This window comes from Pyrus communis, chromosome 7 (genome assembly GCF_963583255.1).
Source record: "Pyrus communis chromosome 7, drPyrComm1.1, whole genome shotgun sequence".
NCBI lineage: Eukaryota > Viridiplantae > Streptophyta > Magnoliopsida > Rosales > Rosaceae > Pyrus > Pyrus communis.
In genome coordinates this window covers 3,592,477-3,650,829 of record NC_084809.1, presented here as the reverse complement: position 1 = coordinate 3,650,829, position 58,353 = coordinate 3,592,477, and the positions used below count along the sequence as shown (strand labels likewise).

General features: G+C 38.8%; 4 protein-coding genes, 1 long non-coding RNA gene and 1 pseudogene across 5 annotated transcripts; 5 read left to right on the top strand and 1 right to left on the bottom strand.

The window, feature by feature from the left end:
• Positions 1 to 442: 442 nt before the first annotated feature.
• Positions 443 to 1,336, bottom strand: LOC137739383 (metalloendoproteinase 1-like). Its single transcript, XM_068478951.1, has one exon. It carries the CDS (start codon positions 1,334 to 1,336, stop codon positions 443 to 445), a length of 894 nt encoding a protein of 297 aa, XP_068335052.1.
• Positions 1,337 to 6,298: 4,962 nt separating this feature from the next.
• On the top strand, positions 6,299 to 10,355 carry LOC137740117 (probable linoleate 9S-lipoxygenase 5). The gene is made up of 9 exons (XM_068479925.1): positions 6,299 to 6,511; positions 6,942 to 7,231; positions 7,332 to 7,572; positions 7,713 to 8,051; positions 8,153 to 8,238; positions 8,398 to 8,505; positions 8,630 to 8,934; positions 9,039 to 9,302; positions 9,408 to 10,355. The coding sequence occupies exons 1-9, from the start codon at positions 6,307 to 6,309 to the stop codon at positions 10,159 to 10,161; spliced, it is 2,592 nt and encodes an 863-aa protein (XP_068336026.1). The 5' UTR covers positions 6,299 to 6,306; the 3' UTR covers positions 10,162 to 10,355.
• A 525-nt stretch (positions 10,356 to 10,880) lies between these two features.
• On the top strand, positions 10,881 to 22,666 carry LOC137738807 (uncharacterized). Its single transcript, XR_011069059.1, has 3 exons — positions 10,881 to 11,198; positions 12,073 to 12,142; positions 22,024 to 22,666. It is a non-coding gene; the product is annotated as an uncharacterized lncRNA (long non-coding RNA).
• Positions 22,667 to 22,772: 106 nt separating this feature from the next.
• Positions 22,773 to 25,483, top strand: LOC137740169 (receptor-like protein kinase FERONIA). The gene has a single exon (XM_068479986.1). It carries the CDS (start codon positions 22,773 to 22,775, stop codon positions 25,374 to 25,376), a length of 2,604 nt encoding a protein of 867 aa, XP_068336087.1. The 3' UTR covers positions 25,377 to 25,483.
• A 9,052-nt stretch (positions 25,484 to 34,535) lies between these two features.
• Positions 34,536 to 37,785, top strand: LOC137740168 (receptor-like protein kinase FERONIA; annotated as a pseudogene).
• Positions 37,786 to 48,003: 10,218 nt separating this feature from the next.
• LOC137740166 (receptor-like protein kinase FERONIA) lies at positions 48,004 to 51,005 on the top strand. Its single transcript, XM_068479983.1, has one exon. The coding sequence runs from the start codon at positions 48,228 to 48,230 to the stop codon at positions 50,910 to 50,912; it is 2,685 nt and encodes an 894-aa protein (XP_068336084.1). The 5' UTR covers positions 48,004 to 48,227; the 3' UTR covers positions 50,913 to 51,005.
• The last annotated feature ends 7,348 nt before the right edge of the window (positions 51,006 to 58,353 follow it).

Sequence of the window (58,353 nt, the reverse complement as noted above, 5' to 3'; positions counted from 1 at the left end):
TACTAACTCAATACCAAAATATGTGGGTGATAAGTTTACAAACTCTATCACACCTCTTTCTCTTTGCACTCTCAAATAAAATTGGACAAAGAAAGAAATAGAGAAAGGAGGGAAGCAACAAGCTTTGGCAAAACACTTGAACTTTGATATATGAAAAAGGTTTACAAACTATTGGAATAAGAAAGCTTACAAGCTTCTTCACAATTGGAAGTGGGATGGGATGATTTACAATGCTTGAGAACTTGGGTATTTATAGGAAACCAAATGATTAAACTAAGATTATTTATTACAACACAAAACACATTAATTGCACCTAATAATTTTTATTCAACCATACCTAACATTGCCTAACTTTCAATGCCTAACTTTGACATTGATTTTCAACAATGGCTAGCACCAACTTGTTTTGAGTTGAATTTCCAACAATTTAAGCATGTTTCCTCTATGGTCGCAGGTGGTACAAAGCTTTTATCCCTGCAATATCATCACTGTGCAACGCCCTTCTAGTCCTCCCAGCAGCAACATAGGCATACATAATGGCATCAGAAAATGTACTATGCATAAGTCCAAGAACATGCCCTAATTCGTGCGTAGCCACCCACACCAGGTCAAACTGGTTCTTACTTGGAGGCCTGAAGCTCCAATTCTCATCTGCATCCAAGTGCAGCCTTCCATCCGTGGGAGCAAAAGCATGCGCCAAAACCTTACCGGGACCGTCAAATGGGCTCCCATCTCCATGGTCCCGGCGTTGAAAGCTAATCAAAATGTCAGCTGGTGAACTTGGCCCTACCTCATGAAATGCAAATTTGGTAACTTTCGCCCATAGATCAAATGCTTGTCGACATGCCATCGATAATGCATATGGCCCAACAGGATTATTTGCTCCAGCGTTGAATTTATAGGTAAGATGGCGCTTTGTGGGTGGCCATCTCAAGTTTCCATTGAAGAAAGTATAATAAGAACCCATACGAACACCATGTGTACGTTGTTCCGTTGCATTTAGGTTGACAAAATTATCAGGCATACCACACCTTGGAGTGCTTATTAGGTCAACCGTACTGGAATCAAGCTTTCCTGTGACATTCAAATGATATATTTTTTGGAAACTTTTCAGTGCAGTTTCCAAAACGTCATCAAATTCCAAACTGCTGTTAAAATTGCTGGAGTTTTTCGAACTGCTGTCATTTAGGTATCCGAAGGACCACAGGTAGCTTCTAAGCTCATCAAGCCCCATTGTCTTCCCCTCTTCATTTTGAACTGACTGAACTATGAAGACATGAATTGCTAGAAGGAAAAGTAAAGCTCCCAACCGATTGCAAAGAATATTTGTGGCCATTTGTCTCTCAGAAAACGCTACTCAAAATGTATATGGAAAATATAATTTTTCCACTTCTTTCGTTTATTTATTTATACTTATTTGTTTTGAGAGTAGATTCATGGATTAAAATGTTTCAATTTGTCCGTACCATACTTGACAAATCCTGAAACTACTGAGCACCGGTCTACAGTATACCGTCAAGGATCCACAAGACTTTCCCTCCAACTAGGAGGCCAATCATAGCGCAACACGTGTCGATATCATAGGCCAATCACAGCACAACACGTGTCAATGTCAGAACTAAGCTAGAAACTCTCTTCTATAAAAGGGGATCATTCTCCCACAATAATCCCTAATGTCATTTGTACTAAACTATTCACTAGAAGTCACTAAATGAGAGCTTGAACCTATGTATTTGTGCAAACCCTTCACAATTAATGAGAACTCCTCTACTCCATAGACGTAACCAATCTGGGTGAACCACGTACATCTTGTGTTTACTTACCTGTCTCTATATCTTTACATACTTATCCACATTAGTGACCGGAGCAATCTGGCGAAGGTCACAAACTTGACACTTTCTGTTGTACCAATGTCCTTGCTGATTTTGTGCATCAACACAATTAATAAAAAATAGCCCATATTAATTGTATAATATATATTGTGCATCCCCTTGATCAAAGAAAGAAACTATACTATTGTGCATGAATAAGAGGAAAACTTGGTCTTGTGCATGAATATGTTGGATTTTTGGATCGATGGGCTCGTGGGGCTCCACTAACGACATCGATATTGTCATCAACTTTACTACATGTCTAATCCGTCAGGTGTAGGGTTTTACCATAAAAGACCTCGGTATTAGTTAGAGTAGGGCTATCATATTTAAACACATTATTTTTTATTTTTCACCCACCGATCTGGGATTCCAACACTTCCCCTCACGTGTAACCCCATTTAGTGGTTAACACATAGATATCCACACATCGACTATTAAAACTCAAGGGTCGACTCTATGTTAAGAGTCGTGGCTTGTTTACTTATTGGTGACAAGCTCGTTAGCTTGCACAAGCTCGAACCTTGGCTCTGATACCATGTTGAAAATTTTTTAGATCAACGGGCCCGGGGAAAACAAGTATGGATTCTTAACATAGAGTCAACCTTTGAAATTCAATTGCCCATGTGTTGATCTCCACGTGTGAATCACTAAATGGGGTTACACATGAAGGGGCGTGTTGGCAGTCCCGCATCGGTGGGGGAAGTCAACAAGGGTGGCTTTAAATATGATTTCCTTAATCTAACTAATACTGAGGCCTTTTGTGGTAATCCCCAACACCTAACGAATTGGGCAGGTGATAAAGTTGGGAACATTATTGGTGTCGTTAAAGTGGGGCCTTTCGAGCCCGTCGATCTAAAAAAATTTTAACATGGTATCAGAGCCCATGGTTACGGGCTTGTGCAAGCCAAAGGCTTGTCACTAGGAAGTGTGGGCTTGGAAACAAGCTTGGACTCTTAACATAGAATCGGCCTCTGAGTTCTTAAGATGCATTTCGTAAAAAAGATTGAAAACAAGTCTGGACTCCATTAGAGCCAACCTCTGAGTTCCAATTGCCGATGTGTGGATCTCCACGTAGGAACCACTAAATGGGGTTACACGTGAGGGAGGGTGTTGGCAGTCCCACATTGGTGGGGAAAGTCAACAAGAGTGGCTTTAAATATGATTACCCTAGTCTAACTAATATCGAGACCTTTTGTGGTAAAACCTCACACCTGAAAAATTGGGCAGATGGTAAATTTGGGGACAGTATCGGAATCGTTAGACTGGGGCTCCCCAGGCTCGTCAATCTACAAAAATTCAACAGACTAATCAACGGTACATATTTCTAAACAATGTCACTATGTCACTATGTCATTCATGAATCACATAATTATTACTAATTTTTATAAGGGTAATAGGAAGCCCAAAATTTTTAAACCAAATGATGTGGTTGTAGGTGATTGGATTATTAGTTAAATGTCAATTAACGTGTTTGTTACACATCATTTGGTTTAAAAATTTGGTCTCCTAACATTTTCTTTTTTATAAACCTTAACTATTAAAAGTTTAACCGTAGATTTTATTAAAACGTCAGTCTTTTGTAACTTGTTGGTTTTGCCTTACTTTCCATTTCAAAATAGATGAGCATAAATTCTATGAAAACAATGTACTAGCTTTCTGGTTTTTTGAGTACATTGATATTTTTACACTAAGGGAAATGGGAGTTTAGCTAAGCCACACAATGAGCAGCCTAATTTGGTATCGAATTCGCCATGTAAGAGATTCGAACCTAAGACCTCTCGGTTCTGAGTGAAGAGGAATACCACCAGACCGTAGTATTGAGTGGCTCTAGCATTTTGGTTTTAAACACCATAAACAAGAGCTATAAATTTGAGTTGCATGCATGACAATGGAATCGAACGACCATCGATGAATGATATTGTAGATAGAATTTGTATATTTTGTTAAATTGTATTATTTATCTCTCCAATATGGAGGTAATATATATACATCCACACCCTGTAGCACAAGGAATAATAAAAGAGAATTCCACCTAAACTAGGAAGGAATCTCTCTAACATCAGAAACCAAATTACATTCCAAGACTAACTAATTTATGACTCACGTCAACATCGTGTGGGGGCTTGAGTTTGCTCTGTAAAGTTCAGCAGAGTGCGGGAGAAGATTCAAATTTGGATGATGGAATGGACGGTGGAGATGAGGTTGAGAGTGTGAATGGGAGTGATGTAGGGTTAATTAGTTGTAGTTGGGAGGACTCGTCGGAGTTGAAGAACACCAGGGTGAACAAGACTAGTAGCGAGCATAATTCTACTACTAATGAATCGATTAAAGGAATGCATGGGACAGTCTTCTCTGAGATCAACGGCCTAATGAATTTGTTGTTTCTTAAATTATGGGACATTAAAATTTAAAGTAGTCTTGAATGTTGGGGAAAAAATTAGAGTACACAATGATAACACAAATGTTCGAGAGACAACACAAGTAAACAAATTACTTGTATTACACACATAAAATATTACAACACGTAAACTCTTAAGGACACTCTTTAGAAGCTATGACACTCACTCTTTCTAGAGACACACTCTAAAACACTCACACTCCTACAAGATTACTCTTGCTTCTCACTCTCTTACTTAGCTATCTTCTTAGCTACTTGGTTGGTTGCTTGTTGATACAAATGGTGTGGATGCCTTCTCCTTTTATAGGCATGGATGGAACCTTGGAGAAGCATGGACACATCATGCTAGAGATATCTAGATAATTTCACTAGCTTCCTAAGCTAGAATTATCTACACTAATCTTGCATGTTGGTGGAAATCTCACCATTCTTCTAGACTCTTCCACCAACTTGAACTTTGCTAGAATTCTCTAGCATGTGTATGGATCTTTCTTTGTCCATGGGCTGGATCCTGGATCCATCTTGAGCCAATGCAAGATTACACTTCAACACAAATACCAATTGGCCTGGTGTTGATCTTCAACATCGAACAATTAAGTATTCATCTTATGTTATTTCTCTTTCTAATTTTGATAGAGAGGTTAGCTAGGTTGTACATAGAATATCACCAAGATTCCGTGATCCGTTGCTGAACGTCAAAAACAGAAGGACGACCAAAACTAGTACCAATGAATGGATCAACACGAGGATCAATGTTTGCGACGGTGTTTATTAAACTAATAGTGCAAGAGTTGAACGAGTCGAAGAAGCACTGGAAATAAAAAACGAGCTGGAGGATATAATTGTCAGTCGTGGCGCGATAAGCGTAAATTGTTTAATGGCACTTGGTGCGAGTTACAAATATATCTTATCTATCAAGCAACCTACCATTCTTATTGACCCTTTAATTTCCTCTCTTACCACTTGATTTCTTAAATATCAAGCTACCATAAATCTTTTTTTTCTTCTTTTTTTTTTTCTTCGTTGTAGCAAGTAGCAAATGGAATTAAAGAATGCGTGCATAACTGCATATGGTATGTCGAAGTTCCATGTACTTGTCCATCTATATATCCAATTCAAAGTTTGCTTATGCAGATCAATCTCAATTTCCGTTTAAAGTCTACGCCAACGACTCAGCAACCTCTATTAATTCCAATCGAAATCGTCCTTGTACAAATTAGGAAAGAAAAAGAGACTATAGAGTTGGATAATTTGATAAACTTCGGTTGGTCAACCCTAATCTAAATTATTTGTCGGTAATATGGTATAAAATATGCCTCATTTGATGTAAAAGCTCATGCCTAAAGTGTACCGTTAATTTTTACTTCGTGTAGTAAAGAAGTATTGTTAGGCATGTATAACACAAACTATGGGCTTGTTTTGGAATCAATCATTAGTGAGAAATACACAATTAACTTGTAGGAAGCACTTCAGGTGTTTTTAAAACTAAAATTTTTTCTTTAAAAACTTTTTTCAATCATTTTAAAAGCTCTTCTAAATCATCAAGCTCTAATACAATAATAGATTAGTACCTAGTTTCATGTACACACGCATTACTGTCTCATTTATTTTGACTTTGCGCACATTCAGCCGTACATGCATGTGTTTCTTTTTATTGTGAATAAACTAATCCCATAAACCCTAAAACAAATATTTTGGAATGTTTGACCAAAAACAATCTTCTAGAGGATGATGTTGATTGTCTACCAAGAAAAAAAGAGCATTCATTATTCCCAAATATAAAAAAGCTTGTTACAGGTGAGGAAATTGGCACTTTTCACATTATAAAACATAAATTAATTACGCAGGGATTACATCTATGTCATCTTAAAGCCAGCTAGCTTTCGGGATAAACGATTTTGTACGACTTTTTCACGTTTTCCCCTTTAAATACGACCACCCTTCATTGAACTCGTCCATGAAAAGTTTCGACTTTCAATTTATTTCACAATTGTTCACAACATTCTTTGCTTAGTTCTTGGAAACTAGAACACAATGTTGCACAACCTGCTTGGCAAAATCACGGGCCAGCAGCAAGATGGGGAGAGTAATATTGGAAAAATCAATGGGACTGTGGTGTTGATGAAGAAGAATGTGTTGGACTTCAATGACTTTAATGCTTCGGTTCTTGATCGTGTGCATGAGTTGGTCGGCCAAAGGGTTTCTCTGCAGCTCATCAGTGCTGTTCATGGTGATCCTGGTGAGCTACAAATCCTCTTTGCACTGTTATTTTTGTTTTTAGAGTAGTTGATAGGTCTGTAAAATCGGATGAGGTTCGATGAAATTGCTCAGGGTCGAGGGTCTAGGTCCAGGGTCGAGGGTCTGGGTCCAGGGTCTAGGGTCTAGGGTCGTTTAACCGTATTTTGGATAGTGACCTAGCCCGTCCTAAGATTGACAAGTTTTTAAATGGATAGCATCTCGAAAACTTTTTTTTTTCCTTTACGAAAATTGTCTTGAGAACTAAATTATGGCAACTTGCACAAAATGGCCCTTACTTGAGCTTAGTTATTTGGATGATCATGATAATATAATGCATCTTATTAATTGCTTAATCATTGGTTTACTAGATAATGAATTATAGAAGATCTGAGAATATGATTTAACTTGGATATGTGTATTTGTTTTTGTAGACAATGGATTGAAGGGGAGGCTTGGAAAACAAGCATATTTGGAAGACTGGATTACCACAATTGCACCGTTAACAGCAGGAGAGTCTGCATTCAAGGTTACCTTTGACTGGGAAGAGGAAGTAGGAGTTCCAGGAGCATTCATAATACAAAACAATCATCATAGTGAGTTCTTCCTCAAGACTGTCACACTCGATAATGTCCCCGATGAGGGCCGTGTCCACTTTGTTTGCAATTCATGGGTTTACCCTGTCGAAAAATACACCAAAGACCGTGTTTTCTTCGCTAACAAGGTAACCGATGATTTGCGCCGACTCGTTGCAATCTGCCGCGATTTGTGCAAGCATAGTTTACTATATGACTAACGTTCGTGACTGCAATATGTTTGTGCAGACTTATCTTCCAAGCGAAGTACCATTGCCGTTGCGCAAATACATAGAAGAAGAACTAGTAGAATTAAGAGGAGATGGAAAACGAAAGCTCGAAGAGTGGGATAGAGTCTATGACTATGCTTACTACAATGATCTGGGAGATCCTGACAAGGGTTCGGAATATGTCCGCCCAATTATGGGAGGGTCTACTGAGTACCCTTACCCTCGCAGGGGCAGAACTGGCCGACCACCAAAAGAGACGGGTAAACGATTAACATATGATGCTTTTCTTTTTACTTTTGGTGTAATCTCTCTGACAACTGTACAAGTTGATATGCTAATTTGGATATTAACTAACTGATGTTATGATCGCTGAAATTTTTCTGATCCTATAATCTAACAGATCCTAACACCGAGAGTAGGTTACCGATTGTTTCAAGCTTAAGCATATATGTGCCAAGGGATGAACGGTTTGGACACTTGAAGATGTCAGACTTCCTTGCATATGCACTGAAATCTATAGCTGAGTTTATTAGACCAGAGATAGAAGCCTTGTTTGATAAAACTCCTAACGAGTTTGACAGCTTCGAAGATGTGCTTCAACTCTACGAAGGGGGAATTCCTTTGCCTGAAGGTTTATTCAAGGAAATCGGAGACAACATACCTCTGGAGATGCTTAAGGAAATTTTCCGAACTGATGGTGCACAGTTCCTCCGATTCCCAGTGCCTGAAGTGATCAAAGGTAACGAGAACATACTGAGTTTTGACGCTTACAATTGCCTATGAATTATGATTTCTATTTTCTTTCATGTAACGTGATAATGGTTTAATGATCTGGAGCAGAGGACAAGACTGCTTGGAGGACTGATGAAGAATTTGCCAGAGAAATGCTGGCTGGAGTGAATCCTGTCAACATTCGCCTTCTTCAAGTAATCTTCATATAAATTTATGTGTGTGTTTTGTTTTTTTTTTTTTTTTTTCTTTTTTTTGCAATGTTAATGGACAAAAAAGCAAAGAAAACTTTCGATTGTCATTTTTCTTTTCGTTTTTCTCCATCTTTAATCATATTTGCTTCAAATGAATTGGAGGAATTCCCGCCGGCAAGCAAGCTAGACCCAAAAGTTTACGGTGATCAAACCAGTACAATAACCGAACAACATATAAGGAATAACTTGGATGGACTAACAGTGGACGAGGTAATATCTTACATTCGTTTCCTTTGATAGAAAAACTGATAGTATGCTGGTACATTGCAATTAGCTGATGTTGAATTATAGTATGCATCATTTCGTAATAATGAAAATGAATTTGGTTCGATAGGCACTCAAGAACAAAAAGCTATTCATATTAGATCATCATGATGCATTGATGCCGTACCTGAGGCGGATAAACTCAACTTCCAACAAGATCTATGGTAGCAGAACTCTCCTGTTCTTGAAAAGTGATGGAACTTTGAAGATATTAGTGATTGAATTGAGCTTGCCTCATCCCGACGGAGATCAATATGGTTGCATTAGTAATGTTTACACACCAGCTGAACAAGGTGTAGAAAGCTCCATATGGCAACTGGCTAAAGCTTATGTGGCCGTAAACGACTCTGGAAATCATCAACTTATCAGTCACTGGTATAACTCTTTTGAAGAAAATGGTCTTGGTAAAAAGTTTATCATACATGTTGAAATGTGGTTTTCTGAATTTGATTTTTTTTTTCCCTATATTTTGGTGACAGGTTAAACACCCATGCGGTGATTGAGCCAGTTATAATAGCTGCGAATAGGCAGCTAAGCGTGGTTCATCCAATTTACAAACTTCTGCAGCCTCATTTCCGCGATACCATGTACATCAATGCAATTGGCAGGGGAATCCTCCTTAATGCTCGCGGAGTTATAGAGTCGACAGTTTTTCCAGCTAGGTATGCCTTGGGGTTGTCATCAGCTGTTTATAAAGATTGGGTTTTTCCTGAGCAAGCTCTCCCTGCAGATCTCATCAAGAGGTAACACAAATCAACAATTTCGACTTATTAGCAACTAAAAGTTACTCAAACGAGCAATATTCATTTCTTATTTTAACCACATTGTGTTGCCTTCTATCAATACAGAGGAGTGGCAGTCAAGGATGAAAATTCTCCGCACGGTCTTCGCCTACTGATAGAGGATTATCCATATGCTGTTGATGGGATTGAAATCTGGTTTGCAATAAAAACTTGGGTCGAAGACTATTGCGCTTTCTACTACAAGACCAATGACACAATTCAGACAGACGTCGAGCTCCAATCCTGGTGGAAGGAGCTCGTAGAGGAGGGTCATGGGGACATAAAAGATGAGCCATGGTGGCCTAAAATGCAGACTTTTGAAGAGCTAGTTGAAACTTGCACTATCCTCATATGGACTGCTTCTGCCCTTCATGCAGCCCTCAACTTTGGACAGTTCTCTTATGCAGGATACCTTCCCAACCGCCCAACCATAAGCCGAAAATTCATGCCTGAGAAGGGAACTCCCGAATACGAAGAGCTCGAGGCCAGCCCCGATACCGTTTTCTTGAAAACAATTACCGCTCAGCTGCAGACTGTACTTGGTATTGCCACCATTGAGATTTTGTCAAGGCATTCCACTGATGAAGTGTATTTAGGGCAGAGAGACACTCCTGACTGGACATCGGACACAGCTGCATTGGAAGCTTTCGAGAAATTCGGAAAGAAACTGGCTGAAATCGAGGATCAAATTACAAGTATGAACAATGATGATAAACTGAAGAACCGAGTTGGATCAGTCAAGATTCCATACACTTTGCTCTTTCCTACAAGTGAAGGTGGAATTACCGGCAAGGGAATTCCCAACAGTGTCTCTATCTAAACGGGATGTCTTTCAAGCTCCTATAAATACAGAGTGAAACCACTCACTATGTATTGTACTTCATTTTTTCCACCCATTGTATGTTGTATTTGATTATGCGAGTTTCAGACGTGAGATTTTACATTCTTTAAACATGCCTTATTGTATGAGAACACCACTACTTATGAACGGGTTTTAGCTATTCATGGGATAAAACGAGCGTGCATTTGACACAATTCGGAATTTAAGAAAATAAACACATCTAATTTCCTACTAAACGTCTAAGAATGAGAACTCAAATGCTCGAAACATGTGTCAAAAATACACAATTTTTCCTTTTTAGAGTGTAATTGAATTGTTTTCGACATTTATGAGATCAACCGAGTGTGTATTTGACACACTTGGAATATTAGGAAATAAACACATCTAATTACTTTAGTCTAAAGTAAGAGGGAAAAGGGCACTGTAGATGCCATCAATTTTTTGCCACTCGATTTCATCTTATTTATTAGAACTTAGAAGGGTAATTTTGTGCGTAGGGTTTTCTATTTGCCCCTTGATTTCATCTTATTTACAAGAAACCCATGAGATTTTGGCGGGTTGGGAGGGTAATTAATAAAATTTAGGAGGGTAATTTTGTCTCTGAACATATCTCTATATATTTACGGTATTACTCATCTGTTCTAAAATGGACCTTCGATTTTGCATTATTTACATTTCTGCCACCTCAGAGAGAGAGAGAGAGACAGAAACACACCCATTTGGCTTCGTTTTCCCTTTTCTCAAACCCTAGCAGCCACAACACCATCTCTGGAATAGCATCGGCTCCTGCTTCCTAAAACCAAAACCACACAAACTGGCCTTCATTTCTGTATCCTCGACAAAACACACTTCCCCTACGCAGGTTGGGGAGGAGGACGAACGACGAATCCGCTCTGAGTCAGCTCGGCCTCCGCCGCAACCCACTCATCGTCGTCGTTTCGCTTCAAAGATCCGAGCTTTTCTACATGTCGGTGAAGTTCCATAACTCTCGATTCAACCTCATCTCTTCTCATTCGGTAAGATTATCACACCACTTTTAAGAGAATTGAAACTTGAAAGATTCAGACTTTTGGATGGTTGAGAATCTGGATTTTGTGCAGAAAAGAAAAACAGGGTTGTTCAGTGTTTATCTGTACTGGTAAGTCTTACTGAATTATTATTTCAAATGAAGCTGTCGGCCAGCTTCTGTTTTTCCTCCAGTCTGCTGCTTCAATCAGAAAAGCAGCTTTTGCTGCCAATTAACAATGCCAAAAGAAAAGGAAGGCCACTTCTTATCCTTATTTTCTTCCCCAAAACAAGGAACAAACACAATGATGTCCTCCTCCCTTTTTTTTTTTTTTTTTGGGTACTATTAGCCGAAAGTGAATTTGGCCACATATTCAACAGTTTTTGCAGAAAAATGATGAATGTGCAGTAAACAAGCAGCGGTATGGGCTGCACTGAGAGAAGGAAGGGGGACAGAAGGGTTGACAGGTTGGAGGAAGAGGTTCGCCGGGATTTAGGGGAGAGGATTTTCGGCAGGGAGGTGCGGGTGGCTGTGGCTGTGGCTGATGCATCGGTCAGAGGGTTGTTGGGGGGACGTGAGGAGGGGGACAAAGGGACTGACAGATTGGAGGAGGGTATGGGTTTTAAATTCATTGTTTATTGTTTAGTTTGCCATTTGCTTTGTTAAAACTGTCATTGAAATTTTGTTGTTTCACTGTGCTCATTTCTGTGCTTCTTCCTGCTGTTTGCTTCTCGTTCCTCTGTTGGTAGATTGTTTTTCCATTTCTTGGTTCCTTAATTTTGTTAGCTGGTAGACAAAATAATTTCTGATACAAATCTTTTTACTGTGTTCGAATACAAACTCTTATTCTCTCAAATTTTTGGCTATGTGATGTATCCTGGCAGGTGAACCATATGGACGTTTTTGAGAAACAGAGAGCTTCATCCACCTGGAATGTGGAATTGATAGCAGCAGGTCAGTTCCCCTTCTTTTTCTTATCTTGATATGTTACAAACAACATGATCAATGGTTGTGATCGTATGGTGGTTTTATCGTCGTTGTCATATGTTTCTCCGAAATCATTTTTCTGTCTTTTGATTGATTCCTGATCGGTAGATGTATTGTGCTACATGACAGTGCGTGAGCATTTCAAGATTCTCTGACAACATATCATCGTTGGAGATGTTGATTGAGTGAATTGATTACAACGTATATGTGGACATCGAAATTTCGGTGAAATGAATGTTGACCAATAATTAAAATTTCAACGCTCACGTCACATAAATTTTACATGTAGCGTGTGACTCAACGAAAAATCGAAATAAATTGGAAAAGTCATCAAATAGGACACGTGTCATTACCTGGCAGAAATGATTTATTTTATCTGATTATTTAAATCCAAAAATCAAGTTTTGGAATTCTATAAATAGGAAGCCAAGTCATTCATTTTGAGAAGAAGAAGAGAAAGAAAGAAGGGAATTTACATCACACCAAAACCTTGAAGCCTTGAAACTCTAAAGCTCTCAAGCAAAATCCCGAAGGATCAAGAAAACACTCTACGTTCTTCGTCAAACCCTCCTTCAAGGTCAAGCCCCAACGGCCCTTGAAGAACTTCCGCCGACTCAAGATCAAGCCCCGACGGCCCCTTGAAGAAAGTGTTCATCATCCGTTCGTCCTAAGATCAAGCCCCAACGGCCCTTTGGATCAACAGCCTCAACAAATCCACACATCCAATCAGTCTTCAAGATTAGGCCCAAAAGCCCTTGAAGATCCGCTCATGCATCAACCCTCAAGATCAAGCCCCGACGGCCTCTTGAAGAAATCCATACACTCAGTCTTCAAGATTAGGCCCAAAAGCCCTTGAAGATCCGCTCATCCATCAACCCTCAAGATCAAGCCCCGACGGCCCCCTTGAAGAAATCCATACACCCAGTCTTCAAGATCAAGCTCAAAAGCCCTCGAAGATCCGTTCATCAACTGTTCATCCCTAGATCAAGCCCCGACGACCCTTTGGATCAACAACTCATCCACAAACCTACACCCTACGAAGATAGAATCAGAGGATCAAATTACAAAGAGATTGTAACCCCAAAATCATTAAACATAAAATATATTTTGTACACGTATTCTTGTTTCTTGTTTCAGGAACTTTTCGTATCAACAGTTGGGACCAGTTAGAAAAGGAATTCCTCAACCGTTTCTACAGCACTCGTCGTACTGTAAGCATGCTAGAGCTGACCAGTACGAAACAGTGGAGAGATGAACCTGTCATCAACTACATAAATAGATGGCGCTCCTTAAGTCTGGATTGCAAAGATCGGCTTTCTGAAACCTCCGCCATTGAGATGTGCGTTCAAGGCATGCAGTGGGGACTACACTACATCCTTCAAGGCATCAAACCACGAACATTTGAGGAGTTAGCCACCCGCGCCCATGATATGGAGTTAAGCATCACCCGTCATGGGAAGAAAGAACAGATCGCCGACTACAAGAATGACAAAGTTTTGGGGCCCAAGGTGGATAAGGCTGCGTGGAAACCCACCAAGGAAGCAATGACGGTCAACACAACTCCAGCCAAAATCCATACACGAGGCAAGGCGATTCAAACCGAAGCTTTTCGTGATCAAGAGATACGTAGACGCACTTTGAAGGAGCTTGAGGAGAAGACTTATCCATTCCCCGACTCTGACGTGGTTGCCATGTTAGATGACTTGCTGGAAAAAAAGGTGATCGACCTACCTGAGTGTAAACGGCCGGAAGAGATAAACCGTACTGACAGTCCAAGGTACTGTAAATTCCACCGCTTCATTGGTCATCCGACGGAAAAATGCTTTGTGCTAAAAGATCTCATCATGAAGTTGGCTCAGAAAGGGATCATCGAGCTAGATCTTAATGATGTGGTGAAGTCAAACTATATCACCGCCACTTCTGGCTCTTTAAACTCAAAATCTTCACCTCAACCGCTGGGGGCATGCTCCAAAACCATGTCAGTCAAGTCAAGTGAAGTTGAAGGATGGACTTATGTCACTCCAAAGAAAATGCACAAGAAACATAAGTCTCCTCCACAAGTTCACCAATCGGAAAGGGGGCAAAGCAGCTACCGTCAACCTTCAAAGCTACATGAAAATGTTGAGGATGATGAAATTATGACACAAAGATCGTCCGTTGCCATTACGATGCGCGATTTCTTCCCAGAAGACTTCTTCAATCACTCAGTCAAGACTCCTTGCTATAAAGATTGCAAGGAATGCCTCTCTAAGATTGTTTGACAAACAACCAAAGCTCCTTGTCCGCACGAGCATAAAAGGCGACAACAAAAGCTCCTTGTCTGCATGAGCTGAAACTGCAAACGGCATCAAACGCTCCTGGTCTGCACGAGCATAAAAGGCGACATCAAAAGCTCCTTGTCTGCATGAGCTGAAACTGCAAACGGCACCAAAAGCTCCTCGTTCGCACGAGCCTAAAAGGTGACAACAAATGCTCCTGGCCCGCAAGAGCATAAACTGTGTACGGCAAAATCATCACCAAAATCATCACCAAAATCATCACTCATTTGAACTACGTTATGACTTGATCTCTTCTTTGGAAGAGTACGTAGGCAACTTGAAATTTCAAAACTTCAAGTACAGTCACATCAAAATAAATAAATAAATGTTTCATTAAAGAAAGTCAATTTTATTACAAAAGAAAAGAAAAAAAAAATACATATGTTACTATGTATTAGAAAAATATATATATATATTCTCTATCAAAAAAAAAAAAAAAAAAAAAAAAAAAAAAAAAAAGGTACATATGTTGTTATGTGTTAATAAAAAATAAAAAAAATAAAAAAATAATAATAATAATAATAAAAAATTAAATTATACATGTTAAAGTAGGTTTGCCTACACTTAAGACCCATGCCAACTCAAAGAAACAGAAGTTGAAGTCCACAAAAAGGAGCAGCCCAAGCCAGCGAGCCTAGCAACAAATTCGGGCCCAGCTCTCAAAGCCCATCCTCACTCGGCTCCAAGCCTTCGTCTCCGTCTGTCTTCCTCAAATCTTCCCGATCCAAGATCGAGACCAAGCTCTCCAACATCTGCGCCGGCGACTCCAAGGTCTTTTATCTCAAGATGAAGGGCGATTACCACCGTTATCTTGCCGAGTTCAAGACCGGCGCTGAGCGCAAGGAGGCCGCAGAAAGCACCCTCTCCGCCTACAAAGCTGCTCAGAACTGCTCTGCCACCACAAAGGGCAACCACAAGCTCACTGATGCCGTTCTTCCTGAATCGAAAAACTGGAAAGAAGAAGGCATAGTGACTCCAGTTAAAGATCAAGGTCACTGTGGATCTTGCTGGACATTCAGCACCACTGGAGCTCTCGAGGCTGCGTATGTGCAGGCATTCGGAAAGCAAATCTCCCTCCAGGTTCTCAATCCTCAAGTCCACCCTACGCCTCTCCAAAAGTAGATGCGGAATCTGCTTACAAACTGTGAAAAGTGGTCAGGGCACCGCCATTTTCACGGCGGAGTGCTCCCATCCCCACCACAACACTCTGCACCCGTATCCTCATCTTCATCAGCACCACCATGAATTTTCCAAGCCCAGAAGCAATGTCACCACCAACGTCACCATCAACGGGCCCACCGCCATTGCTCCCGCCACCAGCGTCCACGAGCTGCTCGAATGCCCCGTCTGCACCAATTCCAGAACTCACCAACCCTCTCTGCCCATCAAGTCCGTCTGGCCAATCGTCGCCGTCCACGCCGCCGAGCCAGCCAAGAACCCAGTTGTCTCCGATAAGCCGCCGAAGCAGCAGGCTGCTCAGACGGCGTCTTCTTCTTCTTTGGCGACGAAGCACAATGCAGTTCCGGCAAAATGGAGCTTGGAGACATGGAAATCTAAGAAGGCGCTGCAATTGCCGGAGTACCCGAATCAGGAAGATCTCCAGTCGGTGCTTCGGACCCTCGATTCGTTCCCGCCTATTGTGTTCGCTGGTGAGGCGAGGAACCTGGAGGAGCTTATCGGAGAGGCCGCCATGGGAAATGTGTTTCTTCTTCAAGGTGGAGACGTGCTTGATGCATTATGCTAAGAAGTACATTCCTGGAATTTCGAGAACGAACCGAAAGCCTTCGTCTTCTTCCTCAGGCGTCGCCATCACCACTACCGCCGCCGCATCGTCGGGTTTAGCTTCGGAGAGTCAGCAGAGAGAACTTTTGGAGACCATCATCTCCAATCTTCCATTGGAGAAGAGCTCCAGACCTTTGACCGCGACCCGATTCCTCTTCAAGCTTTTGCGAACCGCCCGCATACTCCCGTGAACTCCTCCGCCACGCCTATCAGCTGTTTGATTTTGCGGACAAGTACAGGGGTAAATATGACAGCAGCGCTCAATCTTCTTTTGGGGATTTGAAGAAAATGTTGGTTGGACCGATTGGTTTGCACCATCAAGATCAGAAATTGATATTCAAAGACAAGGAAAGGGCTTCGAAGTCCATGTCCGAAATCAGCATGGAAGTAGACAGGTTTGTTGGCCAGGTGTCGGCTCTTGAATCAATTATCAGTAAAGGTAAAAATGTTGCAGAGCAAGATGTGCTTGTTCTGATTGAGCAATTGATGAACCAGTTGCTTAAATTAGACGGGATCATGGGAGACGGAGAAGGCGATGTGCAATGGTTGTTGTTAGTGGCTGTGCTCAGTGATGGTAATGATGGAGCTTTGGATTCCAGAGGTTCATCTTCCATGGTAGAACAAGAAGAATAGCTTCTTCCTCTGTCTCCTAGCCGCTACCAATAACCTCAAGCTCGTCACTCTAGCCGTCTTGATCAAAATCAACCAAAGAAAACAGTCCCCACAAACAGGTCCCCTCCATCAGATGCTTCTTTGGTGACCACAGCTAAAAAGGGAAATCCTTTAAGTAGAAGTGATAGAAACCCAGACACGGCTGTGCTCCATCTTCAAGCTCTGGCTGCTTCTGCACCTCCGCCATGGCTGCTGCCTTTGAATGTGATCAACAAAACCAAAGTTTGTCAACTCACACCCAAAGACCTCATCCATCTTCTTGCCTCTGCTGCTGCATTTGAATCGGAGAAGAACTTCAACGACCGCTGTCAAACGACTAGCCGATCGCGAAGCTCGACGCTTTGCACTACTTCAAGCTCTGGCTGCTTCAGCACTTCCGCCATGGTCGCTACCTGTGAATGTGATTAACAAAACCAAAGTTTGTCAACTCACATCTGCCTGCCTATGCTGCTGCCTTTGAATGTGATTGACAAAATCAAAGTTTGTCAACTCACACCTGCCTGCCTATGCTGCTGCCTTTGAATGTGATTGACAAAATCAAAGTTTGTCAACTCACACCCAAAGACTTTCTCTGTCTTCGTCCTCCTCTGCGAGCCCTCTACTTCTACAGATCAGCTTCAGCAGCACGGACACCCCTTCCTCCTCCGTCTTCTCTCGAACTCGGCCTGGGTTTTCACCCACAAACTCAGCCTTGCAGATCACCATATAAAGAAAAAAAAAATGATGGAATCTGGATGGACAGCACCATCCCAAAAAAAAAAAAAATATATATATATATATATATATATATATATATATAATAAAAACAATGATGGTGCTTCTGGAACCATGTGCAAAAAGAAAAAAATATATATATATAATAAAAAGAAAGAAAAAAACAATGATGGTGCTTCTGGCACCATCTGAAATATATATATATATATATATATATATATATATATAAATGAATGGTGGATCAGTGCCACCGAAAGCAAAGAAAAGTAAAAAAAAAAAAAAAAAAATAATAATAATAATAATAATAAATAATAAAATAAAATAAAAAAGAATGATGAATATGTTTTATCTGTATTTAGCACAATACACTGAATAAAATAAAGCATGTCCATTAATCTTCAAGAAATTACAAGCATGAAAAAAAAAAAATAAATAAAAATACAAGATTGGAGCTTTCACAAAGGATGTTCACGTGAAGCCCCATTATTCGGCAAAACTCTCGGAGCGGAAGGCATCAGAGCGGGAGGCATCGAAGATAGAGCATTTGAGGCCTCAATACTTGGCCAAACGCTGGAAGACCCAGGAAAAATGTGCCTCTGGAGGAAAGACGAAAACCTTTGACGGTCACTTTGAATCCGACCTTCAGACTCTTGCAGCTCATCAAGCTTCCTCTTCATGCCCGTCGAATAGTTGTTTGCAAGCACGTGCAAACTTCTATTCTCATACTTCAGCTGCTTGATCTCTTGCTTGAGACTTTCCACCTCTGCCATCAACGATTCAACCTGACGGGAGCGAGCAAGTAGGCGTTGGCCCATGTTGGACACAGAGCCTGCACACTGAACGCTGAGAGCGAGGGACTCTTGAACGGCCAACTCATCGGACCGTCCTGAAAGCAGCCTACTATCCTTAGGAGTGAGGAGGTTTCTAGCTACTATCGTAGCTGTTGTTGCATCCGTCATCATGGAGTCTTCACCTGAAAGAGGACCGTTAGAAGATAAAAAAGAAGGGCGCCATACATTACCTTGAAGGGGTGCAACCGGATCGCTGCTAAGACTCAAATCTAAGCAAAGGTTCGATGAGTTAGTCATTTTTCAAAAGATGTTCAGAGAGAAGGGGTGGATGGAGTTAATTCTCAAAAGGCCGGAAACGATTTTCAAGAATGGGCAATTTTCAGAGTGTGTATGTTGGAGTGATCGATACCTCTGTAAAAAGCCAAGCGACACGACCACCGATTCAAAAATCCGGATTTTCCTGCGTGAAGTTCGGCGACGCGTTCGCGGCTTTTCAGAAAACGCGTTCAACTTTGTCAAAAGATATCTGACAAAGTCGAAAACACGTGGAGGCCATCATCGCAACTACACGTCTTTAGCCGACAAGCGCAAAGTTCGGCGACGCTTTCTCTGCTTTTCAGAAAACGCGTGCAACTTTGTCAAAAGTGGCACTCGTTCAAAAATCGAAGAGGCGTCGTTCAGAAATCGAAGAGGCGTCGTTCAGAAATCAAAGAGGCGTCGATCAGATATCGAAGAGACGTTTGTCGACAAGGGTAAAAGAACAGTACCACCACTTGCTATTAAGAAATCCCTATATACGTCGACCTTCATCTCTTATGGCAAGGCAGACCTGAAGAAAATGCCCAACTCTTCCTCACCTCTGAGGGCGCACTCCCAGCAAAGCCTCTCGAAATACTCAATTTTTTCTTCTTCCCCAAAGAAGATACCAGATACATGGAGTACAGATGAGCCAGGAGGAAACGGTAGATCGAAGCATGTGGAGACAAGCACAACAAATACATGTGCTGATTCATTCGCCGCTTCTTCCAAAGCAAAGGTATCTCATATCATCAAGGGCGAAAGCAAAGGTATCTTATATCATGCTTTTTCCCTGTCTTTTCCTTTGCCCTTGTTCTCACCTGCCAGGATAAGGACAAAGAAAGCAATATGTCGGAACTTCCACTCAAACTTGCGCTGCCACCAAGAAGTGATGGTCCATTCAAATGCAAGGTTTGCATTCAACTCCTGCATCAGAGGACAAATACTACAAGAGAAGATGCCAAACCTGCATAAGGAAATACCACTTCTGCAAAGGGAGCAAGTAAGGCAAGTGAAAATGATACATCGAAGCATGTGGAGACAAGCACAACAAATATATGTGCTGATTCATTCGCTGCTTCTTTGAAAGCAAAGGTATCTCATATCATGTTTTTTCCCTGTCTTTTCCTTTGTCCTTGTTCTTACTCGCATGGCAAAGTGAAAGAAGTAATCAGCCGGCACTTGGAGTCAGTCTTCCGATCTGGAACCGACTGCCTGGAATCTATTCCCTGGTTGCTTACCTAGCGTTGCTCTCGAGTAGTCATCTTCAACGGTTGATACACTTCCAGAGAAGGGACCACTTCTGCAAAGGGGAGCAAGTAAGGCAAGTGAAAATGATACATTGAGGCATGTGGAGACAAGCAACAACTGCATATGCTGAGCTATCCTCTAACCCTCTTCAATACGAATTGAAGAGATTGAACAAAGAAACAGATAAAAGGAGTAAGCTCAGACCTTCGGGGGAGACCAAAAGAATCCTGCTGCCCAGTTCAAGAGTAGCACAAAGGAAAATCAATGATTGGAGGAAACCAGAAAATCTTCCAGTCGAACTCAAGATCAAGCCTCGATGGCCCTTGAAGAAATCTCCAGCCCAGTTCAAGGTTAAGCCTGTGGAAAATCAACGATTGGGGGAAACCAGGAAATCTTCCAGTCGAACTCAAGATCAAGCCCCGACGGCCCTTGGGTTGACATCTACATTAAGGGACTTCAAAACGCATCTTCTACACGTGACAAGCACATGTCTACGATGCGCCTTGAAGAAATCTCCAACCCAGTTCAAGGTTAAGCCTGTGGAAAATCAACGATTGGGGGAAACCAGGAAATCTTCCAGTCGAACTCAAGATCAAGCCCCGACGGCCCTTGGGTTGACATCTATATTAAGGGACTTCAAAACGCATCTTCTACACGTGACAAGCACATGTCTACGATGCGCCTTGAAGTGGGGGCATTTGTGGACATCGAAATTTCGGTGAAATGAATGTTGACCAATAATTAAAATTTCAACGCTCACGTGTCACATAAATTTTACATGTAGCGTGTGACTCAACGAAAAATCGAAATAAATTGGAAAAGTCATCCAATAGGACACGTGTCATTACCTGGCAGAAATGATTTATTTCATCTGATTATTTAAATCCAAAAATCAAGTTTTGGAATTCTATAAATAGGAAGCCAAGGCATTCATTTTGAGAAGAAGAAGAGAAAGAAAGAAGGGAATTTACATCACACCAAAACCTTGAAGCCTTGAAACTCTAAAGCTCTCAAGCAAAATCCCGAAGGATCAAGAAAACACTCTACGTTCTTCGTCAAACCCTCCTTCAAGGTCAAGCCCCAACGGCCCTTGAAGAACTTCCGCCGACTCAAGATCAAGCCCCGACGGCCCCTTGAAGAAAGTGTTCATCATCCGTTCGTCCTAAGATCAAGCCCCAACGGCCCTTTGGATCAACAGCCTCAACAAATCCACACATCCAATCAGTCTTCAAGATTAGGCCCAAAAGCCCTTGAAGATCCGCTCATGCATCAACCCTCAAGATCAAGCCCCGACGGCCTCTTGAAGAAATCCATACACTCAGTCTTCAAGATTAGGCCCAAAAGCCCTTGAAGATCCGCTCATCCATCAACCCTCAAGATCAAGCCCCGACGGCCCCCTTGAAGAAATCCATACACCCAGTCTTCAAGATCAAGCTCAAAAGCCCTCGAAGATCCGTTCATCAACTGTTCATCCCTAGATCAAGCCCCGACGACCCTTTGGATCAACAACTCATCCACAAACCTACACCCTACGAAGATAGAATCAGAGGATCAAATTACAAAGAGATTGTAACCCCAAAATCATTAAACATAAAATATATTTTGTACACGTATTCTTGTTTCTTGTTTCAGGAACTTTTCGTGTTTACAGTATATAACTATGACAGTTCCATACAACAACAACAAAAATTTTTCTCACTACGTTGAGTCGGCTATGACAGTTCCATAAACAAGATTAATTAATAAATATGGTTTCAGGTCTTTAGGTATTGAGATTCAAAGTTTCAGGCCATGTCGAATTTAGCCCAAGTGGGTTGGAATCTCCTTAGAGATTTGATCAAATCAATAATTTTTCCAGTAAGGCTGAGAAAATTATTATGTGTCAGCTGCTGACAGCATTATAAATTGTAAAATACTGCTTAATTATTCATTGCGTACGCTTTCATGGTTATTCGAGAATATCATATTTAGATCACTAGAATTCTTTATATAGGACTGACTGGGCTCCTATTTTAAATGACAGGTCAAATCCTCAATTTTTATGACAGCCTTCGCACTTGGGGTACACTTCCAAGTGATCTGAGGGTCCTCAGGTAGTATTATATCCTTTTGCAATGAATTATGAGAGCGATTGATTACATTGTTATGTGTAGTACATGGTATATTTTTTTTTTAAGTTCAATGTGGTTAAGGCTGATGCATTCAAGTCTCGCAGCAACGTTCGGGCATTTTTACTAGTATACTACTAAACCTCTAAAAATAAATACCCAAAAAGATTAAAAACTCGTTGGGTGAACTCTCCCAATTTGTTCTCTTATATTAAAGGACAATGCAAAAAGACTTGGGGAAATGACTTTTACAGACTTTTTCTCTCTTGCGTACGCTTTTGTTTTAGTCGTTCCGATTAAACAAATTAAAAGAATTAATGACAATAAGTAAGAGAAAGCGTTAAAAAAAAAAACATTAAAAAGAACATGCAGAAATCATTTTCCGTCTTCCATGACATGCATGCCAAAGACTTCAGTGATAATTGGTCAGGCTATCTGCCTACGTATACGCAAGAGAGAGGATATAACTTGACTAATAGATGTTGATCGAGAATCTTTATTCCAAAACTTGACTTGAAAAGTCTTTGATGATCATATGTTCCACTTAAATCTCAGCAATTTCCAACCACACATTTGACATATCTATAAACAAGTGCTGATCACTCTATTCATGCATACAACCCAAGCATTTGGTATAAAGGCGAGAATCTTTATACCATTTACCATGACCATATCAAATTTCATCTCTCATCTGTACCTTTCCTTGTTTCTACCCATGATCATTGCCACCACAATCTTCGTCACCGATCCCCCACCCATCTATACTCCGGTGGAAGATATCACTGTCAATTGTGGCTATTCCGGCCAGTTATTTAACCAATACGATCAACGAAATTGGAGTGGAGATATCAACTCAAAGTTTACCCCCATAGATGTACACCAAGCAGCTGGTGGTAACACATCCGTGTTCAAAGAAGCACCGCACAGGTCCTCCGTCTCCCAAATTCCTTACACCACAGTTCGGCTTTCTCGCTCTGAATTTACTTACAGATTTAACCTCACCGCCGGCCAAAAGTTCATCCGCTTGTACTTTTACCCTGTTTCGTACCCTGACTTTGACCGCTCCGAAGCGCTCTTTTCTGTCAAAGCAGGTGGATTTACCTTTCTCAACGACTTCAATGCTTCTGTCAATGCCGATGCCGATGCTTATGAGGAGGAGACATTATACAGAGAATTCTGCATCAACATTGAGGAAGAAGAACAAATTCTAAACATCACATTCACTCCCAGTCGAAGCAAAGCAAGCCCGGATGCGTATGCGTTTATCAACGGAATTGAAATTGTGTCCATGCCCCCAAATCTTTACTACACTGCACCAGAAGACCCCCTCGATATTGAAATCATAGGCACCAAAAATCCGATTCGCGTTGAAAACTACACTGCTATGGAGACAGTTTACAGAATCAACATAGGCGGAGGCCCGTTGTTTTTCAATAAAGACACCGGCTTGTACCGCAACTGGGACAGTTATTCATTTGAGAAAGACTACTTGGATGATGCAAGTTCAAGGTGGAGCGTTATACCAGTGAACCCAAGCGTTCAACTCGAGTTTCATCTCAACTTGGCAAGAACACCCAACTACACCGCTCCGGAACAAGTTTACAAAACCGGGAGGTCTATGGGCCTGGACGCCACCATCAACCAGCGGTACAACCTCACCTGGGGATTTCCTGTCCCTCCCAAGTTTTATTACCTGGTTAGGCTTCATTTTTGTGAGTTTGAGCCTGCAATTAGAGAGATTGGTGACCGAGTGTTTCTGATCTACATAGCCAATCAAACGGCTGAAACACGAGCCGACATAATCCAGTGGAGTGGCGGGAATGGGATTCCAACGTACAGAGACTATGTTGTGTTCATGCCTTCCGGCACAGGAAACGAGGAGAAAGTATTTCTCTACGTCACACTGCAAGCAAACCCTCAACATTGGAAGACTAAGTACTTGGATGCAATTTTGAACGGGCTGGAGATCTTCAAACTGAATGAAACAAATGGAAGTCTCGCCAGACCAGACCCCGATCCCCCACATCCTCATCCGCAAGAAGTGATCCCATCAAGCAAAGATCTTTCCAAGTCAAGGACTCATTTTATTGCCGTTGTTGCTGGTGCAGTTTCCGCCGCACTCGTAGTGTTTTCCGTACTAGGGTTACTCTTGGTTTTTAGACACCGACGGAAATATGCCAAGGGCTACGTACACTCTAGCCGCAGAGCGGCAAACTCAACCAAGTCACGGGGCGGCTCAACTCTGCCGTCCGATTTGTGTCACTACTTTTCGCTAAAGGAGATCAAAGCCGCCACCGAAAACTTCAATGATACTTTCATTATTGGTGTTGGTGGATTTGGCAATGTGTACAAAGGGTATATCGATGGTGGGGCTACCCCGGTTGCGATCAAACGACTGAAACCCGAGTCTTCACAGGGGGCCAACGAGTTCAAGACAGAAATTGAGATGCTCTCCCAACTCCGCCACCGCCATTTGGTGTCTCTCATCGGATATTGCACGGATGAAAATGAGATGGTCTTGGTGTACGATTACATGTCACGTGGGACCCTGGCCGACAATCTCTACCACTCTAACAACCCGCCTCTGGCCTGGGGACAACGCCTCCAAATTTGCATTGGCGCCGCGCGAGGGTTGCACTACCTTCACAGCGGTGCCAAGGGCACTATCATCCACCGTGACGTGAAAAGCACCAATATATTGTTAGATGAGAAATGGGTGGCCAAGGTTTCGGATTTCGGGTTGTCAAAAATGGGAATGACCACCGCTTCCAAGACTCACATCAGTACAATGGTCAAAGGAAGTTTTGGGTATCTGGATCCAGAATACTACAGACGCCAGCAGCTTACTGAAAAGTCTGACGTGTACTCATTTGGGGTGGTTTTGTGGGTAGTATTGTGTGCAAGGCCAGCGCTGATGCATAAAGTGGAGCCGAGGGAAATGAACCTCGCGGAGTGGGCCAAATTTTGCCATGGAGAGGGAACACTTGATCAAATCATTGATTGTAACTTGAAGGGTAAAATTGACGCCGAGTGCCTGGATAGATTCATTGAGATTGCTATTAGTTGCATTCATGATAAAGGAGTGGAACGACCTTCGATGAATGAGGTTGTGAGGGGGCTTGAATTTGCATTGCAGCTTCATCAAAAAAGCATTGCAAGTAATGGTGACGGTGGCGTTAGTACTGAACAAGGTTGTGCTAGCAATGAATCCATTCAATGTATATCCGCGACAATCTTCTCTGAAGTTGATGATCCGAAAGGAAGATGACGCGTGCAACGTTTGGCCAAAAAGCAATTGTATTTGAATACAAAACTAATTCAAAAGAATTATGTTTCAACTGCATTCTTAATCACTGTACTCAGTACTAAACTGTCCGAATCCGATGTGATTAGTTTCGACTTTGTACACTCTTGTTTTTTTTAGTTTTTCCAATTAAACAAATCAAAAGAAAATGAACGAAAATAGTAAAATGTAGTGTACAAAAAATGAAAAATTATGTAAAAAATCACTTCACGACTCCCAATTGGATGACAAGCATGCCAAAGATTTGATTGATATTTCGTCAAGCCCACTGCCTACGCAAGAAGGAAGCCAGAAGATGATGTTGCGTTCATGAACAATATCAATGCATATATTAGGGTGTAGTGGCTGGGGAGAGTCATCGAATTGGATGACCAAAACAAATTGATTTATCCTCGTTGTGGATTTAACAAAAATAAATAAAAAATTAACGACCATACCTTTTGTGCTTGATATCATTAGGCTATCTCCAATTGAAGAGGCTAAAATCTTAAAATTTAGCTCCGTATTTTTAACTATTTATCTATATATAAGAGATTAGTTAGCTTTTTCTCCAATGGTAAGAGACCTAAAATTCTCCACCACCCCCCCCCCCCCCCCCCCCCCGGCGCCCCCCCAAACACACACAAAAAAAAAAAAAACAAAAAAACTTTATAATTTTGTTAAAACTTTTTAATTCGTTCTTTTTTTTTTTTGGCTAATAATTTTGGAATAATGTATAATCATCTTGTTTTATTTTTAAGAACATTTTAATGGAAAAAATTTCAAAAAAAAAAAAAAGTAGTGATATATGAGAAAATTGATTTATTTTATTTTATAGATAAGTGAACAATATGGATGGGTATTATATAATTTTGGTGTTGGATCTAGTTTGGATTAATTAATAATATTATTTTTACTGTTGGATTTAAATTTGAGCCATTAGATATCGTTTATTACCGCAAAAACTGATTAAATTGAATTTGAGCCTTTGGATTTTAAATGGATGTAGTTGGGCGCCACACCGTATCCGAACCCAGGAGGCGGTTCAGCCACTGGATCACAATGGCGAGCCAATCTGCGCCGTAAACCTGTTGCTCTCCATGCGCTTGCCTGCAGAGAATTCCTCCACCTTATGTTGCTGACTTACTCTGGGCCTGCATGGGCCTTGTTTCACGTGATGGAATAGAAAAGGCTAGGGCCTTCGGGCCACTTAAAACCTTATCCACGGCCCCCCCGGGGGGGGTTTGTGGTGGGGAGCAATCAAAATTTGAGTATTTTTTTGTTTCCCATCACCCTTGGAGACAACCTTAAGATTTTCCTAATATGATAGGCATAAGGCTAACCGAAACTTGTAGCCAAACACTAGTTTTATGTCGTAAGGTTTTTTGGAATTTTCGGCACTTCTTTCACTTCTGGTAGTATATTTTTTCTTCGAGGGAGTTTGTGGAATGATTTTAAAACATCAACGGCTGTTTGTGTTACTTTCAAAACCCAAGGGGGTTTTGGGAAGAATCGATAAACCTCAAGAATGTATGCGTAATTAACCTCTGTCAAAAGTTGTATAACGATTAAGGGTGCTTTTGACGTTTTCAACTCAATGATTGACAAGTAAGGTTTTCAAACCAATAGTAAGTATAAATGCTGCCAATGGCAAACTTTCATGCAACAAATTAATATTGTCATAATAGCATTTCAAACTAATAATAAAAGTCTTGTGAAGGATTCCCTTCAAATGATCTTGTATACTTCGTCTTTTTTATTAGAATCCTAATCAAGTTGTGATGTGGATGGAGCAACCAAATAAAGAACAATAGTTGGTTGGTCACAAGAAGAGTAGGAGTTCCTAATCAAAATTGTTCGTTGCCGAATCATAAAACTTCGTCTCTATGATTAGAATCCTTCCTATTATAAAGTACTCTATAAAGATCACATTTACATAAAACAAATTAAAACTAAGGTCGTTTAGTCATCGAATTGTATAAAAACAGACGAACGGAATTGGTAAAGCCATTAGGAACCGTCTATGTATTGGCTACAATAGATTGACTAAAGACCCTAGGTTTAATTAGTTTTTGCAAATAATATCTTTACAGAGTGATTCATAATATGAACAGTTCTAATCACAAGCACAAAACTCAATGATTCGAACACAAAGAGTTTGAGTAGAAGTTCCTAATCATCCTTAAGTTGTCAAACATTGTTTCCAAATAAATGAGCAACTTAATTTGATAGGAAAGTATGATCTTTTAGTTCACTGATAATTTTTTTTTTTCCAGCAACTAGTGTAATGATTGTTTGTGACTTGTGAAGCTAGTATGACGCTATATAGCAGATAAGATTACTGCAAGCAACAATTCTATCATAGTCCGAAGAAGACTAGTATGCATTATAAAGAGCCAAAGGGACCAAGGCGGACAATACTTTGCTCAAATTCTTCTCTTTAGACATGACATAATTTTATCAAACAAAATTATAAAAGTTACTCAAACGAGCAATATTCATTTCTTATTTTAACCACATTGCTTTGCCTCGGATCAATGCAGAGGGGCAGCAATCAAGGATAGAAAATTATTCGCACGGTCTTCGCCTACTACCAATAGAGGATTATCCATTCGCCTGCTAATGAAAATTACTTGAGAACGCCTCCATTCATGAAAGGGTTTTCGGCATTCACGGCATCAAACGAGTGTGCATTTGACACATTTTGAAATTTAAGAAAATAATCGTATCTAATTTTTTATTAGACCTCTTGGACCGAGTACTCAAATTTTCAAATGCTTGGATTAGGTGTCAAAAGTACTCAATTTTCCTTTTGGAGTGTATTTGAACTATTTTCGCCATTCATGGAATCAAGCGAGCGTGCATTTGACACACTTTGCAACTTAGGGAAATAAACACATCTAATATCTTAGTAGACCCCTAAGAATGAGTGTTTAGAAGGTCAAAAGCTTACTGGGTGTCAAAAGTACACCGTTTTTTCTTTCAGAATGTATTTAGACTGTTTTCGGCATTCATGAAATCAAACAAGCGTGTATTTGACACACTTTGAAACCTCAGAAAATAAACTCTACAAGACCCCTAAATTGGATGACATGCATGTCAAAGACTTCATTGATAATTCGTCAAGCCCATTGCCTACGCAAGAAAAAAGATATAACTTGACTGATAGATGTTGATAAAGATTCTCAATTCCAAAACTTGACTTGAAAAGTCTTTGATGGTCATATGTCCCTCTTAAATCTCAGCAATTTCCAGTGAGAGAGAAACACATACAACCACACATATAACATATTTATAAACAGAAAGAGATTCTCTCCTAATCTCTTTCACTAAGGTCACCGGATCGGCATTCATGAAATCAAACAAGCGTGTATTTGACACACTTTGAAACTTCAGAAAATAAACTCTACAAGACCCCTAAATTGGATGACATGCATGCCGAAGACTTCATTGATAATTCGTCAAGCCCATTGCCTACACAAGAAAAAAGATATAACTTGACTGATAGATGTTGATAAAGATTCTCAATTCCAAAACTTGACTTGAAAAGTCTTTGATGGTCATATGTCCCTCTTAAATCTCAGCAATTTCCAATGAGAGAGAAACACACACAACCACACATATAACATATTTATAAACGGAAAGAGATTCTCTCCTGATCTCTTTCACTAAGGTCACCGGATCAGCATTCATGAAATCAAACAAGCGTGTATTTGACACACTTTGAAACTTCAGAAAATAAACTCTACAAGACCCCTAAATTGGATGACATGCATGCCGAATACTTCATTGATAATTCGTCAAGCCCATTGCCTACGCAAGAAAAAAGATATAACTTGACTAATAGATGTTGATAAAGATTCTCAATTCCAAAACTTGACTTGAAAAGTCTTTGATGGTCATATGTCCCTCTCAAAACTCAGCAATTTCCAATAAGAGAGAAACACACACAACCACACATATAACATATTTATAAACGAAAAGAGATTCTCTCCTGATCTCTTTCACTAAGGTCACCGGATCAAGTGATCCGAGCCTTTGAATTTTCATCCAGCAGCAAAAAATTATTATAGCTTTTAAATGATCAAAATAGGTGGGTTGTTTGCCTCCTATCAATACAGAGGGGCAGCAATCAAGGATAGAAAATTATTCGCACGGTCTTCGCCTACTACTAATAGAGAGGATTATCCATCCACCTACTAATGAAATTTCCATGAGAACGTCATCACTTATGAAAGAGTTTTGGCATTCACGGGATTAAACGAGTGTGCATTTGACACACTTCGAAATTTAAGAAAATAAACACATCTAATTTCCTATTAGACCTCTAAGAATGAGTATTCAAAATATCAAATGCTTGGATTAGGTGTCAAAAGTACACAGTTTTCCTTTTAGATGTATTTAGACTGTTTTCGGCATTCATGGAATCAAATGAGCGTGCATTTGACACACTTTGCAACTTAAGAAAATAAACACATCTAATATCTTACTAGACCCCTAAGAATGAGTGCTCAAAAGGTCAAAAGCTTATTGGGTGTCAAAAGTACACATTTTTTTCATTTTGAAATGTATTTAGACTGTTTTCGACGTTCATAAAATCAAACGAGCGCACATTTGACACACTTTGAAACTTAAGGAAATAAACTCATCTAAGACGCGAGAAGTCCCCTAAATTGGATGACATCCATGCCAAAGACTTCATTGATAATTCGTCAAGCCCATTGCCTACGTATACGCAAAAAAGAAGATATAACTTGACTGATAGATGTTGATTGAGAATCTTTATTCCAAAACTTGACTACAAAAGTCTTTGATGATCATATGTCCTATTTAAATCTCAGCAATTTCCATTGGATTTAAATTTGATAATTAATATGATCATATGATAGATATAACTTGACTAATATTAATAATTAATATTATTTTTACCATTAGATTTAAATTTGAGTCATTATATATCTTTTATTATCGCAAAAACTGAATAAATTGATTCGAGCCATTGGATTTTATTTGGATGTAGTTGGGCGCCACACTGGTTCAGAACCCAGGAGGCGCTTCAGCCACTGGATCACATCGACGAGCCAATCTGCGCCGTAAACCTGTTGCTCTCCATGCGCTCGCACGCAGAGAATTCCTCCACCTTATGTTGCTGACTTGGGCGGGGCCTGCGTGAGCTTGTTTCACGTGATGGAGTAGAAAAAGCCGGGGCCTTGGGGCCACTTAAAACCTTATCCACCCGAGGGGAGAGTGGGGAAGCAATGAAAATTCCCACGCCCAAACCAAAAGTACATCCCTTTGAGATGTTTCAATCCCAAAATTTGAGTATTTTTTTGTTTCCCATGGCTACCGAAACTTGTAGCCAAACACTGGTTTTATGTCATAAGGGTTTTTTGAAAATTTCGGCACTTCTTTCACCTCTGGTAGTTTTTTTTTTTTTTTTTCTTTGAGGGGTTTGTGGAATGATTTTAAAACATCAACAGATGTTTGTGTTACTTTCAAAACCTCTGGGGGTTTTGGGAAGAATCGAGAAACCTCAAGAATGTATACGTAATTAACCTCTGTCAAAAGTTGTACAATGATTAAGGATGATTTTGACGTTTTCAACTCAATGATTGACAAGTAGGGTTTTCTAACCAATAGTAAGTATAAATGCTGCAAATGGCAAACTTTCATGCAACAAATTAAATTACTGTCATAATAACGTTTCGAACTAATAATAAAAGTCTTGTGAAGGATTCTCTTCAAATGACCTTGTATACTAAGCTTTTCATAAATTCAAGTTGTGACGTGGATGAAGCAACCAAATAAAGAACAATAGTTGGCTAGTCACAAGAAGAGTAGGAGTTCCTAATCAAAATTGTTCGTTGCCGATTCATAAAACTTCGTCTTTATGATTAGAATCCTTCCTATTATAAAGTACTCTATAAAGATCGCATATGTAAAAAAATCAATTAAAACTAAAATCGTTTAGTCATCAAACTATATAAAAACAGACGAGCGGAATTGGTAAAGCTATTAGGAACCATCTATGTATTGGCTACAATAGATTGACGAAAGACCCTAGGTTTAATTAGTTTTTGCAAAGATGATCTTTACAGAGTGATTCATAATATGAACAGTTCTAATCATAAGTACAAAACTCAATGATTCAAACATGAAGAGTTTGAGTACAAATTCTTATTCATCCTTAAGTAGTCAAACATTGTTTCCAAATAAATAAGCAGCTTGATAGGAAAGTATGATCTTTCACTGATATTTTATTTTCTTTCCTAGTAACTAGTGCATTGATTGTTTGTGACCTGTGAAGCTAGTATGACGCACTATATAGCATATAAGATTACTGCAAGCAACAATTCTCTCGTAGTGCATAGAAGACTAGTATGCTTTATGCATGCGTAAATCCATAGAGCCAAAGGGACCAAGGCGGGTGGGGATGGGGCAAGGGGTTTGCATTGCCAAAGAACAATACTATATGCACATTGCTTTAGACGTGACATAATTTTATCAAACAAAATTATAGAAGTTACTCAAACGAGCAATAATCATTTCTTATTTTAACCACATTGCTTTGCCTCCGATCAATACAGAGGGGCAGCTCGCTCATTCTCCGTCTCTCAAATTCCTTACACCACAGTTCGGCTTTCTCGCTCTGAATATACTTACAGATTTAACCTCACCGCCGGTCAAAAGCTCATCCGCTTGTAGTTTTACCCTGTTTCGTACCCTGACTTTGACCGCTCCGAAGCGCTCTTTTCTGTCAAAGCAGGTGGATTTACCTTTCTCAACGACTTCAATGCTTCTGTCAATGCCGATGCCGATGCTTATGAGGAGGAGACATTAATATACAGAGAATTATGCATCAACATTGAGGAAGAAGAACAAAGTCTAAACATCACATTCACTCCCAGTCGAAGCAAAGCAAGCCCGGATGCGTATGCGTTTATCAACGGAATTGAAATTGTGTCCATGCCCCCAAATCTTTACTACACTGCACCAGAACACCCCTATGGGATTGAAATCATAGGCACCAAAAATACGATTCCCGTTGAAAACAACACTGCTATGGAGACAGTTTACAGAACCAACATAGGCGGAGGCCCGTTGTTTTTCAATAAAGACACCGGCTTGTGCCGCAACTGGGAGAATGTTTCATTTGAGCACTCGTAGTGGCTGGGGAGAGTCATCGGATTTGATGACCAAAACAAGCTTTGGCGATTATGTGATTTATCCTCGCTGTGGATTTAACAAAAAAAAAATTAATACCTTATATGCTTCATATCATTAGGCTATCTCCAATCTAAGAGGCTAAAATCTCATAATTTAGTTCCGTATTTTCAACTATTTATCTACACATACAAGATTAGTTAGTTTTTTCTCCAACGGTAAGAGACCTATAATTCGTTTAACTTTTTCCTCCAGCTTTATAATTCGTTAAACTTTTTTCTCCATCTTTATAATTTGTTAAACTTTTTAATTTGTTATTTTTTTTTTTTTTTTGCTAATAATTTTGGAATTAGTTTTTGTATAATCATCTTGTTTTATTTTTATGAACATTTTGATGTAAACAAATTCAAATTCCAAAAAATGTTAGTGAAATATGATAAAATTGATTTTTTTTTTAATTTTATTTTATAGATAAGTGAACAAATGGATGGATATTTATATAGTTTTGGAGTTGGATCTAATAATAATATTGTTTTTACCATTGAATTTAAATTTGAACCGTTAGATATTTTTTATTACTGCTAAAACTGATTAAATTGAATTTGAGCTTTTGGATTTTAAATGGATGTAGTTGGGCGCCACACTAAATTAAAACCCAGGAGGCGCTTCAGCCACTGGATCTCAACAATGAGCAAATATGCGTCGTAAACCTACTGCTTTCCGTGAGCTCGCTCGCAGAAAATTCCTCCAACCTATGTTGCTGACTCCCGCGGGGCCTGCGTGGGCTTGTTTCACGTGATGGAGTAGAAAAAGCTGGGGCCTTTGGGCCTTTTGAGATTTATCAGGCCTAAATTTTGAGTATTTTTTTTGTTTCCCATCACCCTTGGAGACAACCTTAAGATTTTCCTAATATGATAGGCACTAAGGCTGACCGAAACTTGTAGCCAAACACTAGTTTTATGTCATAAGGGTTTTTTGGAATTTTCGGCACTTCTTTCACTTCTGGTAGTTTTTTTTTTTTTTTTTTTTTTCCTTCTAGAGGGTTTGTGGAATGATTTTAAAACATTAACGGGTGTTCGTGTTACTTTCAAAACTCAAGGGGGTTTTGGGAAGAATTGAGAAACCTCAAGAGTGTATGCGTAATTAACCTATGTCAAAAGTTGTACAATGATTAAGGGTGCTTTTGACGTTTTCAACTCAATGATTGACTAGTACGATGCAAATGGCAAACTTTCATGCAACAAATTAATTTATTGTCATAATAGCATTTCGATCTAATAATAAAAGTCTTGTGAAGGATTCCCTTCAAATGACCTTGTATACTAAGCTCTTCATAAATTCAAATTGTGATGTGATGCATGATGTATAATAAACAGATAAAATTAGAAGATTCCTAGGATCCTCATTCTTTTTTTTTTCCCAGTAACTAGTGCAGTGATTGATTGTGACCTGTGAAGCTAGTATGAAGCACTATATAGGAGATAAGATTACTGCAAGCAACAATTGTATCATAGGGCGTAAAAGACTAGTATGCATTACGCATGTGTATATCCAAAGAGCCAAAAGGGACCGAGGCGTGGGGTGAGGCAAGGGGTTTGCATTGCCAATGAACAATACTTTGCTCAAATTCTTTTCTTTAGACGTGACATAATTTTATAAAACAAAATTATAAAAGTTACTCAAACGGGCAATATTCATTTCTTATTTTAACCGCATTGCTTTGCCTCCGATCAATACAGAGGGGCAGCAATCGTGGATGAAAATTATTCGCACGGTCTTCTCCTACTACTAATGAGGATTATCCATTCGCCTACTAATGAAAATTACATGAGAACGCCACCACTTATAAAAGGGTTTTGGCATTCACGGATTAAACGAGTGTGCATTTGACACACTTCGAAATATAAGAAAATAAACACATTTAATTTCCTATTAGGCCCCTAAGAATGAGTACTCAAAATATCGAATGCTCGGATTAGGTGTCAAAAGTACACAGTTTTTCTTTTGGAATATATTTGGACTATTTTCGACATTCATAGAATTAAACGAGCATGCATTTGATACACTTTGGAACTTAAGGAAATAAACTCATCTAATACGCAACAAGACCCCTAAATTAGATGACATCCATGCCGAAGACTTCATTGATACTTCGTCAAGCCCACTGCCTACGTATACGCAAGAAGGAAGATATAACTTGACTGATAGATGTTGATAGAGAATCTTTATTCCAAAACTTGACTTGAAAAGTCTTTGATGATCATATGTCCCACTTAAATCTCAGCAATTTCCAATGAGAGAGAAACACACACAACCACACATATGACATATCTATAAAAAAGAGCTGATCAGTGTATTCATTCGTACAACCCAAGCAACAAATTAACACCTTTATACCATTTACAATGACGATATCAAATTTCATCTCTCATCTGTACCTTTCCTTGTTTCTACAAATGATCATTGCCGCCACACTCGCCGCCACCGATCCCCCACCTATCTACACTCCAGTGGAAGATATCACTGTCAATTGTGGCGATTCCGGCCAGTTATTTAATGAATATGATCAACGAAATTGGAGTGGAGATATCAACTCAAAGTTTACCCCCATAGATGTACACCAAGCAGCTGGTAGTAACACATCTGTGTTCAAAGCACCTCGCTCGTTCTCTGTCCCTCAAATTCCTTACACCACAGTTCGGCTTTCTCGCTCTGAATTTACTTACAGATTTAACCTCACCGCCGGCCAAAAGTTCATCCGCTTGTACTTTTACCCTGTTTCGTACCCTGACTTTGACCGCTCCAAAGCGCTGTTTTCTGTCAAGGCCGGTGGATTTACCCTTCTCAACGACTTCAATGCTTCTGTCAATGCCGATGCTTATGGGATGGAGAAATTATCCCTAGAATTCTGCATCAACATTGAGGAAGAAGAACAAAGTCTAAACATCACATTCACTCCAAGTCCAAGCAAAGCAAGCCCGGATGCGTATGCGTTTATCAACGGAATTGAAATTGTGTCCATGCCCCCCAAACCTTTACTACACTGCACCAGAAGAACCCCAGGGGATCAAATACATAGGCAACGAAAATGTTTTTTTTCGTGTTGAAAACGTCACTGCTATGGAGGCAGTTTACAGAATCAACATAGGGGGAGCCGCGGTGGATGTCGATGAAGACACCGGCTTGTACCGCAGCTGGGGGGATGCTTCATATGAGCAACGGTTCTTGGATGATGCAAGTTCAAGGTGGAGCGTTCTACCACAAAACACTAGTCTTCATATCAACTTTGCAAAAACACCGAGCTGCTCCGCTCCGGAACAAGTTTACAAAACCGGGAGGTCTATGGGCCCAAACGCCTCCATCAACCAGCGGTACAACCTCACTTGGGGATTTCCTGTCCCTCCCAAGTTCTATTACCTGGTTAGGCTTCATTTTTGTGAGTTTGAGCCTCAAATTAGACAGATTAGTGACCGAGTGTTTCTGATCTACATAGCCAATCAAACGGCTGAAACACGAGCCGACATAATCCAGTGGAGTGGTGGGAATGGGATTCCGACTTACAGAGACTATGTTGTGAACATGCCTGCCGGAATCGGAAACGAGAAGCAAGTAATTCTCTACGTCACACTGCAAGCACACCCTCAACATTGGAAGTCTAAGTATTGGGATGCAATTTTGAACGGGCTGGAGATCTTCAAACTGAGTGACACAAATGGTAATCTCGCCGGACCAGACCCCGATCCGCCTCTTCCACCTCCACCAAAAATGACACCATCAAGCAAAAAAGTTTCCAAGTCAAGGACTCATTTTATTGCCGTTGCTGCTGGTGCAGTCTCCGCCTCACTCGTAGTGCTTTCCGTACTAGGGTTACTCTTGGTTTTTAGACACCGACGAAAATATGTCAAGGGCTACGGACACTCTAGTCGCAAAGCGGCAAACTCTACCAATTCACGGGGCGGCTCATCTCTGCCGTCCGATTTGTGTCACTACTTTTCGCTGACGGAGATCAAAGCCGCTACCGAAAACTTCAACGAAATTTTGATTATTGGGGTTGGCGGGTTCGGCCACGTGTACAAAGGGAGCATCAACACCGGCGGCGGTGATAGTGGAACCATCCCCGTCGCGATCAAACGGCTTAAGTCCGAGTCGTCGCAGGGGGCCCAGGAGTTCAAGACGGAGATCGAGATGCTATCGCAACTTCGCCACCAGCACTTGGTGTCACTCGTCGGGTATTGTACGGACGAGGGTGAGATGATCTTGGTGTACGATTACATGGTGCGTGGCACCCTCCGCGACCATCTTTACAACACCTATAATCCTCCTCTTTCGTGGGATCAACGACTTCAAATTTGCATTGGAGCCGCTCGTGGGTTGCATTATCTACACACAGGTGGGAAGTACACGATTATTCACCGAGACGTGAAGAGCACAAACATCCTATTGGATGAGAAATGGGTGGCTAAAGTGTCCGATTTCGGGTTGTCAAAAATGGGCCCCACCACCATGTCCAAGACCCATATTAGTACAGTAGCAAAGGGTAGTTTCGGGTATTTGGATCCGGAATATTACCGTCTTAACCAACTGACAGAAAAGTCTGATGTGTACTCGTTTGGGGTGGTGTTGTGTGAGGTTTTATGTGCCAGACCAGCTTTGGTGCGGGGACCAGACAAGAAGCAAATGAGCCTAGCTCACTGGGCAAAGAGTTGCTATCTCAAGGGGGAACTTGATCAAATTATGGACCCTAACTTGCAGGGTAAGATCGGAACTGCGTGTATGAATAAATTTGCTGACATCGCGATGAGTTGCATGCATGATAATGGGATCGATCGGCCGTCGATGAATGACGTTGTGTGGGGGCTTGAGTTTGCATTGCAGCTCCATCAAAAAGAGGAACAAGGAGATTTAGGTTTCGACATTGAAAAGAAGGGAGAAGATGAGGTTGCTGTAATGAACGATATTGATGCATTAGGGTTTAGTAGTAGCTTGGGAGAGTCATCGGATTGGATGACCAAAACAAACAGTAGTGAGCAAAATTCTACTACAAACGATCCGATCAAAGGGATGTCGAGGACAATCTTTTCTGGGATCGACAATCAAGATGGGAGATGATGATCAGTTGTCACGTATTTATTTATTGATGTGTATGTACTACAATTTCAACTCAACTTGTAATTTATGTATTTTTTTTTTTTAAATTGAGTAAACTGCTGATTTTCTCTTTGAACTTTCATTTAGCTTTCGGTTTTTCTCCTGAATCATTTTCGTTTTCCACATTCACTGAACCAATTAAACGTAAAACTTGTATTGACAAAAGAAAAATAAAAGTAAAACATGTACTGTGACACATTCTTTTCTTTTTCAACACATTCAAGTTTATTTCTAATTTTTAAAGTTAAAAAAAATTAAAAGATATAAATAAATAGAAGCGTGAAGAATGAGGAAATGAATGCAGATAATCATTTCCTTAACGCATAAACTTGATTTTATTAGTGTAAGTAATAATAATCATCATGCAACATAAATTTATTTTATTGGTAATTTGTGAGTGTGAAACTAACAAATAAATCTTTCTAAAAAATTGTTTTGTATTTTTTATCTTTTTTTCTTCTGGTCAAGTACCTTATAGTCAACTATCAAAACCTGTACAATGATTAAGGTGTTTTCGACATTTTAAACTCAATGGTTCACAAGTAGGATTTTCTCGGCAGTCATCAATAGTAAGCATAAATGCTGCAAAACCAAACCCTCGTACAATTTAATTAGGAATTATGATTCTCTCCACTCTAAGGGCCTGTTTACGTATCCGTAATGGGCATGTTTACATATCTGTAATCAGAATTAAATTCCGATTACGAAGTATTCTAGTGTTTACTAAATATGAAGGAATCAAAAAAGCAGTGGGGCCCACACACATTTTGGAATTCAATTCCTTGAATCGGTGGAATTTGATTCCCAAGATATAGGTGGTAATCCAATTCCTGATTGCTTGGGCAATCAGAATGATACTTTTGTTCCCTTTACGCCCTCACTTGCATTTTTTATTTCCAAGACTATCCTTTATAAACTCATTAACCATAATTTAATTATGCACAAGTCCATTATGCACAACTCCTTACTTTTTTTTTATTTTCATACTCATTCACATTGTGCACAACTCCATGCTCATTCACATTATGCACAACTCCATGCATATGCCGAAAAGAAGAAACTACAACTTGAGCGAGAAAATTTAAATATTAAAGTAAATACTTAAATTTATAAAAATAAAAAAAAATTAAACAAAAGCATTTTAGTGTGTCTATGAAATAAAAAAGCAATTTAAGTTTTTTTTTCTTACTATTATATTTTATATCAAATTTTACTAAAAAAAGTATATAAAATATTTGATTTGGGACAAGGGCATTTTAGTAATCATACTGGTTTATATTCCGATTCTACTGAATTAGTAAACAACTTTATGAAATTCTATTCTGATTCCATAACATTTAAGTAAACAGACTCAACAGGAATTTAAAACTGACTTCTCCTCATTCCAACTCCTCCTCAATTCAATTCCTCCTACTTTCATTACGGTTATGTAAACTCGCAATAAGTAAATCTCATTCCTTCCCCTTCAATCGTCTCTCACTTTTTTTCTTTTTCTTTCTTTCTGTATAAAAAAAGTCAACATAAAATATTGGCGTAGTTTAATCATACTATTCAAATAGAAGAGTAAGAGAATTTGGAGAGAAAAAAATATACTCCATAATCTAAAGAGACATTTATGGAACAAAATAATATAAGCAATACTAAAGAGAGTCATTCAAAAGTGAGACTATTTATAGACTTTTTGTCCTCATATTTTTAGCACAATATTTTATAATATTAGCACTGAAATTAACGTTAAACTGTAAGATGACAGAGAGTCATGGAGAATCCCACTTTAAGAATGTCTCTTTAACATTTTTCTAAGATACTATCATAATAGTTTCGGAATAGTAATATAAGTCTTTTGGAAGATGAGAAATGTCAAAGAAACTCTTTTAAAAGTGAAACTTTTTATGAAATTTCTATTATTTCTTATTTTAGACATAATGTTTAATAATATTGACATAAAAATTAATATTAAATTATAAAATGACAAAATGTATAAAAAATTGTATTTTAAGATAATCTCTTTAACATTTTTCTTGAATATCTTCGAATAATTTTTTATTATTGCTAAGTTCTTTGTACATTCACGTTCTAACGTGGATAGTGGCTTAAATTGATCCGACCACACGTGTTTTCGGTTCGCTCATACTTTCCCTTCCCAAAGACTAGTGTAGTGATTGATTGTGACATGTGGAGCCAGTGTCACGCACTATATAGGAATCCATTTATGCATGCGTAAAACAAAGTGCCAAAGGGATCAAGGTTGGGGTGGGCCAAGGGTTTCTGCATAATTGCATTGCCAATGAACAATAATTGGCTCAAATTCTTCTCTTTAGATGTGACATAATTTTATCAAGAGAACATTTAATTAAAGATACTTGAAATTCTTGATGTACTTTTTGTTATTTTACAATTTAATATCAATTTTTATGTTAATATTATAAAAGTAAAAAAACATGAGGTGACAGAGAGTACATGAATAATTCTATTTTTAAGAATCTTTTTAGAGCATCTCCAAATGAAGTGTTAAATTTTAAACATCAAAACGATATTTAATGGCTTATGTGGCAATAAAACATTTTGTACAATTTTTGCCTCCACCATATGTTAAATAATAATGTCATTTTATAATTTTTTTTAATCTCTTTGTGAGCTCCAACTATTGAGATAATTAATCAAATACGTGAGAAACACAAAAACATTTATTATATATTATATTATATCTATTAAAAATTTACTTAATAAATTTGTCAGCAAAAGACACTTTCTTCGATTGATTCAGTAACCAGTGCAAAGGACACTTTCTTCAATTGATTCAGTAACTCAATGACTCGAACACAAAGAGTTTGAGTAGAAGTTCCTAATCATCCTTAAGTTGTCAAACATTGTTTCCAAATAAATGAGCAACTTAATTTGATAGGAAAATATGATCTTTTAGTTCAGTGATAATTTTTTTTTTCTTCCAATAACTAGTGTAATGATTGTTTGTGACCTGTAAAGCTAGTATGACGCTATATATATAGCGGATAAGATTATTGCAAGCAACAATTCTATCATAGTCCGTAGAAGACTAGTATGCATTATGCATGCGTAAATCCAAAGAGCCAAAGGGACAAGGGCGAACAATACTTTGCTCAAATTCTTCTCTTTAGGCGTGACATAATTTTATCAAACAAAATTTTAAAAGTTACTCAAACTAGCAATATTTATTTCTTATTTTAACCACATTGCTTTGCCTCGGATCAATACAGAGGGGCAACCATCAAGGATAGAAAATTATTCGCACGGTCTTCGCCTACTACTAATAGAGGATTATCCATTCGCCTGCTAATGAAAATTACTTGAGAACGCCTCTATTTATGAAAGGGTTTTCGGCATTCACGGCATCAAATGAGTGTGCATTTGACACACTTTGAAATTTAAGAAAATAATCGCCTCTAATTTTTTATTAGACCTCTAAGACCGAGTATTCAAATTTTCAAATGCTCGGATTAGGTATCAAAAGTACTCAATTTTCCTTTTGGACTGTATTTGAACTATTTTCGCCATTCATGGAATCAAGCGAGTGTGCATTTGACACACTTTGCAACTTAAGGAAATAAACACATTTGATATCTTAGTAGACCCCTAAGAATGAGTGTTTAGAAGGTCAAAAGCTTATTGGGTGTCAAAAGTACACAGTTTTTTCTTTTATAATGTATTTAGGCTGTTTTTGGCGTTCATGAAATCAAACAAGCGTGTATTTGAGACACTTTGAAACTTCAGAAAATAAACTCTACAAGACCCCTGAATTGGATGACATGCATGCCGAAGACTTCATTGATAATTCGTCAAGCCCATTGCCCACGCAAGAAAAAAGATATAACTTGACTGATAGATGTTGATAAAGATTCTCAATTCCAAAACTTGACTTGAAAAGTCTTTGATGGTCATATGTCCCCCTCTTAAATCTCAGCAATTTTCAGTGAGAGAGAAACACACACAAGCACACATATAACATATTTATAAACAGAAAGAGATTCTCTCCGGATCTTTGCCATTAAGGTCACCGAAATCAAGTGATCCGAGCCTTTAAATTTTCATCCAGTGGCAAAAATTATTATAGCTTTTAAATGATCAAAATAGGTGGGCCGTTTGCCTCCGATCAATATAGAAGGGCAGCAATCAAGGATAGAAAATTATTCACACGATCTTCGCCTACTACTAATAGAGAGGATTATCCTTCTGCCTACTAATGAAAATTCCATGAGAACGCAATCACTTATGAAAGAGTTTTGGCATTCACGGGATTAAATGAGTGTGCATTTACACACTTCAAAATTTAAGAAAATAAACGCATCTAATTTCCTATTAGACCTCTAAGAATAAGTACTCAAAATATCAAATGCTTGGATTAGGTGTCAAAAGTACACAGTTTTCCTTTTAGATGTATTTAGACTGTTTTCGGCATTGATGGAATCAAACGAGTGTGCATTTGACACACTTTGCAACTTAAGAAAATAAACACATCTAATATCTTACTAGACCCCTAAGAATGAGTGTTCAAAAGGTCAAAAGCTTATTGGGTGTCAAAAGTACACAGTTTTTCATTTTGAAATGTATTTAGACTGTTTTCAACGTTCATAAAATTAAAAGAGCGCACATTTGACACACTTTGAAATTTAAGGAAATAAACTCATGTAAGACGCTACAAGACCCCTAAATTGGATGACATCCATGCCAAAGACTTCATTTGATAATTCGTCAAGCCCACTGCCTACGTATACGCAAAAAAGAAGATATAACTCGACTGATAGATGTTGATTGAGAATCTTTATTCCAAAACTTGACTTGAAAAGTCTTTGATGATCATATGTCCCACTTAAATCTCATTAATTTCCATTGAGAGAGAAATACACACAACCACACATATGACATATCTATAAACAAGAGCTAATCAGTTTATTCATTCATACACTAATATCATTAGGCAATCTCCAATCCAAGAAGCTAAAATTTCAAAATTTAGCTCCGTATTTTCAACTATTTATCCATACATACGGGATTAGTCAGTTTTTTCTCCAGTCGTAAGAGACCTATAATTCTCACCCTCAACTTTATAATTTTGTTAAACTTTTTAATTCGTTGATTTTTTATTTTTATTTTTTGCTAATAATTTTGGAATTAGTTTTTGTCTAATCATTTTGTTTTATTTTTTTTGAACATTTTGATGTAAAAAAATTCAAATTCCTTAAAAAAAAAGTGGTAGTGAAATATGAGAAAATTGATTTTTTATTTTATTTTATAGATAAGTGAACAAATGGATAGGTATTATATAGTTTTGGTGTTGGATCTAATTTAGATTAATAATTAATATTATTTTTACCGTTGGATTTAATTTTGAGTCATTATATATATTTTATTATCGCAAAAACTGATTAAATTGAATTTGAGCCATTGGCTTTTAAATGGATGTAGTTAAGCAACACACTGGATCAGAACCCAGGAGGCGGTTCAGCCACTGGATCACATCGGCCAGCCAATCTGCGCCGTAAACCTGTTGCTCTCCATGCGCTCGCACGCAGAGAATTCCTCCACCTTATGTTGCTGACTTGCGCGGGGCCTGCGTGTTTCACGTGATGGAGTAGAAAAAGCCGGGGCCTTGGGGCCACTTAAAACCTTATCCACCCGTTGGGAGAGTGGGAAAGCAATGAAAATTCCCACCCCCAGACGAAAAGTACATCCCTTTGAGATGTTTCAGGCCCAAATTTTGAGTATTTTTTTGTTGCCCATCACCCTTGAAGACAACCTTAAGATTTTCCTAATATGATAGGCATAAAAATTAATATTAAATTAAAAAATGACAAAATGTATAAAGAATTGTATTTTAAGAGAGTCTCTTTAACATTTTTCTTGAATATTTTCGAATAATTTTTTATTATTACTAAGTTCTTTGTACATTCACGTTCTAACCATTAGGAACCGTATATGTATTTGCTACAATAGATTGACTAAAGACCCTATGGTTAATTATTTGTTTGCAGAAATGATTTTTACAGAGTGATTTATAATATGAACAGTTCTTATCATAAGCACAAAACTCAATGATTCGAACACGAAAAGTTTGAGTAGAAGTACCTATTCATCTTAAGTAATCAAACATTGTCTCCAAATACATTAGTGGCTTAATTTGATCGGAAAGTATGATCATTTAGTTCACTTATATTTTTTTTCTTCCAGTGACTAGTGCAGTGATTGATTGTACCTGTAAAGCTAGTAGGAGAGAAGATTACTACAGGCAACAATTCTCTCATAATGCGTAGAAGACTAGTATGCATTATGCATGCGTAAATCCAAAGGGCCAAGGGGACAAAGGTGGGTGGGGGTGGGGCAAGGGGTTTGCATTGCCAATGAATAATACTTTGCTCAAATTCTTCTGTGTAGACGTGACATAATTTTATCAAACAAAGTTATAAAAGTTACTCAAACGAGGAATATTCATTTCATATTTTAACCACATTGCTTTGCCTCTGATCAATACAGAGGGGCAGCAATCGAGGATAGAAAATTATTCGCACGGTTTTTGCCTACTACTAATAGAGGATTATCCATTCGCCTACTAATGAAAATTACATGAGAACACTACTAATTATGAAAGGTTTTTGGCATTCACGGGATTAAAAGAGTGATTTGACACACTTCAAAATTTAAGAAAATAAACACACCTAATTTCTTATTCGATCCCTAAGAATGAGTACTCAAAATATCAAATGCTCGGATTAGGTGTCAAAAGTACACAGTTTTCCTTTTAGAGTGTATTTGGACTATTTTCGACATTCATGGAATCAAACGAACTTGCATTTGACATACTTTGCAACTTAAGGAAATAAACACATCTAATATCGTACTAGACCCCTGAGAATGAGTGCTCAAAAGGTCAAAAGCTTATTGAGTGTCGAAAGTACACAATTTTTCCTTTTGAAATGTATTTGAACTATTTTCGACGTTCATGAAATCAACCAAAGCGTACATTTGACATACTTTAAAACTTAAGGAAATAAACTCATCTAATACGCTTCAAGACCCCTAAATTGGATGACATACAAGCCAAAGCCTTCATTGACAATTCATCAAGCCCATTGCCTACGCAAGAAAAAAGATATAACTTGACTGATAGATGTTGATCGAGAATCTTTATTCCAAAACTTGACTTGAAAAGTCTTTGATGATCATATGTCCCACGTAAATCCCAGCAATTTCCAGTGAAAGAGAAACACACAAAACCACACATATGACATATCTATAAACAATAGCTGATCAATGTATGACAGAGCTTGGCTGCTGAAAAAATCAGCAGTAGCTCCTGCAGCTAGCAAATCATAGGTGGACACGTGTCCGAACTTTGATTAAAAAATCAATTACTTGGACACGTATCCACAGTGATTTGCTAGCAGCAGGAGCTGCTGCTGATTTTTCAACAGCTAAGCTCCATTCATCAGTGTATTCATTCATAAGCTAATATCATTAGGCTATCTCCAATCCAAGAAGCTAAAATCTCAAAATTTAGCTTTTTATTTTCAATTATTTATATATACATCCGAGATTATTCAGTTTTTTCTCCAACTGTAAGAAACCCATATTTCTCACCCTCAACTTTATAATTTTGTTAAACTTTTTAATTCGTTGATTTTTTTTTTTTTTTGCTAATAATTTTGGAATTAGTTTTTGTATAGTCATCTTGTTTTATTTTTATGAACATTTTGATGTAAAAAAATTCAAATTCCAAAAAAAAAAAAAAAAAAAAATTGTAGTGAAATATGAGAAAATTAATTTTTTTTTTTTTATAGATAAGTGAACAAATGGATGGGTATTGTATAGTTTTGGTGTTGAATCTAATTTGGATTAATTAATAATATTATTTTTATTGTTGGATTTAAATTTGAGCCATTAGATATATTTATTTACCGCTAAAACTGATTAAATTGAATTCGAGCCTTTGGATTTTAAATAAATGTAGTTGGACGCCACACTGGATCAAAACCCAGGAGGCGTTTCAGCCAGTGGGTCTCAACGGTGAGCCGATCTGCGGCGTAAACCTATTGCTCTCCATGGGCTCGTTCGCAGGGAATTTCCACCCTATGTTGCTGACTTGCACAGGGCCTGCGTGGGCTTGTTTCACGTGATGGAGTACAAAAAGCTGGGGCCTTCGAGCCACTTAAAACCTTATCCGCCCGAGGGAAGAGGAGAGGGGGAAGCTATCAAAATTCTCACCCCCAACACCAAAAATACATCCCTTTGAGATTTATCAGGCCTAAATTTTGAGTATTTTTTTGTTTCCCATCACCCTTGGAGACAACCTTAAGATTTTCCCAAGGGTTTTTTGGAATTTTCAGCGCTTCTTTTACTTCTATTTTTTTTTTCCCTTGAGGGAGTTTGTGGAATGATTTTAAAACATCAATGGATATTCGTGTTACATTCAAAACCTGAGGGGGTTTTTGAAGGACTCAAGAAACCTCAAGAATGTATGCGTAATTAACCCCTGTCAAAAGTTGTACAATGATTAAGGGTGCTTTTGACGTTTTCAACTCAATGATTGACAAGTAGGGTGCAAATGGCAAACTTTCATACAACAAATTAATTTACTGTCATAATAGTGTTTCGAACTAATAATAAAAGTCTTTTGAAGGATTCCCTTCAAATGACCTTGTATACTAAGCTCTTCATAAATTCAAGTTGTGATGTGGATGGAGCAACCAAATAAAGAACAATAGTTGGCAAGTCACAAGAAGAGTAAGAGTTCCTAATCAAAATTGTTCGTTGCTGATTCATAAAACTTCGTCCTTATGATTAAAATCCTTCTTATTATAAAGTACTCCATAAAGATCACCTCTGCAAAAAATAAATTAAAACTAATGTCGTTTAGTCATCGAACTGTATAAAAACAGACGAACGAAATTGGTAAAGCCATTAGGAACCGTCTATGTATTTGCTATAATAGATCAACTAAAAACACTATGCTTAATTTATTTTTTGCATGAATGATCTTTATAGAGTGATTCATAATATGAACGGTTCTGATCATAAGTATAAAACTCAAATTATTCAAACACGAAGGGTTTGTATAGAAGTTCCTACTCATCCTCCAAATAAATGAGCGCTTAGTTTGATTGTAAAGTATGATCTTTTAGTTCATTGATATTTTTTTGGGAATTTTAACAAAAAGTTTCCGGTATTTTTCACTTTAACGAACAATCACATTTTTACACTAAAAGTCAATTCTAGTACTATTCACTTTATCCTTTATTTTGTCTTTATCGTTAAAACTCAAAGTTTTCAAGCCATTTTCATTAGTTTTCCTTTTTTTTTTTTTTTTTTTTTTGAATGAAGGTCCTGGGAATCCTCAAATCGTGTCTGTTCATCATACATGATGCGGTTAGTTTTCATCAGATACTATTCATATTTAATTTTAAATAAAAGTATTTAAAATAATTTATGACCGCACGATGTACGATAAATGGATACGATTTGAGAATTTCCAGAATCCTCACAAAGAGAATCCGGAGAAGATCCTCATTCTTTTTTTTTGTTTTTTTTTTTTCCAGTGACTAGTGCAATGATTGATTGTGACCTGTGAAGCTAGTATAACGCACTATATAGGAGATAAGATTACTGCAACAACAATTCTCTCATAGTGCGTAGAAGACTAGTATGCATTATGCATGCGTAAATCCAAAGAGCCAAAGGGGGACCAAGGCGGCTGGGGGTGGGGCAAGGGGTTTGCATTGCCAATGAACAATAATTTTCTCAAAATCTTCTCTTTAGACGTGACATAATTTTATCAAACAAAATTATAAAAGTTACTCAAACGAGCAATATTCATTTCTTATTTTAACCACATTGCTTTGCCTCCGATCATTACAGAGGGGCAGCAATCAAGGATGAAAATTATTTGCACGGTCTTCGCGTACTACTAATAGATGATTATCCATTCGTCTACTAATGAAAATTACATAAGAACGTCACTACTTATAAAAGAGTTTTGGTATTCATGAGATTAAACGAGTGTGCATTTAACACAGTTCGAAATTTAAGAAAATAAATACATATAATTTCCTATTAGGCTTCTAAGAATGAGTACTCAAAGTATCGAATGCTCGGATTAGATGTCAAAAGTACAGAGTTTTCTTTTTGAAGTATATTTGGATTGTTATTGACATTCATGAAATCATACAAGCATGCATTTGATACACTTTAGAACTTATAGAAATAAACTCAACTAATACGCAACAAGACCCCTAAATTGGATGCCATCCATGCCGAAGACTTCATTGATAATTCGTCAAGCCCACTACCTACGTATACACAAGAAAGAAGATATAACTTGACTGATAGATGTTGATCGAGAATCTTTATTTCCAAAACTTGACTTGAAAAGTCTTTGATGATCATATGTCCCACTTAAATCTCAGCAATTTCCACCTTCACACAATTTACAAGAGCTGATCAGTGTATTCATTCATACAACCCAAGCAACAAATTAACACCTTCACACAATTTACCATGACGAAACCAATTTTCATGTCTCATCTGTCCCCTTCCTTGTTTCTGCACATAATCATTGCCACCACACTCGTCGCCGCTGATTCCCCACCCATCTACAATCCGGTGGAAGATATCACTGTTAAATGTGGCCATTCCGGCCAGTTATATAATCCATATGATAAACGAAATTGGAATGGAGATATCAGCTCAAAGTTTACCCCCATAGACCTACACCGAGCAGTTGGTAGTAACACATCCATGTCCAAAGAAGCACCTCGCTCGTTCTCTGGCCCCCAAATTCCTTACACCACAGTTCGGCTTTCTCGCTCTGAATTTACTTACAGATTTAACCTCACCGCCGGCCAAAAGTTCATCCGCTTGTACTTTTACCCTGTTTCGTACCCTGACTTTGACCGCTCCGAAGCGCTCTTTTCTGTCAAAGCAGGTGGATTTACCTTTCTCAACGACTTCAATGCTTCTGTCAATGCCGATGCCGATGCTTATGAGGAGGGGACATTATACAGAGAATTCTGCATCAACATTGAGGAAGAAGAACAAATTCTAAACATCACATTCACTCCCAGTCGAAGCAAAGCAAGCCCGGATGCGTATGCGTTTATCAACGGAATTGAAATTGTGTCCATGCCCCCAAATCTTTACTACACTGCACCAGAACACCCCAATGGGATTGAAATCATAGGCACCGAAAATACGATTCGCGTTGAAAACAGCACTGCTATGGAGACAGTTTACAGAATCAACGTATGCGGACGCGGGTTGTTTTTCAATGAAGACACCGGCTTGTACCGCAACTGGGATAGTTATTCATTTGAGCAACATTACTTGGATAATGCGAGTTTTTGGTCGAGCGTTCAAGCACAAAACACAAGCCTTCATCTCAACTTTTCAAAAACACCGAACTACTCCGCTCCGGAACAAGTTTACCAAACCGGGAGGTCTATGGGCCTTAACTCCACCATCAACCAGCGGCACAACCTCACCTGGAGATTTCCTGTCCATCCCAAGTTTTTTTACCTGGTTAGGCTTCATTTTTGTGAGTTTGAGCCTCAAATTAAAGAGATTAGTGACCGAGTGTTTCAGATCTACATAGCCAATCAAATAGCTGAAACACGAGCCGACATAATCGAGTGGAGTGGCGGGAATGGGATTCCAACCTACAGAGACTATGTTGTGTTCATGCCTTCCGGCACCGGAAACGAGAAGAAAGTATCTCTCTCCATCACACTGCAACCACACCCTATGCATTGGAGGATCAGTAGGTCCTTGGATGCAATTTTGAATGGGCTGGAGATCTTCAAAATGAATGATACATATGGTAATCTCGCCGGACCAGACCCCAATCCGCCTCTTCCTCATCCGAAAGAAGTGATACCACCAAGCAAAAAAGGGTCAAGGACTCATTTTATTACCGTTGTTGCTGGTGCAGTCTCCGCCGCACTCGTAATGCTTTCCGTACTAGGGTTACTCTTGGTTTTTAGACACCGACGAAAATATGTCAAGGGCTACGGACACTCTACCAATTCACGGGGCGGCTCATCTCTGCCGTCTGATTTGTGTCACTGCTTTTCGCTGACGGAGATCAAAGCCGCCACCGACAACTTCAACGAAATTTTCATTATTGGGGTTGGCGGGTTCGGCCACGTGTACAAAGGGAACATCAACATCGGCGGCGGTGATAGTGGGACCACCCCGGTTGCGATCAAACGGCTTAAGTCCGAGTCATCGCAGGGGGCCCAGGAGTTCAAGACGGAGATCGAGATGCTCTCGCAACTCCGCCACCAGCACTTGGTGTCACTCATCGGGTATTGTATGGACGAGGGTGAGATGATATTGGTGTACGATTACATGGCACATGGGACCCTCCGTGAACATCTTTACAACACCGATAATCCTCCTCTTTCGTGGGATCAACGACTCCAAATTTGCATTGGCGCCACTCGTGGGTTGCATTATCTACACACGGGCGGGAAGTACATGGTTATTCACCGAGACGTGAAAAGCACAAACATCTTATTGGATGAGAAATGGGTGGCTAAAGTGTCCGATTTCGGGTTGTCGAAAATGGGCCCCACCACCATGTCCAAGACCCATATTACTACAGTGGCGAAGGGTAGTTTCGGGTACTTGGATCCGGAATACTACCGTCTTAACCAGCTGACGGAAAAGTCTGACGTGTACTCCTTCGGGGTGGTGTTGTGTGAGGTTTTATGTGCCAGACCAGCTTTGGTGCGTGGTCCAGACAAGAAGCAAATGAGCCTAGCTCACTGGGCAAAGAGTCGCTATCTCAAGGGGGAACTTGATCAAATTATGGACCCTAACTTGAAGGGTAAGATCGGAACTGCGTGTGTGAATAAATTCGCCGACATCGCGATGAGTTGCATGCATGATAATGGGATCGATCGGCCGTCGATGAATGACGTTGTGGGGGGGCTTGAGTTTGCATTGCAGCTCCATCAAAAAGAGGAACAAGGAGATTTAGGTTTCGACATTGAAAAGAAGGGAGAAGATGACGTTGCGATAATGAACGATAGTGATGCACTACCGTTTATTAGTAGCTTGGGAGAGTCATCAGATTGGATGACTAAAACAAATAGTAGTGAGCAAAATTCTACTACAAACGAACCGATCAAAGGGATGTCGAGGACAATCTTTTCTGGGATCGACGATCAAGGAGGGAGATGATGATCAGTTGTCACATATTTATTTAGTGATGCGTACGTGCTACAATTTCAACTCAACTTGTAATTTATGTATTTTTTTTTTAAATTGCGTAAACTACCGACTTCTTCCATGAACTTTCACTTAGTTTTCGGTTTTTCTCCTAAATCATTTTCTTTTTCCACATTCACTGAACCAATTAAACGTAAAACCTGTATTGACAAAAGAAAAATAAAAGTAAAACATGTACTGTGACACATTCTTTTCTTTTTCAACACATTTAAGTTTATTTCTGATTTTTAAGTTAAAAAAATTAAACGATACAAATAAATAGAAGCGTGAAGAATGAGGAAATGAAAGCAGATAAATCATTTCCTTAACGCATAAACTTGATTTTATTAGTGTAAGTAATAATAATCATCATGCAGCATAAATTTATTTTATTTGTAATTTGTGAGTGTGAAACTAACAAATAAATCTTTATGAAAAATTGTTTTATGTTGCAGTCCTATTAGATTAGGAATGTGATTGTATAAATTTTGGTGTATTTAGGGATATCTTGGAATATTCCCTAAGTTAGATATTATCCTATTAGAGTTGTAATCCAATTAGGGTAAAGATTTAACATATCCTACTACTATAAATAAAGACACAACAATGGGAGTGAGATAATACACACTTCATAATTACATCTCTCCATTCTCTCTCTTTCCGCATACCATCTCCCTCTCTAGTCCTAAATACAGTTCAGTAAATTAGGTCTACAACAAGTTATCAGCACGCTCATGTCATAAGTTAAGGAATTGAAGAAGCTAAGGAATTGAAGGATCGTGGATGAGACTTACTTCTACAACATCAAAGGCTCAATTATTTTTTGTCAATCGGGTTCTTTTAAAATAAATTAAGATATTTCAAACAACCTTGAAGCATGAAAACAGTCTCCATGATGCATAAAACCCCTATATTTATATTTTCGTTTCAATTATATATATATATATATATATTGCAAATGTGTTCATATATTTTGTCAATATATATACATTTGTTCATGCATTACGAAATTATGCTATGTGGAATTTGTTAGTCAAAACATCGAAATTAATTTAGAAGCAATTAGGGTATTTAACCCTAGAATTTTGAAAAAAAAAACAAGAAGAAAAAATCTGGGATTTCTTGCGGCTGAGCCGGGGCACCACGTTGCGTCGCCGAGCTGGTTGGCCCGAAGCTCAGCCGTAGCTAGGACGACATCGTTTCGACGCCCTGCACAGCACCAGGCCTTTGCCTAGGTTGGTCTCCAAACGTGCCTGAATCCCTGAGTCCACCAACAGGCCTTAAAAGCTTTGTTAGGCTCTGCCTTGCCTCGGCCCACCACGCCTGGGCTTTGCCTTGCTTGGGCTTTGCTTGCATGACCCGGCCCGCCTACAACAAGTTTTGCTTACTGGGCTTGTCGCTTGTCACGGGTTGTGATCACTAAAGCCAGCCCAGATGGTTGGGCTTGCTTCCTTAAGACCCAAACCAAAGCCAGCCAGCAGCTGGGCTTCGCACGCACACCAACAGGCCAGCCCACACGCTGGGTATTTCCCCCGCGCCACTTTGTGGCCCAAACCCAGAACTTTGTTGCTGAACCTCCTTTTTTTACATGTCACGGTTTATGGCTTGCAGCCATGATAGGGCTACCTTGTAGCCAACCCGTGGCCTATCAAACCCCTTTAGGGCTTTGCCCTATACACAGCACCCCAGCCCATCGACTTGGGCTGCAATTTTTTGAACCCAATGCTATTTTTTAGCATTCCCGTTTCTTAACTATACTAGTGTAATTTTTAGAACATTACTAATATTAACCCGAATGTTATTATTTTGCTTCTATGATCAAACATGAATGGTTACAATCTATTGAATTAATTAAAGTGACTAGCAGTCCATTAATCTGACAATTAATCCAAAATTATTAGCCTGAAGCTCACTTTTTGGCAATTAACGATTCAATAAATTATTTCATTTCTTTGAACCGTTGACTATCTTTCGTAGTCCCGATGCACTCACACTTGGTTTCCTGAAGCAATCCATAAATTCACTACACTTTGTTGTATATTGTATTATGTGTTCTTGCAGGTACCCTATATATGAATCGAACACCTAAATCCAACATGTAGTTTCGAATTTAGCACATTTAAAACCTGAAGTTTTCATTCAAAACTTACCACATGAAACTTGTAGCTTTCATGCTTAAATTAAACCAATATATGTCTATAAAATCCAAATGTTCTACGATATATGTATATGGCTTTCCATATGACTAACCACGTTGTTGTTATACCCTCTATTTTAGGGACATGTCGAACTTGAATAAGCTTGCTTTCACCGCTCTAGAAGTATCTAGAATAAACTACCTTAAGTGGGTTCAAGACGTGAAGCTTTATCTTACCGCAAAGGGTATTAAAGCCACCATCGAGGAACCTACCGACGCCAACCCCGTCAACGACGCTGAGAAAGCTACTGCAATGATCTTCATTCGACGACACATCCATGATGCAATGTAGACCGAGTACTTCGTTGAGGATGATCCACGCACGATATAGCTTGCTCTGGCCAACAATTCGATCACTAGAAAAACATTTACTTGCCTGAAGCAAGACACTACTGGTAGCATTTACACTTCCAAGACTTTGAGTCTGCGAATAAATACAATTATGAAGTTTATAGAATCCGATCATTGCTTAAGTTCTGTAAAGTGGACTTAACAAACAAAGATATCTTGGATAAGACATATTCGACCTTCAATGCCAACAATATTATCCCGCAACAACAATATAGGGCACAGAAGTTCACCAAAATTTTGGATTTGATCTCTGTTTTACTTCTAGCTAAAAAGCATAACGTCTTGCATTTACATGTGTTTGGGTGCACAATCTATGTGTCAATAGCGCCGCCACTACATACCAAAATGGGTCCTCATGGAATAATATGAATCTATGTCGGTTATGATTCGTCATCCATTATTCGCTACTTAGAACCCTTGACAATAGATCTCTTTACGCATGTTTTGCGGATTGTCACTTCAATGAGACTGTTTTCACATCATTCGGGATAGATAAGATCACTAGCGTTCCTGTAGAACGTCGCGAATTGTCATGGATTACTCCCACTATGTCTCATTTAAATCATCGCACTCCTCAGTCTGAAACTGAAGTGCGACGTATCCTAGATCTTCAGAGCATTGCTTAAAGCATGCCGGATGCTTTTACTGATAAGTGACGAGATCACATATACCCGTTGCAAACGCACCTGCAAGGATCGGCATACTTAACGTACGCCGTAATACCGCCTTGAAAGGCCGAATTGTCCCCAAAGGTGGGGCTGTCGCACCTCCCACCCGGCTCGGTACACTGTCGGCTAGCCAATTATCTGCTTCTACCCTAAAGTGTGGAAGACCCCTTAGTTCAAAGGATTCACAGCCCTATAAGAGGAAAACAACACAAACTAGCGACCCTAATGTGAATCCAACCATCACTTACTCATTTATTCCAACGCATGAGGTTATTCTAGATTACGGTGATGTCTTAGACGAGACATACCGACTTTTTGAAAATCGTGAGATTTCAGTCCATTACACAGTATTAGATGAAGTTTGGAATCGGAATAAGATGATCGTTGACGATGCATTTGCTTACACAGTAGCTATTAATATCATGCTTAGCAATGACATTGAACCACATTCTGTTGATGAATGTTGACGTATAACGAATTGGTCAAACTGGAAACAAGCAATCCATGTCGAACTCGATTTGCTTACAAAACGTAAGGTGTTTGAGCCTGTAACTCCTACTCCATCACATGTGAAACCCTTGGGCTATAGATGGGTTTTCGTATGAAAGTGTAATGAGAAGAATGAAATAGTTCGATACAAAGCACGCCTCGTAGCGCAAGGCTTCTCTCAACGCCCTGTGATTGATTACGAAGAGACATATTCCCCCGTAATGGACGTCATAATGTTCTGCTTGTTGGAAGTATGCCCACAAAGCCACTCATTTGATGTAATAGCTTTTTGGAATACTTATTGTGTTAAACTTTTATATGTTTAATAGAGGGCAAAGCTTATTGTTAATCACTATTTATAGTATCTTGTGTTTAAGCAATAAGGGAATCCAAGGAATGTAATTGATCTAAGAGATAAGTGATTTAAGTTAGTTAAATTAACGAGACCTTTCTCTTATGTTCATTCCTAAAACGTTCCTAGCCATAGGATTGCCAATTGGGCATTGACAATCCGCTAAGGTTAGTATGTGTTATGTCGACTCAAGCGTGAGTATGAACTAGTCTCAAGTCATTTGGTGTTGGACACTAAGGCAAACACATAGGTGCTCGAAAGAGTAATCAAGTACACTGAACAACGATCAAACGAGAGTTCGAACATACATGTCATGTGAGAACTCAATAGTTGCAATATGCAAAGTAGTCCTTTGACCTGAGGCATCATTGATGTCTAATGGTTAGATCCTTGATCTTTGATTATGTCAACGGCATTCCATTGGAGTGTCCACGGCATTGTTGGGGTCAAGCTATCTAGTCATGTAGGCATATGAATGCACAACAAGGGATCTCTAACCTTCCATAGTGGAAGGAGAATACTCTAAGATATGATTCGAGAGTCTTTGGCCAAAGCATATGAATATGACTAAGGAAGGTTGTTCCAAATCTTATTCAATTGAATCATATAGAGAAATATCACATTGGATAGTAGACATGAAACAAACTATCACTTAAACAATGTAATTAAGAGTATTGTATTAGAGAAGGACCGTATTGCATTGTAGTTGTAACTGGATAGGTTCTCCAACCACTTCTACTTAGCTTGGGTAACCATGACATGCTGCTAGGCGTCACCCATGGTTTGTGGAAGCCCTAAAGATTAGCAAACACTAATTTTAAGGGAGAATTGAAATGTGGTTTCAATTCACAATCGATCGTTAAGAGTAACATCGCCCACTACCTCGCTAATTGGAACCTAATGGATCGTACACCGAGTAAGGATATAAGTGAAGAAATTATATGAAATGGATAAGCAATTAAATGGTTTAATTGAAGAATGGTCAAGATTAATTAAATAGTTAATTAATTATACGAAACGTTCGTATTGGGCGTTTAAGTTAGTTTTGGGCTTCGGGACACAAAAACGTTTTGGTCCACAAGGCCCATTATGTTTAAGTTGTATGACAACTAAAACAAAATGGGAAATTAAGCCCAATAACAACATATGGCCATAAGGGTGAGGGGTAGCAAACTTGTATTAATTACAAGTTTGCCACTCACATGAAATGAAGTGTAAAATCAACATTATAGCTTGGTTTCACATTAAGGGGTTTTCTAATTGAATTTGGGTGAAACCTATTCTCTCATTTTCTACATAGAGGCCGGCCACCTTAGGGGAAGAACATCTAGCAATCTTTCTTCCCTAAGTCATCCATTTCATCTTCACACAACATCTTTGGTGTGGAGACTTAGAGACACCAAACTTTTGGTGTTTTGGAGAACAAATCCTCAAATCCTCAAAGAAGAAAAAGGAGCACTAAAAGGGAGGAAATCACAAGGAAGATCCAAGGAGCAAGGAGGTGACTTGAAGGCCCTCCACTTGGGTGAATCCCTTGTGCAATCAAGGATGAGCTTCAAGGGTAAAGAATCTCTAAATTCTTATTCTCTTTAATATTGTTAAAGAGTCTTATGGTTCACCATATACTAGGCTTTGAAAGTCATGGGTTTTATGAATTGTTTTTGAATGCATGCCTACTTTAAAGTGTTATTAGTATGCCTATGTATTCAAATGTTCATGCATGTTCTTAGCTAGGACAAAATTTTTCCTTCAAGTGGTATCAAGAGCCTAGGCCTAGTTTATGGTGGATCCTTTTGGGTTTTGTGATTTTTCATATTTTGTGATTTAAGTGTTGTAAATGTTACAAGCTTTGTTCTTGCTTTGAATATAAATTTTACTTGAAAATTTAGCATCTCAAATGTTGTAGATGTATTTCATTAAAGCATGAATAATGGAACTAAAAATTGGTGCCAAGTGTTTTGGGATTTTCGGCCAAATCCAAAGGGTGATTTTTTGGGTTCATGTTAGGCTTGTTAAAATGGTTTTAAAGTGCTTTTTGGAACCCCTAAGTACCCTAGGATATTAACCCTCTTTTGAGTTGTGAAAATTTGAGTTTTTGGTGAAAGAAAACATCCATGGAGCTATTATGAGTTTTCATGTATGTTCTTCATATTTCTTGAAGTTCTTATCAAGAACAAAAAGTTTTGAAGTTTTGATTCAAAAGTTTTATGTTTTACATAAAGTTTTGATTATTAGTTGATGGGTGATGATTATTGGTGAGAAATGATTAAATGGCTTTAATTATGTCAAAGATATATTTTTGAATATTAGTTGATGGATGATGATTGTTGGTAAGAAATGATTAAATGGTTTTAATTATATCAAAGATATATTTTCTTTTCAAACCATCCCCACCATCTTTAATCTCACCCACCAAAATCCACTTACAAAATTCTTTTTATCAAAAATCTCTATAACAACTATCCTTGGCCGGCCACCCCTCTAGTGGGGTGCTTTTGTGCAATTAAATAAAGTTTTGATACTTTTGTGTATTTGTATTTTGACCCAAAAGTTTGTGTTTTTGCAAAATGGCCCAAATAAAATGAGAACAAAAATTGTTTTGTCTCTTTAATGAGAATTGGATTTTCATTATATTTAGTTCCATTTAAATCAATTCTATGGATCCAAAAACCAATTGTTTAAAGTTGCTTTCTTAGTTAATTTAGTTAATTAAGAAAAGGGTGATTATGAACCAAAGGCCTCGATAATTGAGCTATGTGATTGGCCGATTTACATTATGAATGCTTGGGTTTTAAGTAATGTAGATTTGAATGTAATTTGATTAATTCAAGTTGTTGTATTGGGCATAAGTCCTTCAATTTGTTGTAAAGGGCATAAGCCCATTATTTGTGTTGTAAAAGGGCATAAGCCCTTCTTATTATTTCATGTATTCCTCTTTGTTTATATGTATGCAAATTGGAATAGTTGGGTCCAACGCCCAATAGGAAATAACGGTTTAATTGGATTAAACGCGTAACTAAAATCAACAACTATCTACCTTAAACCCAAGGTCCAACACAAGGCTCGTGTTGGATCAAATCAAACGGTTCATAATCATCCTAAAACCTAAAACGACTATATAGTCCATATGAGGATGCAATGGTTCGTTAGTAGTTCCATATAGTCTCGCTTGTTTCAACGAAACAGTGGGAGTATTATATGCTACTAATTCATATTAACTTGGACCAATAGTTGTGATAGGCCCATGTTCTTTTAATATGATTAAAATGTTTTTGATGTAGCCCAACACTACTCCCTCAAATAAAATGGATATTAAGTTGATAAGCGAGAGATGCTTTGAACATCTCTTCGTAGGCC

Bases quoted from the DNA above. Each gene is read 5' to 3' on its own strand.
- LOC137739383 (XM_068478951.1), bottom strand. From the start codon at position 1,336: ATGGCCACAAATATTCTTTGCAATCGGTTGGGAGCTTTACTTTTCCTT.
- LOC137740117 (XM_068479925.1), top strand. From the start codon at position 6,307: ATGTTGCACAACCTGCTTGGCAAAATCACGGGCCAGCAGCAAGATGGG. The intron at 7,573-7,712 runs GTAAACGATTAA...ATAATCTAACAG, and splicing joins CCGACCACCAAAAGAGACGG to ATCCTAACACCGAGAGTAGG. The intron at 8,239-8,397 runs GTAATCTTCATA...AATGAATTGGAG, and splicing joins TCAACATTCGCCTTCTTCAA to GAATTCCCGCCGGCAAGCAA.
- LOC137740169 (XM_068479986.1), top strand. From the start codon at position 22,773: ATGACCATATCAAATTTCATCTCTCATCTGTACCTTTCCTTGTTTCTA.
- LOC137740166 (XM_068479983.1), top strand. From the start codon at position 48,228: ATGACGAAACCAATTTTCATGTCTCATCTGTCCCCTTCCTTGTTTCTG.